The sequence below is a fragment of the Cryptomeria japonica genome, chromosome 10 (genome assembly GCF_030272615.1).
Source record: "Cryptomeria japonica chromosome 10, Sugi_1.0, whole genome shotgun sequence".
NCBI classification, from domain to species: Eukaryota; Viridiplantae; Streptophyta; class Pinopsida; order Cupressales; family Cupressaceae; genus Cryptomeria; species Cryptomeria japonica.
In genome coordinates this window covers 600162626-600234714 of record NC_081414.1, presented here as the reverse complement: position 1 = coordinate 600234714, position 72089 = coordinate 600162626, and the positions used below count along the sequence as shown (strand labels likewise).

The 72089-nt window shown below is 35.6% G+C and overlaps 4 protein-coding genes and 1 long non-coding RNA gene across 5 annotated transcripts; all 5 read left to right on the top strand.

Moving 5' to 3' along the window:
- Nucleotides 1-16981: 16981 nt before the first annotated feature.
- Nucleotides 16982-18227, top strand: LOC131055912 (protein TIFY 9). The gene is made up of 4 exons (XM_059213254.1): nucleotides 16982-17228; nucleotides 17325-17672; nucleotides 17761-17818; nucleotides 17909-18227. The coding sequence occupies exons 1-4, from the start codon at nucleotides 17126-17128 to the stop codon at nucleotides 17955-17957; spliced, it is 558 nt and encodes a 185-aa protein (XP_059069237.1). The 5' UTR covers nucleotides 16982-17125; the 3' UTR covers nucleotides 17958-18227.
- Nucleotides 18228-20895: 2668 nt separating this feature from the next.
- Nucleotides 20896-22263, top strand: LOC131055907 (uncharacterized). Its single transcript, XM_059213186.1, has 4 exons — nucleotides 20896-21143; nucleotides 21240-21527; nucleotides 21617-21674; nucleotides 21769-22263. The coding sequence occupies exons 1-4, from the start codon at nucleotides 21056-21058 to the stop codon at nucleotides 21806-21808; spliced, it is 474 nt and encodes a 157-aa protein (XP_059069169.1). The 5' UTR covers nucleotides 20896-21055; the 3' UTR covers nucleotides 21809-22263.
- A 3038-nt stretch (nucleotides 22264-25301) lies between these two features.
- LOC131055911 (uncharacterized) lies at nucleotides 25302-26657 on the top strand. The gene is made up of 4 exons (XR_009108558.2): nucleotides 25302-25492; nucleotides 25584-25923; nucleotides 26011-26068; nucleotides 26165-26657. It is a non-coding gene; the product is annotated as an uncharacterized LOC131055911 (long non-coding RNA).
- Nucleotides 26658-58858: 32201 nt separating this feature from the next.
- On the top strand, nucleotides 58859-60208 carry LOC131055910 (uncharacterized). Its single transcript, XM_057990221.2, has 4 exons — nucleotides 58859-59098; nucleotides 59195-59482; nucleotides 59570-59627; nucleotides 59722-60208. The coding sequence occupies exons 1-4, from the start codon at nucleotides 59011-59013 to the stop codon at nucleotides 59759-59761; spliced, it is 474 nt and encodes a 157-aa protein (XP_057846204.2). The 5' UTR covers nucleotides 58859-59010; the 3' UTR covers nucleotides 59762-60208.
- A 1625-nt stretch (nucleotides 60209-61833) lies between these two features.
- Nucleotides 61834-63159, top strand: LOC131055909 (uncharacterized). Its single transcript, XM_057990220.2, has 4 exons — nucleotides 61834-62064; nucleotides 62154-62494; nucleotides 62582-62639; nucleotides 62736-63159. The coding sequence occupies exons 1-4, from the start codon at nucleotides 61950-61952 to the stop codon at nucleotides 62795-62797; spliced, it is 576 nt and encodes a 191-aa protein (XP_057846203.2). The 5' UTR covers nucleotides 61834-61949; the 3' UTR covers nucleotides 62798-63159.
- Nucleotides 63160-72089: the final 8930 nt, after the last annotated feature.

The window sequence follows — 72089 nt, the reverse complement described above, 5'->3', positions numbered from 1 at the left end:
AATTTTTATTATATTTATTTTTTTAAATTATAATCACATTTATTTAATTTTATAAATTTTATTTAGGGAAATAATATTTATTTTTTAAAATTTGATAAAAAGAAAATTCATTTTTTAATGTGTTGTTTATGTTTTGATTTTTATAAATATTATTACAATATTAATATGTTTAATTAAAATATATTTATATTTAATATAAAATAAATTACATGAATATAATATAACTTGAATAATAAATTACTAACAAATAATCAATCTTTTTTTACAATAATATAGGTATTGCCAAATTTTCATAATATATAATACATGGATGAGTGGTCAACATAATGTCCATAGTTAATCTATTTTATAGTTTATTTAACAACATGCAACTTTGAAAATACTATTTTATCAATATATGGTGGTATTGTTGTATGTTACTTAAAACAATTTTTTTTTAAAGTTCAATAATCATTTATTGCAACATTAATTTAGACAACTTTATTATTTAATATAATTTTTTTTTATTAATTTACCTCACAACCCTTGTTTATTCTTATTTCAAACATGTAAGCATTGACCTAAATATAAACATTTGAAGCATTCGCCAAAATCTATTTTTCTTTTATAAATTATATTTTTATAGAAATTATTTCTTTAATAGGGAGTATGCATTTTTTGTTTTATTTTATTTGTGGTTTTTCTCTTAGGGGTAGAAGGCTTTTAATGGATATAAAAACAATTTGAAATTAAAGATATATTAAATCAATATTTTAAAATTATTTCTCATCAATAATAAGTCTTTCTTGTGTTCTAATTAATAAGAAAAACAGGTTTTCAGGACCCGAAACCTTTAACATAGGAGATTAAGAAGTATCATCATAGAGTATCCAGACCATAAAAAACTGCTTACAAAACGACTGGCAAAAAGGCCAGTAAATAGAAAAGACAGCAAAAGATAGAAACAACAAAACAACTAAAACCAGGAAAACACTGCACAGTTAAAGAGTCTTCAGGAGGTCCTTCGCCTTAATCACTAATTGGTCATAGTTGGCCGCAACAACTTTGAGTTCATCCAGGTCCTTATTAGGCTTCTTCTCCTTCTTTTTAACTCTGGTTCTTGTTCTGGGTCCTTGAACATCTCCTGTACCTTCAGTGTCAGGGTCAATATCTAGGATGTCCTTCTCCTCATCCAATTTGCTGATGAGAGTTTTGGTATTACCAGCAGAGACCTTCAGAATGTTTAATCTTTTCTCTGCGATACTTTTGAGACATTCCTCAATTTTACTGACTTTATTGACAGTTCCCGACATAGTTTGATCCATAGCATTAGCATTCGCTTTCCTCTCCAGCAAGTCTTTCTCGATTTGCTTGAATCTGGGGTTGAAGGAGTCTCTAATATTTTCAATTTTAGCAACTGTATTTGTCAAATCCTCCATATAATCTGCTATAGTCTTCCCTTCACTAGTGTTGATAGTTTCCAGAATCTAGATTTTATGGTTGAGCTTCTTGTTGTCATCCACAGTTCTCTTGTAACTGGTGATTAACCATTCCATGGTGTCCATAAAACCTTTCAAACCCTCAGGAGGAGGGTTTGAGGGGGAATCTATCTTACCGGAGTTGTCGTGTTCCTTATTTGGGGTGTCACCAACAGTAGCTTTATCTTCAGCCCTAAGAACTTCTCCAGTGGTCACCTCCTCCAAGTTCTGATCAACATCCAAAATCTTTTTCTATTTATGTTCCTCCAGCTCCTTCACATTCTCATCCTTTCTCTTTTGTTTACGTCTGGTCTGAGTATAGGCTTTCGTTTTCTTTTTCAGAGAACCCTAGGGTTTCTCCTTCTCTGAATTTTTAGAGACCTCCGAGGAGGAGGAGGAGGAGCTTATCTGGAGAATTTTGCCTTTAGATTTCTTGCCCTTTGAGGAGGAAGGCCTGGTTTTTCAGATGTTTCCTCTTCTTGCCTACTTGAACTTCCGAGTCATCTGTACTCTCCTCAAAATCACTCGTTGGATCACTGTCAAAACCCTCATCCAAAGAAAAAATAGAGTCTGACCCATCCCCCTCAGGCTCAGAAATAAAGGGCTGCAGGCGGGCTATTTGGTTAGCCTTGAGGTGGTCATAAATAAGAACCATTAAGCCTTGATGCATGGCAGTGTCACCCATAGGGTTCTCTTTATAGGCCTTAATGGTGGCATTCATAGAACATAACAAAAAATATGGAATGTTAACCTTCTTGTCATGCCTAAAATGATTCATCAAAACAAAATGGTAGCCATATACTTTAGTGAATCTACCATCCAAAGTAATATAGCTCATTATAACAAAAAGGACCTCCCTCCATGGTTTAGCAAAAGCCCTAGGGGGATAGTAAGTTTTACTTAGCTTCACTAGGCGTTTTTTCTCCTTTTTAGTTTCAGGATATCTTTCAATGGCCTTCTTGCTAACTTTTATCTCTGTAGTAGTTGCTTCCTTCCCTTCGAAGTCCCGTGGCCTGGGCAATAAGGTCTTCATCTATGACAACAGACTGGTCTCCCATCTTCAAAGTGCCCTTTCTCCAGTTCTTACAAAAGAATTTGGTGACTGTGGCGTCCCGTCCATGGAGCCTCTCCATAAATTTTGAAAACCTTCCTTTCTGCAGAATGTTCCAGACCACCTCCTTTTCCTTCCATTCCTTACAGCTGCTAGGTTCGTAGCGGCACCTGTTTCCGCCCATATTTTTGCTATTCAGAGCTGAATGTCGAAACTTGCAGAGAGATTTAGACAAAGAGTTTCTCAGAGCTACCAAATTTACCTAGAAAGCGTGGGAAGTGATAGATTGAGTGTTATAATAAATGGTGCTGACAATATTATAATTGCTCGAAGTACTCCTTTTAATCCGTTTCATTATTGTTTTGTACATTAATGATCTTTGGGGTGCTATTGTATCGGTCTTTAAAAATGATTAATCTGACATCCTCTAGGAGGCCTTGTTCTCCCTTCTAAGTAATCATTTCGTCTTGATTGACCACTGCATTGGCTGCCCAGTTAGTAGAACCATTTGCTTCACAGTAGATGTGAGATATGTAACTTTTCTCAAAAGTGTTAATGAGGTCTCTAGCGGCCTTTATAATGTTATTAACAGACCATGAGGGCTTAGAGGTCCGGTTAGGCATTTGATGATGTTGTTAGAGTCCCCTTCAATCCATATGTAGGGGCAATTCCATCTTTTAGCGAGGAGAATACCTTGGAGTCACTAATACATTTGGGGTCAAATTCCGACAGAGGTTTCCGATGAACAAGGAGCATTGTGTGAAAATTTGATTTTTTTTTTTTTAAATGCCCGTGTTCGTCGGTTCGTCGGAATTCCGACGAACATGGGCATTATATTAAAAAAAAAAAACACAAAGCATTTTCATTATGTAAAGCAAACCGAAGCCACTGCCCCCCCCCACCGGAGCGATCTCTGCACTGCAAGCAAGGTAAGGTTTTTGGTGGCATTTAGAAGGACCTTTTCAAGATTTGATTTGATCGGCCATTTAAACTTGCTTTGCAATCCTTAACATGATCGGCCATATTAGGTTCCTTTGCAATTTTTCACTTGGGCAAATTTTGAATGTTTCTTTTGTGCAAGCAATTCAGTGTTTCCTCGTTCTTTTGTGTAAACAAATTTGCATTTTGATCTTCTTTGTTTGATGAGTTCACTATTATGAACTTGTTTAAGACAATCAGACCTCCTTGTTTTTTCTTCCTTCACTAATATTGGCATTGATGACAAATGCGTAGCCTCCCTCATCTACTTATCTATTTATATATCTATATATCTAGATATAACCAGACAGCTTCTTCTTACTCCTAGTTAACCGAGGGGCACCTAGGAACAACTACACTCATAGTTGGCTTCCAAACCACAGTCAGATACATGGATTTATAGTCGGCTTTCGAACCACAGGCAGAGCAAAGCTTGTTCCCTCGGTGTTTGCAATTTCAATTGCATCTGGATTTTGACTTTGGGGTATTTCTCAATTCAATCGATCATTTCCCTTTCATTGGTATCACAAGGTCTTGATGCTTTTTCTTATTCATTTGTATAAACAAATATGTCCCTCATCATTCATTCGCATTGCATCAAGTCGGTCTTAGGTTCTCCATTTGTATTACCTCATCCTTATGTGAACAAAACCTTCACTCCCAAATTGATGATTAAAGTTCTATTTGCATAAGGTGATTTGGAAGATCAAGTTTTACTTGTCTTCACTTGTACAAACAAATGAACTTGATCAGATTTTGATCACTCATTTATTTTGCTCTGATCTTTAATCTTGATTTCTGGAGTTATCTCTCAATCTGCACTTGCACTGAATTAGATTGTTTGATGTTTGAAAAGAATGACCTATCCTCCCCTTCCTATCTTTTCATCCTTACTTCAATTCAGAACTTGGTAATTCTCATTAATGCCCAATCTTTCCTAAACTTGGTGTTGTTGTTGTTACATGTCTGATAATGTAATAGAATTCCTTCAAAATCTGCCTCTTTGCTTTTACCTACAAGACAAACAAGAAGATATCAAACATCATAAAGTACATATTATCTTTACCTATCCTTCATCTCTTATGTGCTCTGATCTTATATGATCAAATGATGTTTTTAGTTCTGACAGGTCATTCTCTAGGTCTATTTCACTGTGCCTTGATGCATTGATCAGAACATTAATTGCTTGGATGATGTTTTGAAAATGAGCTGGAATGCCTTCTTTATATGGGAATTGGATGTTAGGGGCCTTTTTCACTCTATCCTCATTTAAGTGGCATGTCTTTATTCAAAGGCCAGCTCCCTATCTTTCTTGGTGTCACACCTTGCATTATGCCTCATCGTGGCTTATGCTGGGGATATTAGGGGTCAAGGGAATGGTGAGGTGGTTGTTTCTTTTTTTTTTAAATAAATAAATAATATGCCTAAAAATTCTTTTACCTTCTTTCAAAGATTAAGTTTTGACCAAACTAATTCTTAAATATACAAACGAAGAGTGTGGTTGGTTGGTGACTAATTACTCTTTTTAACACCATTTACAAGATCATATCTAAATCAAGTGTCTCAAGAATTAAGCTACTACTAAGAAGATAGTTTGCCTAAAGCAAATGGGTTTCTTGGGTGGCTATTTATTGTAGATAACTTAGTTCCTTCATGAGAATCAATCAATTTGGAACATGTATAACTCACATTTGTGACATGTCACTAATGCAATTCCTTAGTACTTGTTTGAGTACTATCTCCTCTATTGTTTTCTATCCACTTTTGTGTCCTTCTTAGAACAAATAATAGATTAATGAGAAGGTGGAAAAGGTGGATTCACCTAAGAGGGAGTCGATCTTCCCAATAATATGTTAGATTCTCCCAAGGATGGATGGACTATACACTTGAAAGGTAGATGATTAAGGATGATGACAAGGTGAATTTTCCTTAGAATGATAGGGTTGATTTTCCTAAGAACAAGTAGATTCATGTAAACTAGAGGATACAAATTTGGACAAAACAATGGAAGGAGACTAAAACTAGATAGATTCACCTAAATGGGAGTGTAGTCATCTAAGGATAGGAAAAATTCACCATTTACATAAGAAAGATGGATAAGATAAATGATTTATGTGAAATAGATTCACCTAAGAGAAAGTAGATTCACATAAGGATAGGTGGATTTTCCTAAAGATGAAGGGATAAGACTTAACAAAAAGAGGACTTAGGATGATGACAAGGAGGATTCATTTAAGGATATGGCATATTCACCTAAGGGATAGTGTATTCTCCCAAGAATATGGAAAAATTATTGATTGGTGGAATGACATACTAGATCAAGGAATGATACAAGGGTAGATTCACCTAAATATAGGGTAAATTCAGCTAAAAGGGTACCCATGAGATTGTGGTACTGAGTACCTATCTATGGATGGTGTATTTGGATACAAGTATGATGAAACCATGCTTGTGTATGATGAAACAAAGTCCAGATCTCTATTATAGGTCCAACATAATCTCTATTATTTGAGACACCATTTTATTAGCATATCCAATTAGGGTAATTTATGGGTTTAGTTATGGATCATGTTGTCTATTTCCATGCACTATTGAACTTATTTGGATGTATTGTGATTATTTTAATTTTGAAGTTATAAATAAATTATGTTTGTACCTTAGAAAGGGTAACTCCAATTGATGTTTGGGCAGTTTATTTGAAAACTTATGGTGATTATTACCCTATGTTATGTAATGGAGTTATTTTTACACTAAGTAATTAACTAGAAAAATGAATTTGTATTGTTGTCCAAGTATGATACAATACAAGTATCATGAAACCATGCTTGTGTGTTTACATGTTTGTGCATCCTATTGAGAACCAACCTCGCTATTAAGGAACTCAATAAATGTGGTGTTAAGTAGAAGAATGGAAAACTCAAGAAGCTATGGTGACATATTGTGGCATTAGTAGGGATTATCTCTATTGACCACACCTTTCAAAGATAGTATCCCCTAGTTCTCCTCATAGAATGGACCATTGGATGGCTCATAGTGGTATCCTATCCTACATTTATCTTGATGGCATTGCCGATAGTTGGTATGTGGTTCTTGGTATGGGTTTCCTCTTACCCTATTATCTTATTTATATCTTTGTTCCAACATGTGGAGATTGATTTTTGTCATGCTATGATGATTTTCATGTTTGCATGTGTTTTGACATTATGCAAATAGATATGATGTCACACCATACTTATGTTTTGATATAGTGTAGGTGATGGTTACATGTTGTTGATGGTAGCGATTTGGGTTCAAAGACACAATTCCACACACACACACAAATATTTGAAGATGCATTTTATATTATTCCTTCTTAGTGGCGATTAGTGTTGGAAGATTTGCACACATGTAGAGAGGAACTCATGTTAGATACAATAGGTTGTGTTTGATAACATTTGAATGTGCCTCATGATGTATACATATAGCTTTGGTGTGTGACATGCATGCACATTTTTCCATAAGACACATTGCTATGTGGCATGTGCCCTATGCATGTCTTCTTTGTGAGGCACGTTGCTATGTGCAATGTGACCCTAGGTGTGTCTTCTCTATGAGGTGTATTGCCATGATATGTTAGGATTTGTAGTGTGCAGGCCACAAATGCATGCATGAGGGACTATTATTATAGTCATGTTTTTTGGGCATGTAGCCTAGGCATGTCTTCTCCATTAGGTACATGGCCATGCCGTGTGGGAGTTTTTGTGTTCATGCCACAAATGCACACATGAGGGACTATTATTGGAGTCATGATGAATCTTCACTCTATTTAGCCACAATTTCTAGTCGTATAGTTATGTAATGTGCACTTTTAAGGATTGTGAAGTTTCCTTCAATTATTGATGATCTCTCATCTTTGTTGCATTGGCCAACAATTTTATTTTATCTTGTTTGAATTAGTTTAATCACTATTGTGAGTTTTCTCTATTGTGTAGTTATTGTGGCTATGTTTGATTTGCTATTGGAATTGAACACATTTATTTGACTTGTTATTGTTACTATTTTTTCTTTCTTTCAATATTTATGATCTTTGGTAGTTTAGTGAAACTCTTGCTATTTTTAAATGTTGCCTTCTTTGTTGTGATGTGATTCCTCACCAAGATCGACATAGATAACCTTGGATGAGTGTATATAAGGAATCAAACATTGGGAAAATTTGAGGATAGTGGTAAGTGTTTGTTGTATGGGTAGCTACAATCCACTTGTACATTCTTAGTGATTATTGATGGCTATGTCTTGGAGCTGGCTAATCCCATTAAACAAACAAGGGGGAAGTCATGCATAATCGTATGGATCCTCCCTAGTTGTGTGTGGATTCAAGACGACCATCATTTCATATGGTTCTTGGTTACTTTGTGAGACCATGGCATCCTCTTAGACCAATATGTGAGCCTTGTATTGTTATCCCTGCAATGTGGATGAATAAGTGTATGTTTAAATAAATGCTTTGCTTAGAATACTCAAAAATGTCTCTCAGAAAGTCTGCAATAGGCAAACTTTTAGTAAGAATTTGCAGACACAATGCTCAGAAATTCACACAATCAGCTACATTAAATACGTTCTCTATTAAGTTCAATGGTTTTGGTTCGATTTGCAATTTTTGTGAAGCTTTTGCACTGAAGTTTCCATAGCCTGATTTTTTTGCCTGTGAAGAAAGACCATGTCAGATAATATCAGCGAAGAACAAAATAAGGAGACAATTGCTAGATTATGGTCTAACTTGAAAAGAAAAGGTGATGGGAAATGTTATTGTCCCTGCAAAATTTGTAAGGGCTTAAAGACTAGAAGACTTCTAATCAAAACAGCTAAGAAACATTGTAGGCAGCATGGTCACATTGAAGGGGGACATGATTATCATCCACTGGTAAGTTGTTCATTATATCGTTTTAACAATTTATATACATAAGAAATCACTTGATAATGAGATCATGATCACGGTTTATTTATGTATATCAATTTTATATAGGTGGAGCACCCTAGAGCACACGGTATGGATCAACAAAACCCTGAGAATATGGTTTTGGAAGTGGAGGAACATGGAGGTGTGAATATCGAAGCTAAAGATAATGATCCCATGGAAGATGACGATCATGCACCAGAAAACACAATTGAAGATGATGGTACAAATACATTGATCCATGACACATTTAGTACTGGCACAGTTGATCATGATGATCAAGATGACCTTGATGTTCATGATTTACCTCTTCTTGAGAAGGAATATGAGCCCCTTTACAAAGGCTCCCAAACAACTCTTCTCTCTATTGTATTGTTGTTGGTGAACTTGAAGGTTATGAATGGTTTATCCAACATAACAATCTCTTGTATGTTAAGGTGTGTCATACATGTCATTACAATTAATAAATGGTGAATCATGTACCATTAATATTCTTTATATTAACACCTCAAACTTTTTTTTTTGTTGTAGATTGATAGGTGAGTTTTTCTTACCACCATCAAATATTCTACCTCGCTTATACCGAGAATTATCTGCCATTATGAAAGATATTGGAATGGAGTATCAAACAATAGATGCTTGTCCCAATGATCATATTATATATCATAAACAACATGAATTTGGAACAGAATGCCCTGAATGTCATATCAATAGATATCGAACAGATCACATAACAAAAAAGGTGCCTCGCAAGGTTCTTCGTTATATTCCCATTATTCCACGTATGCAACGATTATTCAGGTGCACTAGCTTGACACAATTTATGGATTACCATGCATGCAATAGAAGTCGAGATGACATTATTCGAATGCCTGCGGATGGTTTAGCATTTATGGACATAGAGGAAAAGTGGCCACACTTTAAAGAAGAACCTCGTAATCTCAAGCTTTCATTGGTAGCGGACGATGTCAATCCATTTGGAGAGTTGAGATCTGTTTACTCGGTGTGGCCTATTTTTGTTATCAACAATAATATTCCTCCATGGATGTCAATAAAGAGGGAGCACATAATGTTGGCAATGATTGTTCCAGGTATTTTATCATTTAATAGTCATCTACATTTAATTATAAATATTGCAGTAAAATGGTCATAATAATTATGTAATGTTTTTGTTCATTCCACTAGGCAAGTGCCAAGTTAAAGATATGAATGTATATATTGAGCCTCTTATCGACGAGTTGCTAGAGTTATGGAATGGTGTGACCATGTATGACATCTCTAGACCAATAGAACAAAGACAATTTCAATTCCATGCAATGCTTGTATGGACAATACATGATGCCCCAGGGCTAACACATTTTTGTGGTATGTTATAGTGTTCAAGTTGTGCATGATAATTATAATTATAAAAATTAACAGATTTAATATAATTATACACTATCTTGTAGGTCTTCAAACAAAGGGAAAATTTGCATGTCCAGTTTGTGGTCCAAAGATGAAATCCCGTCATTCAAAAAGTTTAGGAAAGCAGGTGTTTGATGAGTATAGGCACTTCCTTCACAAAAATCATAAGTACCGGAATACTGAAAAACATCTTTTCAATGGGAAAGAAGAGACTACATCAAAGCCATGAAGAGTGACTCCTCATTTATGGAAGTTGGAATATAATAGAATTAATCGTCAAGGTAATGGCATTCCATCTAATGGTTTATGTTTGGAATTTGAATTTTTCTATCGTGATTTGTTTATTGATGATGTAATTGATGATACTGAAGGTCGTCAAGGCATGGATGGCCACCTTCCAAAGGGATTAAAAAGTTATCCCAGACAATTCAATAGGTTGCCTTACTACGAGCAGCTACAAATTGTGCATTTGTTTGATACAATGCATATTGGAAAGAATATAACAGAGAAATTATGGAAAATATTGGATGGAAGGCATGACAAAGAAAAAATGCAACAAGTCTAAGCCTCTAACTCTTATGGAGCCGTGAGAAAAGTGGTTTTTTGTGAAGGTACCCCGGATTTGACAGTCGACCTAGGGTTTGACAGCAAATATGAGTTTTCTTGCTGATACCTCATGGGATTTGTATGGCCTTTGGGGTGAAGCAAGTGGTGACAATGTACTTTAATATTTCCAAGACCTTTTGGAGGGAAGTGACAGGTAAAGGCGAGGGTTTGAAGTTTTAGAGGTGGGCATCTCTATGTGACCACCTTGGTTGGGTATGCATCCGACCCCACAAATGATGATAGCGGTGGAACCAAGGGCTATAACTTGGTAATTTATGTTGTATCCATGTCCCCCACATGTCTCGGGTCTTACTTTTCCCAGGCAGTAGGTTTTTGAGTATACTTCCTTTGTTAAGGTGGCCTAATTAGGGCTATTAGGCCTAGGAGTGAAGTTGAGTTTATAACCCTTAGGCATTGGATTTGCCCAAACCGTTTTGGAATCCTTTGGCACTCACTTGAATGAAACAAAATCCACTCTTAGTTGTAGAGGTCTTTTGAGAAATTAACAAGAAACCTTAAGTTTTTCAGACTGGCAGGGCTACTAGGCGTGACAGGCCTAATTGTAGCAGCAGTACTAATTTTTCTCAATACATCATGTTTGATGATTGGAACAGGTCTATTAACCCTATAGGACAGTAAATCAAGGTATTGGAGGTCCCCATTGCCTTAGGAAGTGTGTGTCCACCTTTGGTTGGGTGTAGTGGCCTTTGAGTCCTGAGAGACTTTTGTGAGACACTGTGGGATTGGCATTGTCCAGATGGCTTAGTATGGGGAGAGGTATGAAAACAATCAAATTGAAACCAATCCAACCCTTGATGTCTTTGTAGAAGTTGTGGGGTCCTTGTTTGGGGTTCTTGAGTGAAGGATCTTGTCTCAGCAACAAGGGCTCTGCATCACCAATGGGTGGATTAAATCCATACAACTGCATAACTTGTAGATCTAAAACAATGACGCATGTAAAACTCATCATCACATCAATAACTTGCAAACTGAGATACAAAGAAATACCATATGGATCTCAAGACAAAGACACCAAATCAACTCCAAATCTGATTTGCCAAACAATTCCACTAGTCAAGGAATCCATCAAGAAAATATTGTAGAGATGATGAGGGACTAATGATTGCATACCAACATCTCCTCAACGAGAAAGTTGCAAACAACCTCCTTGAATCATGCACTAAACATGCATGCAAACCCACAACTATCTTTCATCTAGAACCACCTATTGATGTTTTTTTATGCACCGCAAACACAATAAAATACCAAGGTATTCTATCATCTCTTGAACAAAGAAACTTTGAATGCTAAACAAAGTGATCAATCAAAGCAACTCCAAGGTTTACAATACGAACTATGCAACTTAATTGCATGGGATAGACTTAGTGAATATGGTGTGATTTTGCTGGAATCGCAAGGGGGCTTACATTTTTCTTGAACTCTACCGAAACTTGGACTCTACACTAACTTGCTTGGAAAATAAAAGACAAAAGAGATAAAGGGTTTAGAGATCTAATTTAATCCTAAGAACGGTGACAATAAAGGATGATGATTTGATAGACGAATTCCATAATCAAGCTTTGCTTTGCCATGCAGAAACAAGTACACAAAACTAATGCAATCTTCTAAGGAATAACGAAGGGTTTTCATATCATGAACATTCATTCGAATACCCAAAACTAACGCAATTTAAGTGAACATTCACAATTGAACTTATGCTTAGTGAAGTTCAGACTAACCGTACATTGCAACTTACAACCAGCAAATTACAAATAGTATGAACAGGAATTCCATCAAGAAATCATCACAGTTCTCCATTGCAATATATGAAATTTATCTAAACTTGAGAAGAAACAAGAAGCCATGCAACATGTAGAAATTAAACGTAGAAATCCACCATGCTTCAATGAAGATCATGTATTAAAATCAACAAGTCTTGGCAACAATTCCTTCTTTCCTCCTACTCTACTATACTTGCTATCTAACTGCTATCTATGAACTATTAATTGTTGACTAGCAACTATTAACCTTTACAAATGAAAAGGCTAGGCCTTTTATAGACCCCCATTATAATGAATGACCCAGATTGACTATCAAATCAACAGTCGAGATAATATAGTGAAACCCTAATTAGGGCTTGTTATAACAAACTCCATTCTAGCCAATTAAATAATTACATTGAATAGGACACATGTCCACCTTGAATTCTAACCAATGAGGAAATAGGTTAGGTATGCTTGAACAAACTTTGATGCATTGCAATGTGTCACTAGCTCATTCATTAGATGAATCAAGTACGATGAACTTGGACATGTCAATGTGGCTTCACTTGATTAGGTTGACGATGATTGGATGCCAACTCAACTTGCCAAGTCGATCATCACAAAGCTTATGTGATTGAGCAATATCTCTTGATACTCAACGTTATCTAGTCTTCTCAACATGATGAAGGTGGTGGGACATATTCCCAAATTGTATCATCTAGATGATCAAGTCCTTAGCTTTTGATTAATTCTTCTGAAACTATCTACTTGATCATGTTTGTGTCCTTCCATCTTCCTGATAGTTCTTGATCCTTTTATGTGACCGTGTGCTTAATGAAGTATATGTTTGATGATGCTTGGTCCTCCTTTTGTTGCATCTCCATACCGATGATGCTTGCTTCAACTTCATGGTGCATATACTTGACTTGAATGGCTTGCTTTGATGAAATCCTCTTTGAGATTCAAAAATCTACCTCTTTGTGGGGTAATTCACCTTGGTGAATATGTTTGATATAGACTTTGTAATTCCTAGGCTTGATGTAGAACCCACTTATTCTTGATCTATCCAACCTTGATCACCTTTGTAACTCTGACTTGAATACCTTAATCATTGGTGATTGATGTCTTACATATGGCCTATCGTGTTGTAGATCCCTTCATTTTAAAGCAATCCTTATTGATTTCTCCTTATTCTACTGATTGCTATTCTTGGATTTTCGAAGGGAATGCAAGATAGTCTTCTGTTTCTTCCTTGTTGAATCCTCCTAATATCTTGATCATCATTTGACATTGTCCTTGCGCCTTGAGATGCTCCTTCCTTTGTATTGCATTGTTGAAAGCTTTGAATAGGTTTAGCTCCTCATGTTGCCATCCTAAACTTGTGAATCTTGGTGTTGATATTGATGTGAAAACCCTCCATGATGCCAATGTCCTCTTTCATGCCTTGAAGCCTCCTTTCATCAAGTGTCTTCATCCTTGCATTGAAGCATGATGTTGGCATGCTCTACGTGCTGGGTAAGGTGTTCTTTTCCTTGTAATGAAGTCCTCACATCCTGAAAGCAAGAAAGAACATATCGTGAATGAAATGAAAAATAAATAATGCATCACAAATAAATTTAATTTGATTTTATACCCTAATTCACAGACCTGCTCCCTAATTCTTCTCCTCTTAATTGGTTGCAAATTGAATTTGATGAGCATTTGATCTTTGTTTTATATGCTTCCTTTTTACCTTTGCCTTCATTTCACCTCCATAGGTCGGCCAGCCCAATGATTGTTTATTAAATTCATGAATTTACCTTCCTTCTAGCTGACTTAAGGTGCTCTTCTCTTGCTGAGTGGGTTTGGACTCCTCTCATGCACAGATTTAGGCGCAAATAACAAGAAGGTTTGCACAGATTGGAGTCGGCAATGTAGAAAATTACTAATTTTATCCTTTAAACGTTTGCATTTTTCCTCAAAATAAGGCCAACTTAGGGCTATTTTACCCCCGAGTGGGTTTGAAAGGCTCATATGCACAAACTAGAGGTGAGAGAGGGTGAGAGGAAGAGATAATGACCTGGAGAGGGTAGAGAAAGAGAAGTAGAGAGGGAGAGAAGAAGAGAGGGATGGAGAAAGAGACCTAGAGAGGGGAGAGAGAAGAGAGATAGTAGAGAGGGATAGAGAAGAGAGATAGAGAAGAGAGATAGAATAAAGATACCAATGCCAATCTTTTTCTATAAAAAAAAAATTTCTGAAAAATCGGCCTATCGTCGGAATTCCGACATCAAAGCGTAAAAATTCCGACAAAGGAGTGTCGTCGGATGCACAGCATCCTCGTCGAAACTCTCCTGGAGGCCATCATAATTCTGACACCAAAGGCTTAAAATTATGATGGCCTCTAGGAGAGTTCCGACAAGGATGTTGTGCATCCGACGACACTCCTCTGTCGGAATTTTTATACTTTGATGTCGGAATTCTGACGGTAGCCCGAGATCGAGACGGTATTCTTTCTAGGTATGAGTATCAATGGCAGTCGTCGGAAAGGATGGGGCTGATGTCGGAATTGCGACGACCACAAGGATAGTCGGAACTTCTGACAATAAGTTTTCGACGGCTTTTTTTGTCGGTAGTGCGACAAAAATGCGTCAGAATTCCGACGATTTGCCATCGAAATTTTGACCCGAATGTACTAGTGAGTGCTGTCATTGCTTCTGCCTTGTGGTTTGTTTGGCTTCCTATTGGAACAGCAACCATTTCCTTACATATACCTTTGTCATCTCTAAGAATAGCTCCACTCCCGCAGGGCCCAGATTACCTTTTGCAGCACCATCAGAATTGACTTTGAACCAACCATGAGGGGGAGTTTGCCATCTTGCTTCTAATCTTTTGTTTTGCTTGGGGTCAGAACTGCCATGACAACATACTTCAAATTCCAAGAACTTAAAATGTGATATTCCAATGGGTTGGTCGCAAAGCAGGGACCCCCAATGATCCCAATGTTCTCCACAATCGCCCATTGTATTTTCTGGAACACAATATCCTGAGTAAGAGAAGTGTCCCTAAAAATATGATTGTTTCTTTCTTTCCATAATCCCCGCAGAATGTGAGGGAGAGATAGCTGCCAAAAGTCTTTCTTGTGTTAGAAAAGATGTTTTATTTAATTTATTAATTAATTTTGTCATAAATAAGTCTTTGTTATGTTAGAAAAGATGGTTTATTATAATTTTTTATGAAAAAGTGAAATCTTAGGTAAGTTAAAGTATTAAATATAATAAAATCATATAACTTGATTAATCTCTCTCTCTCTCCCCCCCCTCTACCTATCTTTCTCTCTCTCCCTTTATCCCCAAATTTCCTCCTCTCTCTCCTCTCTCTCTCTCTCCCTCTCTCTCTCTCTCTCGATTCCCTCTCCCCCCTCTACCTATATTTCTCCCTCTCTCCCCCTCTTCACTTGCTTTCTCTCTCCCTCCTCTACCTACTCTCTATATTTATCTTTCCCTCCACCTCTCTTCTTCTATATTCACCTTTACCATTATCTTACCCTATCCCCCTCTATCTCTAGACATGTCTCCCTCTCTCTATCCATCCAACTTTCTCCCTTCCTTTCTCCCTTTCCCTCTTCCTATACCTCTACATGTATATTTATTTGTGTCTCTATCTCTAACTCAATATTTATTCCTCTCTCTCTCTCTCTCTCTCTCTCTCTCTCTCTTTATATATATATATATATATATATATATATATATATATATATATATATATATATATATATATATATATATATATATATATATATATATCACTTCTTATATTTCCCCCTTTCTCTCTCTCCCTCTCAATGTATCTCTTCAATCTCTATGTTCCTCAATCCTCTCTCTTTATCTCTCCCTCTCCTTCACTCTATACCCATCTCCATCTCCATATATATCTATATCCTTATCTTCCTTTCTATCTTTGTAAACTTAAGCCCCTATCTCCTAGTCTTCCCGCCTCTCTCTCTCTCTCTCTCTCTCTCTCTCTCTCTCTCTCTCTCTCTCTCTCTCTCTCTCTCTCTCTCTCTCTCTCTCTCACACACACACACACACACTCTTCCTATTGCAAACAAAATATATCGAGACCTTTGTTGCACAAACAACATCATTTCTTAATGGCCTACCAATTAACTTCATGTACTACACAAATGTATACAAAAAAAGACCAATTTTTTCCCTAATCGACCTTCCACACTTCCTAGGCATACCCATTGCACACCAAGATGCAGTAGCTAGTATGTATTTACTGATATGAATGATTCAGTTGTAAACTCTTATTATAATGTTGTGTATGAACTGGTTAATGATGTAATAAGCCTTGATGTTAACTTTTTTTATTATTTTTCTTTTACTTCACTGCTTTTTATTTTCATTGTAAGCATTCAACTTTATTGAATTAAAGTAATCATTCAACTTTGTTGAATTTAGAAAAAAAAGGTCGCAGTTTTATATAAAACGTGCTTTTAGCCATATAGATATATATCTTCAGAAAGACACTTCTTCTTGGACACGTCTATTCTGGCTCCAAAAAAGACAGTACGGATTGACTAACACACGTGTTAGTCGCACGTTTTACACCGTCGATTTTACAGTTAACGGTTGCGATTGACTAACCTGTCACTAACACACTGTACGAAAGATCTGTTTTGGAACTAGAATAGCCACAGCCCTTCTTCTCCATTGGTAAAAACTTGGGTAATCCCCCACATGGACTGATGTTAAGTCGGTGACAACATTGCTTTGAAACAAATATTTCTGCTCATGTGCACTTTATTTTGCCCCATTTTTTTTTTTTTCTGCCATATCACAACCTTTACTTTGCTTTCCGACTCCTTGAAATACCATTCCTTATCAAATCATGTCATTTCATACCATCATCTATTCAATTTCATCAATTTTGCCTTCTGTTTTGGTAAGAGATGTCTCAACCTCAGCTGCTCACAATCGATTTCATGGGAATCGGAAGTGATGAGAATGGCAGCCCTCAATTGGATTGCCTCCAACAACTTCTGCGCAGGCGATGTAAGTTATTTTGTAAAATGTATCAATTTTATTTGACACCATTTATGAAGAATTCTTTCATTAATCCTGATGTTGTTTGGGCTTTAATGTATGCAGCAATGCAGTCATGTCTGGGAAAGATAAAACCCCAGATGCTGCAACAAGTGCTCTCACACGGATGTTTCAGCGATTCAGAAAATTTTCACAGAGAAGGTCAGATTGGGGTTTGTGAAGGAATTAAGACCCTGGATCTGTTTCCACAGCATCCTCTAGGGTTTCAATCCAATGTTAAACAGGACAAGACCCAATCGGCTTTGTTGGATGCACAAATTGAAATTTCTGAAGCTGTTCCATCGTCTCCCCAACTAACGATTTTGAACGATTACCCGAGGCAAAGTGTTTCAAAATTAGAAGAATCTACACATGGGAGAAAGCAAAGCCACGCTGTTGAAACATTAAATGCCAGTAAGTTTTCCACTCAAATTTGTGACAATTTAGAATGTAAAAAACAATTATACTGTACATAAACGACGGATTAATTTTTGTTATGCAGATCTTCCGATAGCTAAGAGGCTATCCCTTCAACGATTTCTGCAAAAACGGAAGGACAGGTATGTTTTATTTCTGGCTTGAATTGTGATGTAGATTTGAAAAACAGAGCATTTCAATGGTGAAATTATATGTGTTGTGTCTGTGTGCAGAATCGGCAGAGTCATTCCCTACGGGACGTCATCGAAGGAAGGAAGGTGAAGTTGTTTAGTTTGCAAATGGGAAAGCGAAAAGAGGAGAGTTTGTTGTTATCCGGGAGGAATTTTGGAGGAAGCGGAGATAATGGATGCCACATGTTCCAACTCACGTGACTCCTGCACTTCCGATATTGAGAATCTGATGGCATTGGAATCAATGCGGCATTTGTGATTGCGCTGTACAAAAATTAAGTTAGTAATTTGGGATTTGGGTGTACAAAGAATGAACGGTTATTAGAACTATAATATAATGACTATTGTTTCTTTTCCACTATCTTTAAATCTTGAAGGGCTAGGTAAACATGAGATATTTAGTGTATATTTATGTATATGTACATTCATAGTATTTATCATATTTACCTATGCATTAAGTTCCTAGTATGTTCTTCTAATTCATTCATTGTTATATAACTACCTCATTTCTCTCTCATGTGTTTCCATATCTCCACACATCCTTTTTATCCATATCCTAATTAAAATGCATTCAATTTTTCACATTTCTTCCTAAGAATTAAGTACAATTTTGTGTGATGTATTGGTGATCTTAATTTTTTTAATTTAAAGACATTCAAAAGATGAAAATATTATATTAAATAAATAATAAAAAAAATTAACATAGTATTGACTAATAATTAAAATTTTATTGGTAAAATATTAATTTAGGAAATCTATAAAAATTAAATAATATAGAAATATTATATATAAGAAAAATTATTTATTTAGATAGACATATTTAAGATATGTATTTTTCCTAAACTATAAATCATAAGATCTTCAAATTTGGTAATTGATCTATGATATTATTACTCTCATAATACACATGGGAGATCATAAATTCCTTAAACTTGTTTCATCTTCTCTAGTATATGATGTGGCTTCTTCAATAGTTTCCAATTTGGTAGCTACCCATGCAAATGACATTTACCAAAACTTGGGAGTCACCTTCTAGGTGGATTTTTTCACATTGTAAAAATCCTCCAAATCAAAGACCAAGTAAGGCTACATGGAACTATGCTTCATTGTTAGATGCAAAGCTGAGTCTGGCTCTGACAATTTGGATCACTTGCCCCTCATGGTTCCTCACCACACATCCAACACCAGAGATCACGACTCACCCCATCAAAGTTTACCTTTAACCGACCTATGTTTCATGGTTTCCACTTGATGTCCTTTTCCACATCAAAAGACATGTTAACTTGTTTGACCCCATAAATGAGGGAATTTGGTCTTGTACTTACTCATGAATATTTAGAGGCTATTTTTGTGTCATAACCTCACAAATTAAATGGAAATGGACACCATAGCCATGTTGAAATTAGTTTAGGTGACCTCAGAAATCTAAGTATATCAAATAAACTAATTTAATGATCAAGATCATCAAGATTGTTTGTTTTGGAATAGGTAGTTTTACGTTCTGTTTCTTTTTTAAATTTGATTAATATATACTTTATCTGTTGATTTTAAAAATTTTAAGAATGTACATAAAATTAATGCAAATTGATCATTAAACAATATTTTTTAGTCTCATTCAATTCTTCTTCTATTATGCTTTTCTTCTGCCTTTAAAGCTAATTGGTTTGCTTCTCCAATACTATTAACCTTATGCATACTCAATTCATCTTGAATAGAGAATTTTAGACCATTCACATACCTGGCAGCCATTTATTCATTAATTTCTTGGTGCTCCACACGAATAGATAATTCGTAAAACTCATTTGTATAATCTTCCACGGTAGATAGATTTTGTTTCAAGTTAGGAAATCTATGAAAAAGGGTCTACACATAATCTATAGGTATAAATTTCTCTCTCATCTTTTTCTAGGTTTTGATTTTTGCTTTTCCTTTTTCTATTTGTTCTTTTTGTAAATGATCCCACTAGATCATTGCATGTCCCTTTAACTTGGTTCATGCGAATTTTACCTTCCTTTCCTTTGTCATGGAATTCCACTCAAATAATTTCTCCATACTATTTAACCAATCTACCAGCTCCTTTGGCTTGAGACTACCTGCATAATCAGAAACTTCACTTTCAGTTCCATCATTTTCATTTTTACGTTCTAATGCTCTAAGTATCCTTTCTTCAAAGGTTAGGTTCTCTAACTTCATCTGTGAGATCACTACCCTCACAATACACAGGGGAGATAATGAAATCCTTAAACTTTTGTTTATCTCCTCTAGTATCTGATGTGGCTTCTTCGATAGTTTCCAATTTGGTAGCTTTAGAGGCTATTTTTGTGTAGTTACCTCACAAATTCAATGGAAATGGACACCATAGCCATGTTGAAATTAGTTTAGGTGACCTCACATATCCAAATATATAATGCAAATTACAACTCATATCAAATAAACTAATGCAATGATCGAGATCATCGAGATTGTTTGTGTTGGAATAGGTAGTTTTACGTTTTGTTTCTTTTTTAGTTTTGATTATTATATACTTTATTTGTTGATTTTTTAAATTTTAAGAATGTACATAAACTTAATGCAAATTGATCATTAAACAATATTTTTTTAAGTCTCATTCATTTTTTCTTACAATACATACATATTTTGCAATTTTCCATTTCATACTCGGAAAATTTAGATTCCTTATAATTTCTTTATAATTCATAATATAATTAAATAGAAACTATATATGTTGCGACTTGAAGTTGATGATGACAAACATCTTGATCTTAAGAGAGCTGGAAAAACTACTTGAAACAAACCCTTTTTTTCATGAAATATGATGAATAAATTATATTTGTTATTGATTGATGTTTTAATGTGTTTTTTGCCATAGAGATATCTATATGCAGAAAGACACTTTCGTCTCCAGTGCCTTGCTGAAAACTTTGTTAATCCCCCACGTGGACTGATAATAAGTCGGTGACAACGTTGCTGTAAAACGGACTACATTAAACAAATATCCTCTCCTCACGTGCACTTTATTTCGCTTGCAAACTGGGGATTGTTTTGCCCCATGTTTTTGTTCTGCCAAACCACAACCTTTGCTTTGCTTTCTTACTCCTTTAAATACCATCCCTCATCAAATCATATCATATCATTTAAATTTCATCATCTATTCAATTTCATCAAATTTGGCCTCTGTTCTGGTAAGAGATGGCTCAATCTCAGCCGTTCACCATCGATTTCATGGGAATCGGAAGCCCTCAATTGGATTGCCCCCAACAACTTCTGCACAGGCGATGTAAGTTATTTTGTTCAATGTGTCAGTTTTGTTTGACACAATTTATAAAGAAGTCTTTCATTAATCCTGATGGTGTTTGGGCTTTAATTTATGCAGCAATGCAGTCATGTCTGGGAAAGATAAAGCCCCAGATGCTGCAACAAGTGCTCTCACACGGATGTTTCAGCGATTCAGAAAATTTTCACAGAGAAGATCAGATTGGGGTTTCTGAAGGAATTAAGACTCTGGATCTGTTTCCCCTGCATCCTCTAGGGTTTCAATCCAACAGTAAACAGAACAAGAGCCAATCGGCTTTTTACAATTATCCAAGGCAAAGTGTTTCAAATTCACAAGAATCCACAGACGGGGAAAAACAAAGCCACGCTGTTGAAATATCAAATGCCAGTAAGTTTTCCACTCAAATTTGTCACAGTTTAGATTGTGAAAATCAATTATACAGTGTACATTAACGACGGATTAATTTTGTTATGCAGATCTTCCGATGGCTAAGAGAATATCCCTTCAACGATTTCTGCAGAAACGGAAGGACAGGTGTGTTGAACTTTTCGCTTGATTTGTGATGTAAAATTTAAAAAACAGAGCATTTCAATGGTGATTTTTGACTAGTTTTGTGCTGTGTGTGCAGACTGAGCAGAGTCATTCCCTACGTGACGTCATCGAAGTAAAAGGAATCTGAAATTGTATGTTCTTATCCGGGAGGAACTTTCGAGAAGTGCCAGATGTCCCCACGTGTTTTGACCAATGCACATGTTAAATCATATTGAAAATCTGATCGCATTGGGATCAACGAGAGAGTGGAGTGCCACATGTTCCCACGCGTTTTCTCCAATTGGCGTCACTCTTCCAAAATCATGAGGCCGGCATTTGCGACTGCGCTGTGTAAAATACAATATGAATCATCTGCGGATATTCAATCAGAATTATATTCCCCAGGAAAATGTGATCGCATTGGAGTGAACGAGGAAAATGTGTTTAAAATCATGAGGCCGGTATTTGTTATTGCGCTGTGTAAAATACAATTCTTCTCCAGATATTCAATCAGAATTATATTCCTCAATAATGTATTTTTTATTCTTTCATTTAAAAATTCAAATACATTTATAATTCATTCATTATTAAATAGCTACCTCTTTTCTCTCTCTCCTGTGTTTCTATATCTTTACACATCTTTTTTATTCATGTCTTAATTACATTACATTCAAATTTGCACAATTTTATTTTAAGAATTAAGTAGGATTTTATGTTGACTTATTGATGATTTTAAATTTAAAGACATTCAATAAATTTATTTTACATATCGAATATTCATGAATCTTCTCTCTTTCTTAAGATCAAAATACTTGGATGAGAACATCTTTCCATGTGACATACCAAAAAGTACTACAAAAGGTATTTATAAAGACCAGCAGTCCATTAACATAAGAAAGCATATAAAAAATCAAGATACATTATACCAAGTGAAGAAAAATTAGTTTTTTTTGGATTTAATCTTCAAGTGTCAAAAAATTTCATCCCTTTTTATTTCTTCTCTTAGATTTTATTCTAGTTCCTATTTACAAAAATAGACCTTTGTATGCAATGTTCTTGTAAAAAAACTACTTAAGTTTATGAAAATTCTAGGTTTGAGACATTTTTTTGAATTATATGAAAGTTGCATACTTTGGGAATTTCACTTGATGTCATGACATTCATCTACTCCTTGATATCCCAACCAAATGCCTTTGCACTTCGTGTCTTCCTAATTTACATGACTACCAATTAAAAGATTTAAAATTTAAATGACATGCGCCAATGGATATTGGAATCAACAAGAAAAATATATTTTAAATAATGAGACTTAACATTACTGAAATTTAAGTTAATAAGCCATCCTTCACAAGAACCATAATAACAATACTATGTCAATTTTCACTTAATAATGGATCATTATGGTGCTTCCTATCTAGAGATTACTAGACATATGAAAATGAGCACCTTAAGGGAAGTAATTGAAAATTTGCTACATTTAAAGGTGATTTAGAATATATGGCAACTCTACTATAATTTTAAAAAAATATGAATAGATCATTAAGAAGACGCATGTGTGAACCAATATAAATCGTTAGTCTTGTGCAACATTTTCACTTGAGGTCAATTGTACAAAGAAAATAAAGGAATGTGGGAATTGATTAGGAAGTGTTCCTAAAAAAAAAGATGTTAGCATTCTACAAATCCAAATGGTTAGAAAATTCAGTAAAATATATTTTCATCAAGAAGAATTCATCTTCTTCTCAATCATTCATGTACATCTCTTTGAATCCAACCAAGGAAAATTCAATTACAAGTCCAAGTACTTATTCTCAATCATTCATTTATATGTCTTCGACTCCTTTGATGTTATAGAACACTACAAGAAAAAGAAAATTTAGATCTCTCAAGGATGAATACTTTAAAGTTAAACCCCATGTAGTGAGATAAATTAGTACAATATGTCAAAAGTAATGTATATATATTATCTCCAAATTTTTTAAATGCTACAAACTATGTTGGGTCAATTGATCTCCCCCTATCAACTACTACTAGCAAATCCCAAATATTTGTAGTTGAGAATGACAAAATAAATGAATGTAAAAAGTGTAATGTGTTATAACTAATATAAATATACTCTCTAAATTTAATAAATGTTACAAACCAAAACCGACCCATGTACGGATGATCTCCCTATATCACCTACTACAAGAAAAACCCATATATGTTCCATTGTGAATGAAAAAACAAATCTATTTTATATTTCTTAATAGCTATTTAGGTTTAGATTTAGCAATTGTATTATAGATTTGAAAACATCAAAAAAATTCATGTCTACAAAAGTTGCTAGTGCACTCAAGTTTTTTCCATAACTAAACCTCAAGGAAAATGTTACTCTATGAAATCCAACCAAGTAATATTGGTTGGGCAGATTAAGGATTCTCAAGTTTATCTTATTTCTTATCCTCAAATGAGGGTAGATTTGACAATTTTAGTTGTTTACATCCTTGTTAGCTATGACATGTTTAAAAGAAAAATCATTTAAAAATATTTCGCTAGTGAAATACACATGGATTGGTTCCATGCTCTAATTCATATCCATGGAGGAAAGGTTCACCTAGACCCAAAGCCAAAAGTTAAGTACATAGTATTCATTTTTAAAGATCCCGGATTTGATATACTATACATGAAGACATGGGATCCAATATACTTATATGTTAATGATAGATGAAGAAAGAAAGCAACATAAAGCTATATACATCCAAACATGTATTCTAAATTACAAATTATAAAGCTTGATGGTGTTTTTCTTCATCAAGTTCAAGGGTAAGAATTATGTTGATGTCTTCTAAAAGTATTAAATTACTAATGGATTATAAAGTGGAATTTGAAAACATGAACATTTATAGTAGAACAAAAGACATTATTGCTAGGTTTACGAGTTGTTCAAGAAAAGGAGATAAAAGAGATAAAACTCTTAGATGATGTTGAGTTAATTATCAAATAAGTTAGAAAATATTTTCAAGGAAAGAATGACAACTTAAGACATTAGAAGAACAAGACTTGAGATGCTTTTAAATATTTTTATGCTTTTTCTATTGAATCTAGATATCCTTAAAAGATAATTTTTTAGGATAGATTACTTGATTATTTTTGTTTCTCTTCTTCTTACATATCTTAATTTTAGAAAAATTGATATAAATTGAATTTATATAGACCAAGAATTCTAGATAATGAAAACTATTATTAAATTTTCATGATTGGCAAATCATAATATTTCTTGACAAAGCAAAGAATTTAATGAACTTTTTATTTTGAATGAAATGATTTTCCTTTAGGGAATCCATACATTACTCTTGTGAAAATTAAAATATGGAAAATTAAAAAGTGATTTCGATTGTTTGTTTTATTTTATATAAAACGTGTTTGTAAGACACAAAAATGTCTCGCTTAAGAAAGACACTTTCTTCCCCGCTGTGAACCCTTCGCTCAATTATTAGTTAGTCGCCCACGTGGATTCATACGGTGACAATGACGGTGACGCTTCCATTTCTCATCACGTACACTTACTTAGCTTTGCAAATTGGGGCTCGTTTTACCCCATGTTTTTGTTCTGCTAAATCACAGCCTTTGCTTTACTTTGCTACTCCTTTAAATACCATTCCTCATCAAATCACACCATCTATTCATTCAATTCCATCGAATTTGCCCTTTGTTTTGCTTAGAGATGTCTCAACCTCAGCTCTTCACCATCGATTTCTTGAGAATCGAAAGTGATAATAATGGCAGCCCCCAATCGGATTCCGCCATGGATTGCCACCAACAACTTGTGCACAGTCGATGTAAGTTTTCTTTGTTCAATGTAACGATTTTATTTGAGACAATTTATAAAGAATTCCTTCTTTAATGTTGTTTGGCCTTTAATGTATGCAGCAATGTAGTCATCCCTGGGAAAGATCAGACCTCATTTGCTGCAACAAGTTCTCTCACAAGGATGTTTGAGCGATTCAGAAAATTTCCACAGAGAAGGTCATATTGGGGTTTCTGAAGGAATTAAGACTCTGGATCTATTTCCCCTGCATCCTCTAGGGTTTCAATCCAACAGTAAATAGGACGAGCCAATCGGCTTTGTTGGATACACAAATTGAAATTTCTGAAGCTGTTACAACCAATCCAGCAATTTTGTACAATCATCCAAGGCAAAGTGTTTCAAATTCAGAAGAATCCACAGAAGGGGGAAAGCAAAGGCACGCTGTTAAAACATCAAATGCCAGTAAGTTATCCACTTGAATTTGTGATAATTTAGAATGTAAAAAACAAATACGCAGTAGATTAACGATGGATTAATTTTGTTATGCAGATCTTCCGATGGCTAAGAGGTTATCACTTCAACGATTTCTGCAGAAACGGAAGGACAGGTATGTTGAGATTCTTGCATGATTTGTGATGTAGATTTAAAAAACAGAGCATTTCAACGGTGAATTTTGATGAATTTGTGCTATGTTTGTGTGCAGACTCTGCAAAATCATTCCCTACACGACGTCATCAATGTAATTGTTTAGTTGGCAAAGGATAAGATTTCTTATCCGGCAGAGATAGTGGAGTTTCACCATACAATTCAATTCCCACGCGTTTTGTTCAATTGACTCCTCCTCTCCACCTGCAATATTGAGAATCTAATCGCCATGTGCGCCAGTGGATGTAATTGGAATCAACGAGAAATATATGTTTAAAATCACGAGGCCGGCATTTGTTATTGCGCTATGTAAAATACAATTCTTCTCCAGATATTCAATCAGAATTATATTCCTCAATAATGTATTTTGAGGAATTTAAAGGTGGAGCTATCATTAAATCCTCAAGGACTAGGTAAACATGGGATATTCAGTCTATATTTATGTGTATGTACATTTATAGTATTTATCACATTCATTTATGTATTAAGTTTCTAGTATGTTATTATAATCCATTTATTAGTAATGCATCAGTTAGATGCAATTATTATTTCGAGCTGTGCAATGAGATTAACGTATTTTTCAATTTTTCATTTTTATTCTAAAGGTTTTGGTTTTAAACAGATTTAATAATTCATATAAAATTACTTATTGTAATTTTCATTGGACACTGTCATTAAGTTTATTTATAAAAAATAAAATTGGAATTCTAAATAGTGACCTCTAGAAACTATGAAACTTTTGGAAACTTCCCATATACAAAGTCTTGATTTTTTTCGAGTGGTAACACCATGAAAGCAGAGCACTAATGCCCAAAATCAAAACAACCATCATTACAGTCCTTAGGGGAAATGCCACATTGGGTTTCTTTGTATCTACACTACTTAGATCCTCCAGGAAGAAATTCCACTGCTAGATATGCAAAACTCCTTTTGTTGCATCCATTCCAATAATATGGTCTAACACATTAGCTGAAAACTCTATGTTTTCCCCTGTTTTCTCTGAGTTAGGCCGATTCCTATTATTGCAACAGATTGCAAAGGGGACTCAAAGAGGCTACTAAGAGGATTGACTAGTTATGTAGAGCCTGGTCATACAAAATTGATTTGTATTGGAGAAGGACATGGTGAGCTGGAGGTTCGAATTACTTTGAGAAAGGAACTGGATTGGAGGCCTACAACTAGGACTACCATTAACAAACCTATGGCAAGGTATGTTGTACGCAATGATATTCAAGATTGGTGGGAAAAAAATTGTTAGTTTCATTATCACATTCATTTAAAATGTAGAAAGGTTCGGTTATGGGTATTGACTTTGAAATAGAGAGATTTTTTTAATACCCACATATACAAACCTTGAAATTGGCTCTTTGACTTGGGAACATGGTAGTATGTTTACTTGCTCACTGAATTCTCAAATAGAGAAAAAATTTCAAATAGTTACAGGCAGATAAAATACTCAGTAAGGTCATTGGCTTGGGAAATGTAGCAATGTTTTCAAATACCCACATTCAGAGAACATGTCAAAAATTGTCTATAAATAATCCCCTGAAGTAGTGTCACTACAGAAGCCTATTAGGTGCTCAGAACTTTTTTTTCATTGGCATTGCTTGTCTATCTCATGTTCGTCTCAATCAACCAAGGTTCTCCTTCATATCGAAAATTCCCCAATAATTCAATAACTAAGTTTTGTGAGTGGGTAGAGGCAAAAAATAAAACACAAAATAATTACAAATTTCTGCACAAAATTTTTAATTGTATTACTTGCATAAAAAAATTTTACATGTGCCTCTTTTATAGAGGTGTATAGAAAATTCCAAGAATAATACCAACTTACAAAAATTATAGAAAATACTATATGACAAATAGATTTACATGACTGAAAGAAGGAACACACTAAAAACTAACTATAAACTATGGTAGAAATTTTCTAAACATTACACACTAAATAAATTATAGAAATTTCCTAAACCATTAGAAATATAGACATTTTCTAACCCAGTAGAAAAATTAAAGTTTCCCAGTCTGGTAGAAATTACCAAAAAAAATAGAATATTCTAACACTCCCCCTTAATTTCTACCACTAATTACATCAATTTTTACAATGCCCAAAATTCCTGTCAAATACTCAAATTGTTCTTGTGTTAATGCCTTGTTGAATATATCTGCAAGTTGCTCCTTTGATTTGCAATGATGTAGGATGATCTCTATGTTGTTCATCAACTCATGAATAAAACAATACCTAGTGTCAACGTGCTTGTCCTTTTGTGATAAACATGATTCTTTGAAAGTTCAATGTGGACTTGTTGTCACAATATATTGTAGTAGACTCCTTTTGTTCATGCATTAGATCCTTCAAGATTCTTCGCATCCATATAGCTTGACATGTTGTTGATGTTCCTGCCACATATTTTGCTTATGTTGATGAAATTGTTACTATAGGTTGCTTCTTTGATGCCCATGCTACAACACCTGTTCCAAGATGAAATGCATATCCAGATTTGCTCTTTTTGTCATCAATACTATGTGCAAAATCACTATCTGTATATCCAACCAATTGAAAATTATCTGAAGTGGAATACAATATGCCATGATTCATAGTTCCTACAATGTACCTCAATAACCCTGTTCTTTCTTTCCAATGTGAGTTCTTTGGTGAATCCATGAATCTAGAAATCAAACTAAATCCATGCATTATATCTGGCCTAGTTGCAGTGAGATACATCAAACTACCAACCCATTTTCTGAATATAGTTGAATCAAAATTTGTCTCATTATCTTCTCTACTTAGTTTCGTACCTATTGCCACAGGTGTAGAAGTTGGACTGCAATTTATCATTCTAAACCATTTCAAAATATCTTTTGCATATTTACTTTGACAAATAAAAATGCCCTTATCATTTTGAGTGAATTCAATACCAAGAAAATATTTCATCAAACCCAAATCTTGTTAGCAACACCCAAGAAGGAAGACTAAGAGGGGGGGCAGGGGTGAATAAGTCTTCACCGGAATATAACACTTTAAGCACAATAATAGATCTACCGAATTACAACAATAGACAGATAATCAAATTAACAACACAACACACAACACCAGGATTTTGACGTGGAAAACCTGGTTAAGGGAAAACCACGGTGGGATCCTACCCACAGTAAGATGATATTCTGCAGTTGTATGTGAAAATATTACAATGGGGAGGGTATGTGCAAGATCATGGGGGGCCAAAAAGTGGCAATGGAAAAAAAATGCATTTTAAACCTTTCCAAACATGCCAAAATCCGCTTTGACTTTTTGTTTGGGTCGACCAAAATTTGAATTTGGTTTGGTAATACCAAACCAAATCGGATATCCGATTTGTGATGTCACCATTGTGATGTCATACTTTTTTCAAATCAGATATCCGTTTTTCTCAACATAAAAAATATAGCTTAGTAAAATGGGCATAACGTTTGTGTTTCTTATCGAAATTTTGATTTTTTATAGGCGTTGGAAAGGTAATTCAGAGACCTATCAAATGGATGAGGTAGTTTGATTATATTATAGAAAAAAAAATTAATTATAATCATTTGAATTTAGTCCTTCAATTTTAAAACTTTAAATACTCACAAATTTTGCATACAAAGTCTCATTTTTTTCCTATCACCTCCTTTATCTATCACTTGTCTATCTATACTTATATAATATAATTTATCTATCTCTTTCTTCTCTACTTATGTCACTTATTTTCTCATCCCATCTAGATAAATAAATTCCCAAGTTACATGCATCTCTGTATATATCTCCATCTTTCTATTCCTATCTCTCCCTCTCCCACTCCATCATTGTCACTCCTTATTTCTATATTTCTCTCTAATAATCTCTCTTCTCTCTATTTATATCCCTCCTCTACCTTATCCTACTTATACTTGTATATTACTTGTCTCTATCACCTCCTTTCTCTCCCTATCTTGTCCCCTCTATCTTTATATCCCTATAGATTTGTCTTCATGTATATTTATATCTCATTATCTCTAAATCTCACTTATTCACTCCATCTCTCCCTCCATTTGTCTTACTCTCTCTATCACTTTCTATCCATATCTATCTCTATCTCCATATTCACATCTCCATCTCTTTCCCTATCAATCTCTCTTTTTATATGTTCCTCTATCTTTATGTATCTTCCTCTGTACATGATTAATCTACTTCTCTGTCTCTTCCTCTATCGCCCTCTTGAAGTATCTTTCCCTTTCTCTACCTTTATCTCTTTATTTGCTCCATCTTTATATATCTCTGGCTCTCTACCCACATTGTTCTCTATAGTGCCTTTATATATCTCTATATCTTCCTCTTTCTCTCTCTCCCTCTCTATCTATCCCTATCTATAATCTCTATCTCTCTTTCTCACTCTCTTGCACTATCTATATCTCTCTATCTATCGATATTTCTCTTCCTTCATATCTCTTTATATCTTCCTTTTTTTATCTCTCTCTTTACCCCTCTCTATCCTTTTTTCTCCATCTCTTCATATATTTATCTTTGTCTTTACCTCTCTCTTTCTTTATATCTATTCATCTCCCTCTCCCTTTATCTTCATTTTTTATCTCTATCGTCCTCTCTCCTTTTTAATATCTAGATATGTCTACCTCTTTCTATCCATCCTTGTAATTTATTTTTTCTCCCTCTCACTTCATACTCATTAATATCTATATCTCTATTTATGTCCTTGTCCTTTAGTTATTTTCCCTTTCTTTAGTTCTTCATCTATCTTCACCCTTATATATCTCCTTATTTGAATCTTAGTATATATGGTCTCCTAATGGGTTATACCGCGTCCTAAGGGGTCATAGAGCATCATATGACCCCTTAGGACACAATATGACCCCTAACAACACCATATGGTCTCCTAAGGGGTCATATGGTGTCCTAAGGGGTCATAAAACACGATATGACCCCTTAAGACACAATAAGACCCCTAATGACACCAAATGGTGTCGTAAGGGGTCCTAAGACACCAAGTGACTCCTTAGGACACCATACGACCCCTAATGACACAATATGGTGTCCTAAAGGGTAATATGGTGTCCTAAGGGGTCATACGACACCATATGACCCATTAGGACACCATACGACCCATAACACCAAATAGTGTCCCAAGGGGTCATATGGTGTCCTAAGGGGTCATAAAATGTCATATGACCCATTAGGACACAATACTACCCATGACGACACCTAACGGGTCATATAGTTTCCTAAGGGGTCATAGGACACCATATGACCCCTTAGAACACCATACGACACCGTATGGTGTCCTAATGGGTCATATAGCACCATATGACCCCTTATAACACAATAAGACCCATAACGACATGATATGGTGCCAGGAGACACCATATGACCCCTTAGGACACAATATGACCCCTAATAATACCTAAGGGGTCATATGGTGTCCTAAGGGGTTATGATGTCCTAGGAACCTTTAGGACACAATATGACCCCTTAGCACAACATACAACCCCTAACGACACCATATTGTGTCCTAAGGGGTCGTAGGACACCATATGACCCGTTAGGACACAATATGACCCCTAACAACACCTAAGGGGTCATATTGTGTCTTAAGGGGTCATAGGACACCATATGACCCCTAACGACACTATATGTTGTCTTAAGGGGTCATAGGACACCATATGATCCCTAATGACACAAAATGACACCTCGCGATACCTAAGAGGTCATATGGTGTTCTAAGGCATCATAGGACACCATTTGACCCCTTAGCACACCATATGACCCCTAATGACACCATATGGTGTCCTAAGGGGTCATATAACACCATATGACCCCTTAGGACACCATACGATGCATAATGACACTATATGGTGTCCTAAGGGGTCATAGGACACCATATGACCCCTTAGAGGACCATACAACCTATAACAACATAATATGGTGTCTTAGAGGGTCATAGAACACCATATGACCCCTTAGAACACCATACGACCCATAACGACACCATGTGGTGTCTTAAGGGGTCATAAGATAGAATATTACCCCTTAGGACATAATATGACCCCTAACAACGTCATATAGTGTCCTAAGGGGTCATAGGACACCAAATGACCCCTTAGGAAACCATACGACCCCTTACGACACCATACCACCCTTTATGACACCATATGGTTTTCTAAGGGGTCATATGGTATCCTAAGGGATCATATAACACCATATGACCCCTTAGAACACAAGAAGACCCATAAAAACACGATATGGTGTCCTAAGGGGTCATATGGTGTCATGAAACACCATATGTATCCTTAGGACATAATATGACCCCTAACGATACCTAAGGGGTCATATGGTGTCCTAAGGGATTATATGATGTCCTAGGAACCTTTAGAACACAATATGACCCCTTAGCACACCATACAACCCCTAATGATGCCATATGGTGTGCTAAGGGGTCGTAGGACACCATATAACCCGTTAGGACTCAATATGACCCCTAACAACACCTAAGGGGTCATATTATGTCCTAAGGGGTCATAGGACATCGTATGACCCCTAAGGACACTATATGGTGTACTAAGGGGTCATACGACACCATATGATCCTTAATGATACCATATGGTGTCCTAAGGGATCATATGGTGTCATAAGGGGTCATATAACACCATATGACCCCTTAGGACACCATACGACACATAATTACACCATATAGTTTCCTAAGGGGTCATAAGACACCATATGACCCCTTAGGAGACCATACAACCCATAACAACATAATACGGTGTCCTAGAGGGTCATAGAATACCATATGACCCCTTAGAACACCATACGACCCATAACGACACCATGTGATGTCCTAAGGCGTCATAAGACACAATATGACCCATTGGGACATAATATGACCCCTTAGGACATAATATCACCCCTAACAACATCATATAGTGTCCTAAGGGGTCATACAAAACCATATCACCCCATAGAACACCATATGACCCCTTAGAACACCATACGACCCTTTACGACACCATATGGTTTCCTAAGGGGTCATATGGTATCCTAAGGGATCATATAAAACCATATGACCCTTTAGAACACCATATGACCCCTTAGAACATAAGAAGACCCATAACAACATGATATGGTGTCATAAGGGGTCATATGGTGTCACCATATGACCCCTTAGGACACAATATGACCCCTAACGATATCTAAGAGGTCATATGGTTTCCTGAGAGGTTATATGATGTCCTAGGAATCTTTAGGACACAATATGACCCCTTAGCACACCATACAATCCCAAACGACACCATATGGTGTCTTAAGGGGTCGTAGGACACTATATGACCCCTAACAACACCTAAGGGGTCATAGGACACCATATGACCCCTAACGACACAAAATGAAGCCTAACAATACCTAAGGGGTCATATGGTGTTCTAAAGGGTCATAGGACACCATATGACCCCTTAGCACACTATACGATCCTTAATGACACCATATGGTGTCCTAAGGGGTCATATGGTGTCCTAAGGGGTCATAGAACACCATATGACCCCTTAGGACACCATACGACGCATAATGAAACCATATGGTGTCCTAAGAGGTCAAAGGACACCATATGACCCCTTAAGAGACCATGCGACCCATAACAACATAAAAATGGTGTCCTAAGGGGTCATAGAACACCATATGACCCCTTAGAACACCATATGACCCATAACGACACCATGTGGTGTCCTAAGGGGTCATAAGATACAATATGACCCCTTGGGACATAATATGACCCCTAACGACATCATATAGTGTCCTAAGGGGTCATAGGACACCATATGACCCCTTAAGACATAAAATAAACCCTAATGACACCTAAGGGGTCATTAGATACCATATGACACATAACAACACCAAATGGTATCCTAAGGGGTCATATGCTGTCCTAAGGTGTCATAGGACACCATATGACCCCTTAGGACACCATACGACCCATAGCACCATATAGTCTCCCAAGCATATGGTGTCCTAAGGGGTCATATGACACCATATGACCCATTAGGACACAATAAGACCCCTGATGACACCTAATGGATCATATAGTGTCCTAAGGGTTCATAGGACACCATATGACCCCTTAGGACACCATACGACTCCTTGCAACATGATATGGTGTCCCAAGGGGTCGTATGGTATCCTAAGGGGTCACTAAGGGGTCATATGGTGTCTTAAGGGGTTATAAAACACCATATGATCCCTTAGGACACCATAAGACCCATAATGACACCATATGATGTCCTAAGGGGTCATATGGTGTCCTAAAGGGTCATGGGACACCATATGACCTCTTAAGACATAGTACGGCCCCTAACAAAACCTAATGAATCATATGGTGTCTAAGGGGTCATACGATGTGTTGTGACCTCTTAGGACACAATATGACCCCTTAGCACACCATACAACCCCCAACGACACCATATGGTATTTTAAGGGGTCATAGGACACCATATGATCCATTCGGACACAATATGACCCCTAACAATACCTAAGGGGTCATATGGTGTCCTAAGGGGTCATAGGATACCATTTGACCCCTTAACACACCATACGACCCCTAACAAAACCATATGGTGTCCTAAAGGCTCATAGAACACCATATGACCCCTTAGGACACCATAAGACTTATAACAACATCATATGGTGTCCTAAAGGTTCACAAGACACCATATGACCCTTTAGAACACCATACGATGCATAATGATACCATATGGTGTCCTAAGGGATCATATGGTGTCCTAAGGGGTCATTGGACACCATATGACCCCTTAGGAGACCATACGACTCATAACAACATAATATGGTATCTTAAGGGGTCATAGAACATCATATGACCCCTTAGAACACCACACAACCCATAACGACACTATGTGGTGTCCTAAGGGGTCATAAGACACAATATGACCCCTTAGGACATAATATGACCCCTAACAACATCATATAGTGTCCTAAGGGGTCATAGGACACCATATAACCCCATAGGACACAATACAACCCCTTAGGACATAAAATAAACCCCAACAACACCTAAGTGGTCATAGGACACCATATGACTCATTAGCACAACATATGGCCCCTAACGACACCATAGGGTGTCCTAAGGGGTCATATGGTATCTTAAGGGCTCATAGAACACCATATGACCCCTTAGGACACCATACAACACATAACAACACCAAATGGTGTCCTAAGGGGTCATAGGACACCATATGACCCATTAGAACACAATACGACCCCTGACAACACCTAAGGGGTTATAGGACACCATATGACCCCTTGGGACACCATACGATCCCTTGCCACACCATATGGTGTCCTAAGGGGTCATATAACACCATATAAGCCCTAATAACATAAGAAGACCCATAACGACACGATATGGTGTCCTAAGGGGTCACATGGTGTCACGAGCCACTATATGACCCCTTAAGACACAATATGGCCTCTAACGATACCTAAGGGGTCATATGGTGTCTGAAGGGGTTATATGATGTTATATGAAGGGGTCGTATGGTGTCCTAAGGGGTCATAGGACACCATATTACCCCTTAGGACACCATAAAATCCATGATGACACCATATGGTGTCCTAAGAGGTCATATGACACCATACATGACCCCTTAGGATACAATATGACCCCTAACGACACCTTAGGGGTCATATGGTATCCTCAGTGGTCATATGATATCTTATGACCCCTTACCACACCATACAAACCCTAATGACACCATATGGTGTCCTAAGGGGTCATAGGATACCATATGACCCCTTTAGACACCATAAGACCCATAACAACACCATATAGTGTTTTAAGGAGTCATATGGTGTCCTAAGAGGTCATAGGATGCCATATGACCCTTTAAGACACAATATGAACCCTTAGCACACCATATGATCCCTAACAACATCATATGGTGTCCTAAGGGTTCATAGGACACCATATGACTGATTAGGACACAATATGACCCCTAACGACACCTAAGGGGTCATATGGTAAAGCTAGAGGTAAGGATAAGTATGACAAAGATATGACATTTGAGGAAGAGAGAATTAAAGAGAGTTGAGCGTAATTAGGTGTTGGGAGGAGAGGGGGGATGGGAAAGTATCAAAAAAGGGAGAGAGGGAGAGATGAGGAGAGATGTTCAAAGAGAGAGGTCTAGAGAGAAGGTAATTAGGGGAAGGGGAGGGGGTAGAGAGAGGGAGGGAGTATCAACAAAGGAAGAGGGGGGAGAGATGGGGAGAGAGTCTCCTGATTACCCTCTCTCTAGTCCATCTCTTTGTTAATACTTCCCTCTTCCCCTCTACTCCCACTAATTATCCTCTCTCTATCACTCTCTTCACCTCTCTCCACATCTCTCCCTCTCTCATTTGGTTGATAATTACTCATCTCCCTCTCTTCTTATCCAATAATTACACCCAATTCTCTCTCACATTATTTCTTTCCCTCAATTACCCTCGATCACCCCTCTCCTCTCGTGGGTTTATAGATACTTCCCTCTCCCCCTCTCCCCACCCCATAATTACTCTCTATGTCTCTCTTCACCTCTGTCCCCATCTCTCTTCTCTCTTTGTTGATACTTTCCCCTCTCCACCTCTCCTCCTACCCCCTAATAATCTCAAACTCTCCCTCTCATTCTCTCTTCACCCCAATCACCCCCTCCCTCTCTCTCTTCGCCTTCCACCTAATTACCTGTAGCTCTCTCTCTCTCTCTCAATATCTCTTCCCCCCAATTAATCTCTCCTTCTCACCTCTCTCCCCCTCTCCTTTTTTTGATACTTCCCTACGCCTCTCCTTGTCCCCTCTGAATTTTGTTGCTAGAGATGAGAAGGAAATGCAGAGAGACTAGTCTAGATCTTAGGGAAGAGAGGGTGACATAGAGGAGGAAATTATGAAGAGGTAGAAATATAATCACCTTGTAGATCTTCAGAGATTGAATGAGGTATTCATTGATAGTTAGAGATATAGGTCTAGAGAGAGATGTATAGATATGGACAAAAGAGAGGGAGGAAGAAACAAATAGGTGGAGTGATAGGTTTAGGAGAGAGAGGCGGAGAAAGGAACAAACATAGATAACATGGTTTATCAAAATTTATCGAACTCAATAAAATTCATAAATTTTCTATTATTAATTAATTACTTATTTAGTTTATTTTGAGATGATTGTTACAAAAAATCATGCAATAGGGAAATCATATGAAAAAGTCATTAATTTTTTATGTTTTAAAAATGAAGGCTGAATTTAAATAAATTATAATTATTTTTTAAAACAAATAATTGAAAATATACCTATTCCATATCATAGAGCTCTTGATTATCTTTCCAACGCCTATAAAAAATCAAAATTTTGATATAAAACGCAAAAGTTATGCCCAATTTACTAAAATATATTTTTTTCTTTTTTCAAAAATGGATATCCAATTTTAAAACATAGATTTTTCCCTCCATCTTTTGGTTCGGGTTTGCTTTGGGATTTGGCTTGGAAGCGACAAGCCTGGAAAGTCAACTGAAAAAACATGTTTTTCAGTATTCCTTGATTTTCCAGACTTTACACTGGTGGCTGACGACTTTTTTAATAGCAAAAATTGATAAAACGAAAAGGGTTTTTTAAGGACGTTCTCAGCTTCTCAAAAATATAAGGCTTGTCTTATTTCGACTTTAATAAATAATAATTATTTATTTTCTAATTGAATTTTGACAAAAGTCCTAATTGATAGACTGATTGAAAAATAATCATAACTTTCAAACCACATAACATTTTTTGAATTTGAAACATGCGTCACATCCTATGCTTCATCTACTATAGGGAAAAAAATTTAAAAATGAATTTCATAAGGTTTTGACCAAGTTAAGGTGGTCAGACGTAGGAGTTTCTGAATTTCTGAAAAGTTGTAGTAAAAAAATCATAAATTATTTACTTTATAAAAGATTATAAAAAAATGTGTCACATCCGGACATGAGTCTAATACTTATATTTTAAATCTCATAAAAAAATATTATGATTTGATTGTGATTAGGTGGTCAGACATACACCTACTTCTTATCTTTTTCCTGAAATTTTTGTACCACTGCATTGAAATTTGAAATTTTCATCAAATAGGATTTTTTTTTTCAAAAAATAACTAGTAGCTTAGAAACTACATTCAATTTTCTATAGATTCTCTTCTTACATATTTTAAAAATAATATTCATAACTTATTCAATTTTTCATGTCAAGTTGCATAACTCTAATTTTTTTAAAATTTCATTGCCACTTAAGGGCCTGTTTTGGCACACCATGATCCTGCACATACCCGAGAATGCACATGCATTCAAGCACACTGCCTAGAGCTCACTGTTCAAAAGATATTTTACTAGAAGGCTACAACCCTCAGGGAAGTTTCATTGACTTACAATAAGATTCAGACTACAATCCAGAAGAAGTGAACTAAAAGAATAACATCTCCAAATGCTTGATTACAGTTCTAGTTAAGCACAGTTGTCTGCTCTGCAACACGAATCTCGCCTCAAACTCAACACCGAATGATAAATCACTTGTTCACACACAAATCTCTCTCTGATAACGCAAACATAATATCGACACCCAAACTAAATGAATAACTCACCTATATATATATACAATTCATCAACCTTGATAACAAGGTCGGCTAAAACCTAACCCTCAACTCATAATTATAAAATTACATCACATGATACAAAGATCGATCACCGGACCAATATAATGATTTACATATCATAGCATGGTCCTAAATCAAATTCCCAAACGATCACATCCACCAGAAATTATGCCAAGATCAACTGCAACATGCTACACCACCAGAAATACCGCATAACACGAAAATCAATATTGATTGATTAAAACCACCCAAAACTCGCACAATGATCAATGGAGATCACCAAAACAAATAGGACATGACTAGGAAACACTAGCAAGCACGTTAGAATCATTTGGAATGGTTGCACCAACACCATTTTCAAATCTTCATCGATCAACATCTAGAAACTCAAGAATACAACCAATATAATGATTCACATACCATAGCATGGTCCTAAATCAAATTCCCAAATGATCACATCCACCAGAAATTATGCCAAGATCAACTGCAACACGCTACACCACCAGAAATACCGCATAACACGAAAATCAATACCGGTTGATTAAAACCACCAAAAACTTGCACAAAAATCAATGCAAATCACCCAAACAAATAGGACATGACTAGGAAACACCAGCACGCATGTTAGAATCATCTGGAATGGTTGCACCAACACCATTTTCAAAACTTAATCGATCAATGTCTAGAAACTCAATAATACAACCAATCAGCAACTGTCATGGAGAAAGATAACTTGTGGATAACCAAATCATGAACCAACTTAAATGAAGATACACAAGACCAACCAAAACAATATCCCAAAGTATCAACACAAGATCAAATCACACCGGAATATACTGGAGGAAATAAGAACCTCTGTAAAATAGTGATTAGCAAAACCAAACTACAAAACTAGATCAGAAAATCTTCCCAGTCACATCGGAATAAATCACAGGAATATGTTGACATCTTGATGAAAACAACATATCCTAGAAGCAACAATGACCAACCATATCCAATAATCTCCCCCTTTGGCATTGATGGCAACATATGAATGTGAAAAACAGTCAATGCAAAGAAAGAAGATATCACCAACAGACTCCCCCTAAGATCAAGATAGATAAAGCATTTTCTCACATGATCTCTCTCCCCCTTTGACAATGATACCAAATATCTCAAATTAGATAACCAAACTTATCCTCCCCCAAAACAAAAACTTGAATCTCTCTCCCCCTGAAACATAGACTACTCTAGCAGAGGAGCAACACCAAATCGTCAATCTGGATAAAAGAATAAGGCTCTGAAATCCACCGGATTGATGCAACTCAATGAATCTAGTTCTCATCAAGAGGGGTGTATACCCCTAACTTGTCTCTTAAATAGACAAATGTATCTGTAGGCAAAGGCTTTGTGAAAATATCAACTATTTGTTCCTTTGTAGATACATACTCTAGCTTCACCTTTACATCACTGACTTGCTCTCTCAAGTAATGATATTTGATCGACACATGCTTACTCTTTGAATGTTGCACCGAATTCTTTGACATGTTAATAGCACTGGAATTATCACAGTATACAAAAGTGGGTTCATCATGAATAACGCTGATATCTTCCATCATTTGCTTCATCCAAACCACCTGAGTGCAATTACTAGTAGCAGCAATGTACTCAACTTCAGCAGTAGATAAGGAAACTGAATCATGTTTCTTGCTAGCCCATGACACTAACTTCTTACCTAGAAAGAATGTTCCACTGATAGTGATCTTTCGATCATCTGCATCACCAGCCCAATTTGCATCAGTGTAGGCACACAACATGAAATCATCATTCCTCGGGTACCATAAACCATAATCCACATTTCCCTTTAGATATCTAAATATCCTCTTAATAGCAATGACATGAATCTCTTTAGTATCATCTTGATATCTAGAAACCATGCATACAACATGCATAATGTCAGGCCTAGTCTGAGTAAGATATAGCAGTCCACCAACCCTAGATATGTACAAACTTTGATTAGTTTTCGGAGATTCATCATTCTTGGATAATTTACAACCAGTCACCATAGGAGTTCCAACTGGTTTGGAATCATCTAATCCAAACTTCTTTAGCAATTCCTTTACATACTTAGTTTGAGATATGAATATACATTTTCATGTCTGTGCAATCTGCAAACCTAAGAAGAATTTCATCTCACTAATCATAGACATTTCAAATTATTTCTACATATCACCAACAAACTTCATGCTCAAGTCATAATCACCACCAAAGATAATATTATCAACAAAGACTTAAACAATCAAGATGTTATCATTTTCAATATTGAAATATAGATTACTATCAGCAACACCTTTAGTAAATCCCAATTATGCAAATGTTTAGAAGCATTTGGCTTCTCTAAATAATGGGTTAAAACCTAATATTTTACTGCATATCAACTCCTAGATTTTTAGTCTTAGTCAATGGTTCTCCAGAAGGCTTCTTCAACTCCTCTAGAGCGCTACACTAGGGGGATACAATTTCCCCTTTTATCTTCATAATAATGGCGGAAGCTTTGGGAACTTCTTTGAATAGACCCCAACAAGATGGGCTCCTCAAAGGTATTAAGATAGCTAATGTAGTAGAGGTTGTTACTCTTCAACAATTTGTTGATGATACAATGTTATTTGGGAAAGCAGAAAGGAGGGAAGCTATCAAATTCAAGAAGATTCTCATATTGCATGCCATAGCCTCTGGATAGCAGGTAAACCATAAAAAAATTGAAGTCTTCATTTTTAATGTTAATCCATTGGTTAAGAAAAGAAATTTTAATGCTTCTGAGCTTTAAGGGAGGGAAACTCCCTTTCTTATATTTAGGACTGCCTTTAGAAAAGGGACCAAGAACCACTAAAGTTTGGGATCCAATGGGAGTAAGAATGGATAAAAAAATGGAGACTTGAAAAATGAAATGACTTTCTTGGGCTAGAAGAGTAACAATGTTAAAAGCAATTCTTTCGACCCTTCCTATTTACATTATGTCTTGTTTATCTCTCTTGATTGGAGCAAACACAAAGATGGTGAAGAAAATGAGAACATTCTATTGGCAAGGAATGACTGAGAAAAATAAAATGGCTTTGGTAGCCTAGGATAAGATATGCAGACCTAAGAATCTGCAGGGAGTCGGCTTGAGAAATTAAATATGGCAAAATAGAGTTTTATAAGCTAAATTAGTTTGGAAAATTTACAAGGAATCAAACTTGAAGTGGGTAATAATTCTTAAAGGTAAATACTTGGATGACACGAGCTTGAAAGGTATCTTTAGGTCCTAAAACCCTCCAAAAGGTTATAAGGTTTGGAATTTTTTATTGAAATGTAGGGACATAATCACATATCAGATTTTGTGTAATGTTAAAGATGGCCACAAGGCTCTTTTTGTCAAACTCCTAGGGAGTTTATCCTTCTTTGGACAAAATGATGGATGCTAATAACATAAAGATAATCAATGAAAGAAGTTAGGGTATTTATGTCAAGGACTATATTGAATTGGTGGGAGGAAATCCTTCTCTGGGATGGAAGTAGAAAAAATTTAAGATCTTCTAGTAAGTAGAGGAGAAATTAAGATTTTGAAGGAGATTTTGCAAAAAAGATCCATTTCATTCAGTGATGGAACAAATTCAGTGATTTAGTTTGGGGCTGATTCTGACATTTACAACTCCAAAAATGGCTATAGATCAATAATTGTGAAACAAAATTTTCAGAAAACTGAGATTCCAATTAAGCTATGTTGGGACAAAAGGTGTCTCCCTAAAGCAAGCTTCTTTGCTTGGGCTGCCCTTCAAGGCAGAATACTAACAAATAAATGGCTTAAGAAGTTAGGTTTTGCAGGCCCTTCAATATGTGTATTATGTGAGCATAGTGAAGAGTCTATTAATCACATTTTATTGTCTTGTTCCTTTGCTAATAGATGTTGGCAATGGTCCTGTGCTAAATTAGGTTGGATTTCTACTCTCCCCAATGACATATTGAGTTTGTTCAAAATCTATCCCAGCCTATTTTCTACAAGTTTATTTAACTCATTATGGATTTTCTTTGCTTCAATTTTAATTTGGGAGTTGAGGAAGGAAATAAATATAAGGATATTTCAAGGGGGGAAAATGTCCTAGGAGACCCTTATGAACAATATTGAAGCCACAATTGTGGAAGCAGCAAATAGTAGACGTTCTTTACTTGGGCTTAATAAATCTCAATTTTATAGCTGGGATAGTAAAATGAAGGACAACTGGTTTGGATTGAAAATTCCTCCTTTTGTTGGAAAAGGGGGTGAGACATCTAAAAAATACAAAAGAGTGTTTGGTCTCCCCCAAGATTAGGATGGGATAAGATGAATTTTGATGGGGCCTCTCGAGGAAACCCTAGATTTTCATGTGCAGAGTGTATTATACATTCTTGGGATGGAGTGGTAATAGAAAAGTAGGCTAAATCCTTGGAGGAAGATACCAATAATGTTGCAGAACTTAAAGCAACTATCGAACGGTTATTAATTTGTAGGGAACTTGGTTTAAAAAGAGTGGAAATTGAAGGTGACTTAGCTATTATTATAAATTCTCTTTTGACTAGAACTACCCCAAGCTAGAGATTGAAATCATTCTTATGCAGGGCCTTAGAGCTAATTTTTTTTTTAAAGATTTCTCAATTAATCATATTTATAGAGAAGCTAATAGCTTGGCATACCAATTAGCAAATAGGGGAGCAGACGGTTCAAATGAAATATTCACAAGAGTGTGGAATTTCTTAGCAAGGTCTAGTGAGTAGAATGGGTATGATTCAATCCTTTTAGATGCTCAGTTGTGAAGTAAAAATAGAAGTTAGTAGAAATTGGATAAATTCTCATAATTCTACATGGATCTCTAATTTCAGAAATTGGGAGAATTCTTTTCAAATCATGAAAAGAGGTTTCATTGATTTTTAAGGAAATTTGGAATAATAGATAGATTTACCTTCTTTTAGATCATTTATCCTAGTCAGACTTAGATGGTTTGTCTCTTCTTCAAGTGGTTGTGAGTTACTTTCTAGGAGGGTAATATAAACTGCAAGATTGGAGTTATAAAAAAAGATAAAGCAAAATAGCTTGCTTGTATGGAGCTAATTTTTGGATTCCCAAATTATGCTCTAGAAAGACAAGTGATTGGTCACCTTGCATTTAAATATTTCAGCAGCTTGGCTAAAAATGGAGGCAAGGTTGCTGGCCCTTAGTCTTTTCATATTCAAAGCAACATTTTCCCTTCAAGACAATGGTTTTTACAAAAAAATTGATGCTGCCAAATTGGAGGTGTATTAAATGAGTATGGAGTGTTAGAGATTGTGTCTCCCCTAAGATCTATCTTTGATCTTGTCAAAGCTATCTTAGCTATCTTGGCGATAATGGAGTAATGTAAGGCTTTCCTTTTAATAATTATCATTAGTGGTTGTTAAGCCTAACGATAATTGATCTAATAGTTTTAAAAAATTGGTAACCATTTAGCAGATTTGGGACAATTTGATAGATTAACTTGACACAAGGAAGGCAATACAAAATCTTTATCGAATTAATGCATGATGGCTTCCATTCCAAGTTTTATTCATTATTTTTCATTCTCATTTCTTTGTCGAATGCATAATTTGCAGTTTGAAAAAAAGGTTTCAAAGGTTTCTTTGTAGGGTTTGGGTTGAACCAAGGAAAGAATGGATTCTCCTATTCACTTAATCACCTCCAAAAGGTAGATGGCATTCATGGGGGAGGTTAAGGGAAAATTTTTGTAGGAAGTGGGTAAGTGCACCAAGATGGTGAACAAAAAAGTGGCCACATGCCAAAAAAAACCAAATTTTTCATAACCCGTGTAGGTTCTAAAAATTCAAAAATGTGCTAGGCTTGGTAACACCAAGCCTAGAGAAAAACAATTAAAAAAACCAAAAGTTCCTCAAAACCCGTACGGGTTTTGAGAAATATTATTTTTGGGTGTAGGCCATGGGATTTGGTCATTTTCAACGCCAAAACCCGTGGAACAACATCAAGGAAAAGCCAAAAAAATATAGAACCCGCACAGGTTTGCAACTATTTTGGATTTTCCAACATTGAGAGCAATTTTCAACAATGGCACCCTATCGAACAGGTAAGATTTGATTGGTTTGATTATTTTTGTTTGTATTTTAATTGAAGTAGGGTTTTTTAATTGATTTAAGTTTTGTTTTTATTAATTTGATGTCATATTCTTCAAGCAATCCCCAAAAATGAAATAGACAACAAAGACCTCCTCCTGCACAAGCAACACAAGAAAACCCTGCAAACATTGCACAAGAGCAACAAGGAAACCCTTAAAATCCTCAAAATACTGCTCCTCAACAACCACCGCCACCTTGAAACCCTCCATGTCCTCCATTAGATCGTGTAGATGCCACACAAGAGGATCTCATCAATCGCCTTACACAAAATAGTGCCCAAATTTCTATATTGGTGAATAGGTTGAGGTCCTATAGCCTTGAGTACCACTCAACCCTCGCCAGAACACTAGAAACAATGGCTAATAGTGAAAATGAGGTATCTAGGGAGGTTACAAAATGGGGTTCATGGAGGAATAGATGTCGAACATTTTATGCTGATGGGTTGTCATATGATCAAGTGAAGAAAAAGGGCATAGGTAAAGTTGACATATGTGCTCTTTTCATTGATCATGTTACCAGTAACAACCTAAAACTAAATATGACTCGGTTTCCTATACATTGGTGTGTTCATGCCAGGCCAAAAGAAGCTTTCTGGGATAGGTGGTATATGGTCTTTGACCAGCCAACTTGTAATAATTGGGAGGTGCCTCTATATTTTTTGAGAAAGTTGTATTGTGTGTTTATCCTCGACGAGAAGCCAAATTACTTTGACATCCGACAATTTCAGGGTAGAGGGAGAGGCTCTACGTAGGATAGACCTGGGGCCCATAGGGTGGTAGAGCCACAACATAGGAGGCGTACAACTCCTAAACCCATGGTTCATGTCACTGTCCCTATATCCTTGAAGGAGTTTATGGAATTATAGACTCTTCAAGCAACTGCATCATTGACTGATGTCATTGCTCAACATGACACACAGTTGGTCGGAGAAGAGGATATACCAGCACCTATGAAACCTCCTTCATCAGCGACATCTCCTTCATCAGCGACACCTCCTTCATCAGTGACACCTCCTTCATCAGCAACACCTCAAGCATCATTTGGCACGAACCGACCCATTCAACATATGTGCCCCACTTGCCAGGGTGTATGTTCTGGTGTAGAAACTGACACGGACGAGGATGGTTTGACATCTCATTCGTGTACATGTTGTGGGAGTAGATGCCATGCTTCCACTTCAGAGGATGCGGCCCTCACCGACGAACTGATCAATATGGTGTACCCTCTCTATCAGACACAGGTGCGTTTAATTATGTTTATGACATGTTATCAATTAAGTGACTAAATCTTATAAAAAGAAATGATTTTTTATTTTTAGACAATTTAAAGTGACATATAAATAAAATGCATTGCAGAGTGCAGCAGGTGGTGGGAGTACACCACATACTTTTCAATCAACGGTCACGAGTAGTTTTGTCACCAAAGGTAAAGATTTGTAAATTTGTTAAAAATATAATAATACATTGGTTTCAAAATATCTTTTGTTAATTATATGTATCATTACTTGGTATTTTATAGGGCTTATCAATGGCTGAGATGTCCCAACTTGATGATATCACGCTTTCGGCCATTGGATTTGGCCAAGATAGCTATGTGGTACCATTTACATTTATATATTTTTGACTTAAGTGATATATTAAATACATGCTCTTTTCCCTTATGTTAATTTTTTTCCATTAGTTTACCCCACCTACCTCGAGGACATCTCGTGTGAGAAAGCCATCCTCTAGCACTATGAGGCAGAAAAAGATATCCTCTCGAACACCCAAACACTAGAAGGTAATTCAGTACAATTTAAATTCATTTGTTGAAATGTATAATGATTAAACATGTATATGTAGATATTGATAAATGCACTTAATTTATTTGTTCTATATACAAAAACATATGGGGTTTACGGAATTAATGAATGCACTCGATGTCAATGAGGTTCAACAGAGGGAAGAGGTGATATCTTCATATTCACTTTGGATTGCATTCTTGCTTGTTTGAAATAATTAAATCCTTTTATGTCTATATCATATGTTATCATTTTTCATACAGGAAATGGTAATAGCTGCATCAAATTCGACTAGGCCTCCTAAGGCTACAAGAGAACTATACAAGGCTTCGGTGTGCATTTGTTCTACATATGTTAAAATATTTTTTTTATCTAGTTTGTCAACAACTTTGGGTTATTAACTTGTATGATTGTCGTTAACCTATTACAGGCCCCTTCCAAACTTCCTACTGTTATTCTACCATTCAATTTTAGTAGAAGTCCTACACGTATGTTATGGGATCCAACACGACCAAGGGAAAAGGTATGTCTGTCTTAGATCAACTCCTTTTCACTAAGTGCACAACGGAGTTGAAACCATCTAATTAACTCTTTTTGGATCACTTACCATGGATATAGGAAATGGTCGTAACTGATTCATGTATGACTTTACCTCCTACGACCACAACACATCCATCTGAGGCTCTAGTATGCTTTAGTTTTTTAGTCTATTCATTTTTAGTTATTATGTGTTATTTGATATATATGAACATGTAATAATGTTGTTTTACTAGTCACAACCTCCTTCAGAACATCCCACGGATCCTCTGCCTCACCCAATTGCAAAAGACACAGATAAGGTAATCAACATTTCAACTTCAAACAATTTAGAGTTCAGTATTTAGTTATTTTGATGTTATATTGAGACAATATATTTGATTCAACATTTGAATTGTCCTTGTGCAGCCACCCACATAGCCACGTACTTCTTCAAAGAGGCTCGATTTTGATGATCCGCCACAATCTTAGATATCGATATAGACATATAGTTATAGTTGTGGTCATCGAAGGACCAATTTTTTTTATATATTTGACATTTGTATATGTATATATTGACTTTGACAGACATGACACATGCCACATTTTTGTAACTATTATTGATTTGGCATCTATGCCATTTTTTGATATGTACATGATTATTGTTCATTTTGATATATATGAAACTTGATATTCGATCCAATTCGTTCATTGATATATATGAAACTTGACATTCTTGAAACTTAGTTATTTGCTATTGAAATGTGATCAAACTTGTTCATTGTGTATATGTCTTGAAATGTGATCCAATTTGTTCATTACTTGTAACTCATATGGTGTATACTTTTAAACTATCTATTTCTCATATTGTGTACACCCAAGTACCAACACCGGTAATGCTGATATTGTGTATTTTGATTGAGTGAATTTGCTTTGAGTCCTTCGTGCATGAAGAGATTGGAGTGAAGTTATTATTTCATAAAATCATGCTTATGGAGAGAAGTTCATCATTTCAAGAACCAATTAAGACAATATTTGAGTGCACAAAGAAGATTTTAAATTTATCTAAGGATGAGTGGGCTTAGTTAGGGTTTTCATTTAAATTTTATTCCATAACAAGTCAGCCTTAGGGTAAGAGACACACCTATTCATCCAAATCGCCTATAAAAGAAGAGTTGAATCACTTATGGACGATTTGTGTGAACCTATGGGGTCATTTTGTTGCTGCCTAAAAAGGTCTCTCTCAGTTTCAGACAACTCGATTCCGTTTTCTTGTGGTGATATTTTTTCTGTCGCGACAAAAACCGACAAAAATCGTCAGTGAGAGGTGGCAAAATAGTGCATCTTTTGTTCTGCTTGTCATGGGAATTAATCGTCAGCCTAAGAATGCTTGGGTGGCTAGTTTTACACTAGGTGTGCCCTTGTCTCACTCCCCAAGACGTCTGATCATTTTGAGCCACCTTGTAGCGACGTTTTCCCTTGAGCACTCAAAGTGGAAAAAACAGTCAAGCTTTGACATCGCGTAACTCAGAGACTATGGCACTTATGGATGATCTGTTTGAACCTATGGGGTCATTTTGTTGTTTCGTAAAAAGAATCTCTTGGTTTCGGACAACTCAATTCCATTTTCTTGTGGTGAGATTTTTTCTGTCGCATCAAAAACTGTTAGTGAGAGGTGGCAAAATAGTGCATCTTTCGTTCTGCTTGTCGTGGGAATGAACCGTTAGTGCGAGCACATCTAGGTGGTCGATTTTACACTAGGTGTGCCCTTGTCTTTCTCCCAAGATGTTCGATCATTCTGAGCCACCTCGTAGCGACATTTTCCCTTGAGAACTCAAAGTGGAAAAAATGGTCAAACTTTGACGTCATGTAACTCGAAGACCGTGGCACTTATGGATGAGCCATTTAAACCTATGGGGTCATGCTTTTTCTTCCTAAAAAGGCCTCTCTTGGTTTCGGACAACTCGATTCCATTTTCTTGTGGTGAGATTTTTTCTGTCACATAAAAAACTGTCAAAAACCGTTAGTGAGAGGTGGCAAAATAGTGCATCTTTCGTTCTTCTTGTCGTGGGAATGAACCGTCAGCATGAGCACATCCAAGTGGTCAGTTTTATGCTAGGTGTGCCCTTGTATCACTCCCCAAGATGTTCGATCATTCTGAGCTACCTCGTAGCAACGTTTTCCCTTGAGCGCTCAAAGTGGAAAAAATGGTCAAACTTTGACGTCGCGTAAATCGGAGACCGTGGCACTTATGGACGATCCATTTGAACCTATGGGGTCATGTTGTCTCTACCTAAAAAATCCTCTCTCAGTTTTGGGCAACTAGATTCCATTTTCTTGTGGTGAGATTCTTTTTGTCGCATCAAAAACCGTCAGTGAGAGGTGGCAAAATAGTGCATCTTTCGTTCTGCTTATCATGGGAACGAACCGTCAGCATGAGCTCATCCAGGTGTTTGGGTTTACACTATGTGTTCCCTTGTCTTTCTCTCCAAGATGTTCGATCGTTCCAAGCCACCTCATAGCGACGTTTTCCCTTGAGCGCTCAAAGTGGAAAAAATGGTCAAACATTGACGTCGCGTAACTCGAAGACCGTGGCACTTATGGATGATCCGTTTGAACCTATGGGGTCATGTTGTCTCTACCTAAAAAGGCCTCTCTTGGTTTTGAGCAACTCGATTTTGTTTTCTTGTGGTGAGATTTTTCTGTCGCATCAAAAACCATCAGTGAGAGGTGGCAAAATAGTGCATCTTTCGTTCTGCTTGTCGTGGGAATGAACTGTCAGCATGAGCACATCCAGGTGTCCAATTTTACGCTAGGTGTGCCCTTGTCTCTCTCCCCAAGATGTCTGATCATTCTGAGCCACCTCGTAGCGACGTTTTCCCTCTAGCGCTCAAAGTGGAAAAAATGATCAAACTTTGACGTCGCGTAACTCGGAGACCGTGGAACTTATGGAAAATATGTTTGAACCTATGCGGTCATGTTGTCACTACCTAAAAATACCTCTCTCAGTTTCGAGCAGATCGATTACATTTTCTTGTGGTGAGATTTTTTCTGTCACATCAAAAACCGTCAGTGAGATGTGGCAAAATAGTGCATCTTTCATTCTGCTTGTCGTAGGAACGAACCATCAGTGCGAGAGAATTTGGGTGGCCAGTTTTATGCTAGGTGTGCCCTTGTCTCACTCCCCAAGACATCTGATCGTTTTGAGCCACCTTGTAGCGATGTTTCCCTTGAGCGCTCAAACTGGAAAAATAGTCAAACTTTGACATTGCGTAACTCGGAGACCGTGGCACTCATGGATGATCTGTTTGAACCTATGGGGTCATGTTGTCGCTGCCTAAAAAATCCTCTCTCGATTTTGGGCAAATCGATTCCATTTTCTTGTGGTGATATTTTTTTTCTGTCGCATCAAAAACTGTCAGTGAGAGGTGGCAAAATAGTGCATCTTTTGTTCTGCTTGTCGTTGGAATGAACCGTCAGTGCGAGCGCGTCTGGGTGGCCGGTTTCACACTAGGCGTGCCCTTGTCTCACTCCCCAAGACGTCTGATCATTCTGAGCCACCTCGTAGTGACGTTTTCCCTTGAGTGCTCAAATAGGAAAAAAGGGTCAAACTTTGACGTCGCGTAACTCGGAGACCTTGGCACTTATGGACAATCTGTTTGAACCTATGGGGTCGTGTTTTCCTTGCCTAAAAAGGCCTCTCTCGGTTTCAGACTATTCCTACTAGCCCTTCAAATTGGGTAATTCAACAATAACTCAAAACTTTCCCAAAACACTTAGAATTTTTTTTGCATATTCAGATACCCATTTGCAAGTTATTTAACATATGTTAGAATCAGACTCAGTTATTTATAATCAAATAGTACAAATTTATAATCAAATGGTACAAGTTTATTACAAATGTATTTATAATCAAATGGTATAAATTTGGGCTCTCAAAATTTGCAAATCAGCCCCATGGACACTTTCATATATAAAATTTGGCATCTAATATAAATGATCAAGCTCATTACTGTTTATATTTACAAAATTTTGCATCAAATATACAAATTACAACTCGTTGTTGTTTTTTATACAAAAATTGGCATCTAGATATGCACATTACAACTCATTGTTGTTTTCTTATTGCAAATTTAGCATCTAGATATGCACATTACAAGTCATTGATGTTTTTATATACAAAATTTGGCATCTACATATGCACATTACAGTTCATATGCATATTACAACTCATATGCATGTAGAGCACATCCAAAAAAGTGAAGTTACAATGTTTCGCAAAAGATATATACAAAATTGTCAAAATTATTCTACCATATTGTAGAATTATTCTTCTAGATGGACCAAAATCAATCAAGTGAACCTTCTGGATCAACTCTAACCCTTAATGTCTCAAGTATTGCCTCGTGGTCTAATTCACGAACTTTCCACAAATCCTTGTTAAGAGGTCTACCATGATATTTAATCAAATGATTATTTGTTGCAACAAGAAGGTTTGAGTAATGAAGAATATGTCTATGTGTCTCAAAGTCCTCAAACAACCAGGCATTAGAATTTTTGATAGGGTACCTGCATTTTATAGAAGGAAAATTTAATGCCAAAATCAATACAACGACTGCTAAATAAATGAGTTTAAGAGGTCTCAATACAACTCGACACAACAACGGTACCTTCTAGGTCATGTCCCTGTCACAACAATGGATCCTATTGGGTACTCAATACCCTCTCCATCAACCACTGTAGAAGTCGATTTCTTTTTGGCCTCAATACAACGACACAAAAGTAATATGTTCCTTCTTCGTTGTTCTCATCCGCAATAACTGCATATACATGACCTGCATTTGATAGAAGGATATAAGTTAATACCAAAATCAACATAAGTTAATACTAATAAATTAAGCTTAAAATTGTAGCAAATTGCAACCATTTACCTGGTTCAAATATGTTTGGTACATGGTCAAAATCCACTAATGCTTCAATCTGGTTCATTTGTAGTGCTCTAGGAAGTTGATATGTATCTAGGGTTTGTAAAGGTCTACAAGACCATTGGTCAACCCACTCTTTTGATTCATATTCATCCCACACAAAATGCATACACGAAGAGCAAAAGCATACAATTTGTCTAGTATAAATAACTAGTGATGTTTCATTTGAACTTCTAAATGAATGCATGTCACTTGATCCAGTAAGTGTACAACAATCTAGATAGTTTTCAATGTTAGATTCACTTATTAACCAAAAATATCTAGAAACCATAGACTTACCTGCATTACCTGGTCCCATCGTAGAGCTACACCATTGCACAATTGTTTCTACATCTATTAACATTGCACCACCTTTGTACTTCAATTCCTCTTTGGTAAGAGCTCTTTTCACACATGCTCCCGCACCATCATGCTCTCCCTTTCCATGCCCTGCCTCAATGAAATTCCAAAAATGTTTCACACCACTTATCACATGCATCCTAGTCAACCAGTAGAACATCCTTGCATTCTTGAATTGTGTGGTGCAATTGTCTGACCATATTAAGTGTTGGTTGTATTTTATATCTCTTTCCCTTAAAATATCATAGAAGACTATAAAGCATCCTTGCACAAACTTTGAGGAATGAGTACGATCATCACTGATATAGAAGTGATATTCTCTTATAACCTTTATGTCCTCCTCGGTGCTATCATGTGCATGCATGAATGCTATGTGTACAAAAATTGTAACTTGTGTAGAGTGATAATACATAGATTGTACTTCATTTTGCCTCTTTAGTGTATAATTCTCAGCAAAATCAACAACAGAGACAATAGTGCCAAGGGGGAAAGTGTCCTTACACAACTTGAATTACTCATATAACCACCTAGCTCTATGTGTGTGACCTATGTACTCATACACTAGTTTCTCTTGAAACATCTTCATAAAATCAGCTACGCATATATCCCTTTTCACTAATTCACACCTCTTTAATTATTTTCCATCTTTAACACCATATGTGATTCACCACTAGTTTCTATCGAGATTGTTCAACAAGGAGTCCCTGTAATTGTTCAACTCTTCTCGAGTGTCGACTCCTCTCTTCTTCACTCTGGATTAGGACATGGTTTAGTGGCCCCTTCCTCTTAGTCTCCATAGCTCTGAGATACGTTTTTTATTTGAAGTTCATTAGTTCTCCCTGGTCGTTTGATTGGAACTTTTTAATTTCTTTTTCTTTGTAGAAACTATTTCATATTGCTAGTTGGGTTTTGGTTTCTCTTGCCCTGGTTGGGTAATTTTGTCTGATTATCTTATGGTATACTTATCTTACTTTTAATGTTTTTCATACTTTTAATGTGATATCTTACTAAATTATAATAAAATCTGGCTCTAGCCTTTTATTGATAAAAAAAAAATTATAATTAAATTATTTTCTAGAAGTATTACTTATATATTTAATATTTGTTAATGAATTTTACATATAATTATTTAAAATATACATTTAATAACATTTTTGCTGATAATTATTACTTAAATTTAGTCTAAATAGTGTTATAAATATAGTTATTAAAAAAATATAAATTTGAACAAAGTCAAATGTTCATTAGTTAAATAATGTATTTTAAAAATGACAATTGACTTTTAATTTGATGTAAAATTATTTTTTATTAATGAATAGTTATATATTATTTTGTTTAAATAAAAATTATTTATTATAATTTATTTATACAAGAATTATATATATAGTTTTATTTTTCACAATATTTATTATATTATTTTTACCTAATTTATAAATAATTAAATTTCAATTATAACATATATATAGGCAAATATCAAATTGGTTAGATACTTTATAATTCTAATAAATATAAAGTATTCTAACATTAACACAATAAATTTGACAATTTTATGATTATTAGTTTACAAAATAATATAAATATTCTAAAACTAACATAATAAATTTGAGAACCTTATGATTTATAGTTAGAAAAAATACATATCTTAAATATGTCTATCTAAATAAAAAGATTTCTTATATACAAAAAATTTATTTTATTCATTTTTTTATAGATGCCATAAATTTATATTTTACGAGTTAACATTTAATTATAAGTTAATTTTATGTAAAAAAAAATTATTTATTTATTTTTTATTATTTATTTAATCGAATATTTTCATTTATTTTGTAATTGCAAAATTCAAATTTGAATTGACTTGAGTTAATCATTTTTAATTTTTTTCAAGTCAATGTATATATAGGCTGGGTTAAATTTCTATATAATTTATAAGGTTGAAATTTTTGTTGAAAGATATTTGTTGGATTTATTGTCATTTGAATTTTTTTTCTTTATTTTTAATTATTCCAACAAATTTTTTTTCTATGTAATTATAAGGTAAAAAATGTCATAAGATGACTTTTTTATTTAATTTTGTGTTTATTTTTGGACAATATACATGTGTGTGATGAAAAATGTCACACTTTATTGTAAATTTAGGCACATTAACATAGATTTTATCTCACTTTTATTTGCATGAGATAATATATTTACTAACATCTCACTTCTATACACACATGTTATTATATACTTGATCTATCTGTTTGATTCTCAATAATATATGCATTGATTCCTAAACACTATGTTTATCATGATCTATTCCATCTATTTTATCCTAGAACAAGTCCATAATCATGGAGTCATCTCTCATAACTATGAAATCAAGTTAGCTAAATTTAAATGGGCCTATTTCCCCCCTTTACCTTTCCCATCTAAAGCCTATTGTGTGTGTATGTAATTTCTTGTGTGTGTTTGATTGTTTGTTTATGTAATTTATTGTGTTGGTATAAAAAGATTTGTTTCCATTCATTTTAGATAGCACACATATTCAATGAATAGTAATGCATTTGGATTTGGTATTTAAAACAAGCAACAAGTCTAATTTCTAGACAAAAAATAGTGAGATTTGATTGATTTGAAAATTATTTAAAAGAGGTAAATGGTAAAAAAGGAAAAGTAGAACAATATAACAATGTATGTGAAATAGAAAGTGATGTAGCCACAGCTCACAACAAAAAAAATAACTAATAATATGTATTTCTAGAATAAAACACAGAAAATTTAACTCCAAGAAACAAATTTCATTAATTTTGCTTCCTTCTCAATACATCCTTCTTCAAAATTGAAAGCAAACTTCCTTTTAAGTACAAATCTAAAAAATTGCCTTTTTTGGTAATTTTTAGCAAAATCCAAAAATTAGCTTTTTTGGCAAATCCGAAAATTGCCTTTTTTAGCAATATTTAGCAACTTTTTCAAGTTGCCCCTTTTTGGGTAATTTTGCATGCTTATCTACATGGTTTATATAAGTTTCCAATTATTTAAAACTAACTAAAGCAACACTAATTTTTAACTTTCTAATCTAATTGCATGTAAGTGTTTAAAATTAATTTAAAAATTCAATTTGGAAAAATCCCAAGCTTGCTCCAATTGCTGGAAAAAAGCATGGCTTCTGAAAGTCCCTACATCATTCTCCTTTGGTTGAAAAAACTCAACTCCTACGAGTTACTCTTTTAAAACTTGTACAAATTATCACGATCCAAATTCTTAAATTCTTGTTTTGTAATCCATGTGTTAAGTCCTTAACACTGTACCAAATACTTACTGTAATGACCTTGTTGTGTGTACATTTTCTTCTTGTCCAAAACATGTGTAATCTTTTCATTTGTTCTACTTGCCACTACAACATCCTTATCTTCATTTCTAGTTGCACTTTTATAATTCAAAACTTTAACATCCTCCAAAGGAATTGTTGCTAGTATTTCTTCACTTTCTTCTTTGAACATCATCAGTGCATAAAAGAAATTTGTTACCTTCATTTCTTTCATTATTTCTATTGTAGAATCAAACTTTCAACTTTCTTGTCATCCTCAACGAGCAATAAGATCACTTTGGAATCATCCTTCCAAAAAGTATATGTACTCTTTCTGTCATCATACATTACCTTCCGATCATATTGACATGGCCTTCCCAATAACACATGGCACACATCCATTGGAATTACATCACACCATACTTCATCTTTATATATTTTTCCTACTGAGAACTTGATCAAGCACCTCTTATCAACAAAAACTTCATTTCCTGTTCTAAATCATACAATATTATTAGAATGGGGATGATTTTCACAATGTAATTTTAATTATATAACATCTCTTTGGAAACCATATTCTCACAGCTGCCACTATCAACAATAACTTGACATACCTTATCACCTAAAGTGCATCTAGTTCAAAAAATATTTGTTCGAAACCAAGAATCTTCACAACCTCTTGTCTGTTTTTGCTCCTTTGTTGGAATAACCATTGCTCGTCTCATCATAAGATTTTCCCCCACATTTGGTGAAACCTAAGATCCAATCCCTTCTTTTGAATTCTTGGCTTGAACTAAGTCTAGTCCATGTTGTTCTCCTTTTTGTTATTCTTGGATGTTATAATTTAAGCATTCAAATGCCCTATAGTTCTCTTCACCACAATTAAAGTAAACAAAAGGCTTTAGTGGGTTTTCCCACCCTCTACCATCATTATAACCACTACCCCTCTAAAACCCTTTTCCTCTTGATTTTGCACATCCTATTGGGTATCTCCCGATTTTCTGCTCCCTAAGATGATTCTCCTTGACTGTAATTTAAATCACCCTATAATGGATATTCTATACATTTTTTCCCTAGTCCTCTATTCCTTTGTAAATACTGTCTATTATGCTTTTCTTCTGCCTTTAAAGCTAATTGGTTTGCTTCTTCAATACTATTAACCTTATGCATACTCAATTCATCTTGAATAGAGAATTTTAGACCATTCACATACTTGGCAGCCATTTATTCATTAGTTTCTTGGTGCTCCACACGAATAGATAATTCGTAAAACTCATTTGTATAATCTTCCACGGTAGATAGATTTTGTTTCAAGTTAGGAAATCTATGAAAAAGGGTCTACACATAATCTATAGGTATAAATTTCTCTCTCATCTTTTCCTAGGTTTTGATTTTTGCTTTTCCTTTTTCTATTTGTTCTTTTTGTAAATGATCCCACCAGATCATTGCATGTCCCTTTAACTTGGTTCATGCGAATTTTACCTTCCTTTCCTTTGTCATGGAATTCCACTCAAATAATTTCTCCATACTATTTAACCAATCTACCAGCTCCTTTGGCTTGAGACTACCTTCATAATCAGAGACTTCACTTTCAGTTCCATCATTTTCATTTTTACGTTCTAATGCTCTAAGTATCCTTTCTTCGAAGGTTAGGTTCTCTAACTTCATTTGTGAGATCACTACCCTCACAATACACAGGGGAGATCATGAAATCCTTAAACTTTTGTTTATCTCCTCTAGTATCTGATGTGGCTTCTTCGATAGTTTCCAATTTGGTAGCTACCCATGCAAATGACATTTACCAAAACTTGGGAGTCATTTTTAGGATGGATTTTATCACATTGTAAAAATCCTCCAAATTGAAGACCAAGTAAGGCTACATGGAACTTTTCTTCATTGCTAGATGCAAAGACCACTCTGGCTCTAACAATTTGGATCACTTGCCCCTCATGGTTCCTCACCACACATCCAACACTAGTAGGCTTGAGATCTCCATGAGTTGCCCCATCAAAGTTTACCTTTAGCGGACCTATGTCAGGTGGCTTCCACTTGATGTCCTTCTCCACATCAAAAGACATTAACTTTTTTGACCCCATAAATTAGGGAATCTGGTCCTATGCTTACTCATGAATGTTTAGAGGCTATTTTTGTGTAGTTACCTCACAAATTCAATGGAAATGGACACCATAGCCATGTTGAAATTAGTCTAGGTGACCTCACATATCCAAATATATAATGCAAATTACAACTCATATCAAATAAACTAATGCAATGATCGAGATCATCGAGATTGTTTGTGTTGGAATAGGTAGTTTTACGTTTTGTTTCTTTTTTAGTTTTGATTATTATATACTTTATTTGTTGATTTTTAAAATTTTAAGAATGTACATAAACTTAATGCAAATTGATCATTAAACAAATATTTTTTAAGTCTCATTCAATTTTTCTTACAATACATACATATTTTGCAATTTTCCATTTCATACTCGGAAAATTTAGATTCCTTATAATTTCTTTATAATTCATAATATAATTAAATAGAAACTATATATGTTGCAATATGAAGTTGATGATGACAAACATCTCGATCTTAAGAGAGCTGGAAAAACTACTTGAAACAAACCCTTTTTTTCATGAAATATGATGAATAAATTATATTTGTTATTGATTGATGTTTTAATGTCTCTCAGAGTCTCACACCATACCATCCTCAATCCAAACCCAAATAAAATATCTTCTACACACTTTCTTTTATAAAAATATATAATATAAATTCATTCTATTAAAAATATAGAATCTTCTATGAAATCTTCTAATTTTAATCTTTCAAAAATTACTTCCTAGTTCTATATAAAACGTGTTTTTTGCCATAGAGATATCTATATGCAGAAAGACACTTTCGTCTCCATTGCTTTGCTGAAAATTTTGTTAATCGCCCACGTGGACTGATAATAAGTCGGTGACAACGTTGCTGTAAAACGGACTACATTAAACAAATATCCTCTCCTCACGTGCACTTTATTTCGCTTGCAAACTGGGGATTGTTTTGCCCCATGTTTTTGTTCTGCCAAACCACAACCTTTGCTTTGCTTTCTTACTCCTTTAAATACCATCCCTCATCAAATCATATCATATCATTTAAATTTCATCATCCATTCAATTTCATCAAATTTGGCCTCTGTTCTGGTAAGAGATGGCTCAATCTCAGCTGTTCACCATCGATTTCATGGGAGTCGGAAGCCCTCAATTGGATTGCCCCCAACAACTTCTGCACAGGCGATGTAAGTTATTTTGTTCAATGTGTCAGTTTTGTTTGACACAATTTATAAAGAAGTCTTTCATTAATCCTGATGGTGTTTGGGCTTTAATTTATGCAGCAATGCAGTCATGTCTGGGAAAGATAAAGCCCCAGATGCTGCAACAAGTGCTCTCACACGGATGTTTCAGCGATTCAGAAAATTTTCACAGAGAAGATCAGATTGGGGTTTCTGAAGGAATTAAGACTCTGGATCTGTTTCCCCTGCATCCTCTAGGGTTTCAATCCAACAGTAAACAGGACAAGGGCCAATCGGCTTTTTACAATTATCCAAGGCAAAGTGTTTCAAATTCACAAGAATCCACAGACGGGGAAAAACAAAGCCACGCTGTTGAAATATCAAATGCCAGTAAGTTTTCCACTCAAATTTGTCACAGTTTAGATTGTGAAAATCAATTATACAGTACATTAACGACGGATTAATTTTGTTATGCAGATCTTCCAATGGCTAAGAGAATATCCCTTCAACGATTTCTGCAGAAACGGAAGGACAGGTGTGTTGAACTTTTCGCTTGATTTGTGATGTAAAATTTAAAAAACAGAGCATTTCAATGGTGATTTTTGACTAGTTTGGTGCTGTGTGTGCAGACTGAGCAGAGTCATTCCCTACGTGACGTCATCGAAGTAAAAGGAATCTGAAATTGTATGTTCTTATCCGGGAGGAACTTTCGGGAAGTGCCAGATGTCCCCACGTGTTTTGACCAATGCACATGTTAAATCATATTGAAAATCTGATCGCATTGGGATCAACGAGAGAGTGGAGTGCCACATGTTCCCACGCGTTTTCTCCAATTGGCGTCACTCTTCCAAAATCATGAGGCCGGCATTTGTGACTGCGCTGTGTAAAATACAATATGAATCATCTGCGGATATTCAATCAGAATTATATTCCCCAGGAAAATGTGATCGCATTGGAGTGAACGAGGAAAATGTGTTTAAAATCATGAGGCCGGTATTTGTTATTGCGCTGTGTAAAATACAATTCTTCTCCAGATATTCAATCAGAATTATATTCCTCAATAATGTATTTTTTATTCTTTCATTTAAAAATTCAAATACATTTATAATTCTTTCATTATTAAATAGCTACCTCTTTTCTCTCTCTCCCGTGTTTGTATATCTTTACACATCTTTTTTATTCATGCCTTAATTACATTACATTCAAATTTGCACAATTTTATTTTAAGAATTAAGTAGGATTTTGTGTTGACTTATTGATGATTTTAAATTTAAAGACATTCAATAAATTTATTTTACATATCGAATATTCATGAATCTTCTCTCTTTCTTAAGATCAAAATACTTGGATGAGAACATCTTTCCATGTGACATACCAAAAAGTACTACAAAAGGTATTTATAAAGACCACCAATCCATTAACATAAGAAAGCATATAAAAAATCAAGATACATTACACCAAGTGAAGAAAAATTAGTTTTTTTATTTATTTAATCTTCCGAGTGTCAAAAATTTCATTTAGTCCCTTTTTATTTCTTCTCTTAGTTTTTTTTAGTTCCTATTTATAAAAATAGACCTTTGTATGCATTGTTCTTGTGAAAAAACTACTTAAGTTAATGAAAATTCTAGGTTTGAGACATTTTTTTGAATTATATGAAAGTTGCATACTTTTGGAATTTCACTTGATGCCATGACATTCATCTACTCCTTGATATCCCAACCAAATGCCTTTGCACTTTGTGTCTTCCTAATTTACATAACTCTACCAATTAAAATATTGAAAATTTAAATGCCATATGCGCCAATGGATATTGGAATCAACAAGAAAAATATTTTTTAAATAATGAGACTGACATTACTGAAATTTAAGTTAATAAGACACCCCCTCACAAGAACTATAATAATTTAATACTATGCCAATTTTCACTTAATAATGGATCATTATGGTGCTTCCTATCTAGAGATTACTATACATATGAAAATGAGCGCCTTAAGGGAAGTAATTGAAAATTTGCTACGTTTAAAGGTGATTTAGAATATATGGCAACTCTACTTATATGTTAATGATAGATGAAGAAAGAAAGCAACATAAAGTTAATACACATCCAAACATGTATTCTAAATTATGGATAATAAAGCTTGATGGGTGTTTTTCTTCACCAACTTCAAGGGTAAGAATTATGTTGATTTCTTTCAAAAGTATTAAATTACTAATGGATTATAAAGTGGAATTTGAAAACATGAATATTTATAGTAGAACAAAAGACATTATTGCTAGGTTTAGCAGTTGTTCAAGAAAAGGAGATAAAAAAAATAAAACTCTTAGATGTATTGCTAGGTTTAAGAGTTGTTCAAGAAAAGGAGATAAAAAAATAAAACTCTTAGATGATGTTGAGTTAATAATCAAATAGATTAGAAAATCTTTTCAAGGAAAGAATGACAACTTAAGACATTAGTAGAACAAGACTTGGGATGCTTTTAAATATTTGATTGTTTGTTTTATTTTATATAAAACGTTTTTTTTAAGACACAGAAAATGTCTCGCTTTAGAAAGACACTTTCTTCCCCGCTGTGGACTCTTCGCTCAATTATTAGTTAGTCGTCCACCTGGATTCATAATTTGACGGTGACGGTGACGGTGACGGTGACGGCATTGATGTAAAACGGACAATGTCTTCCATTTCTCCTCACGTGCACTTATTTAGCTTTGCAAATTGGGGCTTGTTTTACCCCATGTTTTTGTTCTGCTAAATCACAGCCTTTGCTTTGCTTTGTTACTCCTTTAAAAACCTTTCCTCATCAAATCACACCATCTATTAATTCAATTCCATCGAATTTGCCCTTTGTTTTGCTTAGAGATGTCTCAACGTCAGCTCTTCACCATCGATTTATTGGGAATCGGAAGAGATAATAATGGCAGCCCCCAATTGGATTCCGCCATGGATTGCCACCAACAACTTGTGCACAGTCGATGTAAGTTTTCCTTGTTCAATGTAACGATTTTATTTGAGAATTTATAAAGAATTCCTTCTTTAATGTTGTTCGGCCTTTAATGTATGCAGCAACGCAGTCATGCCTGGGAAAGATCAGACCTCATTTGCTGCAACAAGTTCTCTCACAAGGATGTTTGAGCGATTCAGAAAATTTCCACAGAGAAGATCATATTGGGGTTTCTGAAGGAATTAAGACTTGGGATCTGTTTCCCCTGCATCCTCTAGGGTTTCAATCCAACATAAACAGGACAAAAGCCAATCGGCTTTGTTGGATACAGAAATTGAAATTTCTAAAGCTGTTACAACTAATCCAGCAATTTTGTACAATTATCCAAGGCAAAGTGTTTCAAATTCAGAAGAATCCACACAAGGGGGAAAGCAAAGGCACGCTGTTAAAACATCAAATGCCAGTAAGTTATCCACTCGAATTTGTGATAATTTAGAATGTAGAAAACAATTACACAGTAAATTAACGACGGATTAATTTTGTTATGCAGATCTTCCAATGGCGAAGAGGTTATCACTTCAACGATTTCTGCAGAAACGGAAGGACAGGTATGTTGAGATTCTTGCTTGATTTGTGATGTAGATTTAAAAAACAGAACATTTCAACGGTGAATTTTGATGAATTTGTGCTATGTTTGTGTGCAGACTCAGCAAACTCGTTCCGTACACGACGTCATCAATGTAATTGTTTAGTTGGCAAAGGATAAGATTTCTTATTCGGCGGAGATGGTGGAGTTCCACCATACAATTCAATTCCTACGCGTTTTGTTCAATTGACATGACTCCTCCTCTCCACTTGCAATATCGAGAATCTGATCTTCATGTGCGCCAGTGGATGTAATTGGAATCAACGAGAAATATATGTTTAAAATCATGTGGCCGGCATTCTTGGGATGCGGCTAATCTGATTCTAAAGTGACTGATTAAATTTTGTGTAATTTTGTGTTATACACAGTCAAAAAATGAAAGAGACAGCTAGTTCTGTCAAGTATACTGAGATCTGTAATTTTCGTGTTATGTGGAAATCATGACGGTTTTGGAGCCAGATTATCTACCTCCCAATTTTTTATTGTCTTATGTTAATATTTTTTGTGTTCTTTCATAGAGGAATTTAAATGCAGAGCTATCATTAAATCCTCAAAGACGAGGTAAACATGAGATATTCACTGTATATTCATGTGTATGTACATTTATAGTATTTATCACATTCACCTATGTATTAAGTTTCTAGTATGTCATTATAATTCATTTATTATTATATAGCTACTCTTTTTCTCTCTATGAGTTTGCATATTTCCACATCTTTTTATTTATGTTCTAATTGCATTGCATTCAAATTTGTACAATTCCTTCTAAAAATGAGGTACAATTTTGTGAGACTTATTGGAACGTTTAATACACTCATATTACATATTGAATATTCATGACCCTCTCTAATTCTAAGGAGCAAAACACTTGGATCTAGTGTACTAAAAGAAATCTAGCTTTGTACATAAAATTCGAGGAGCATTTGCATGGTTGAAGCTTATTGGTATTGATAATTCAAATGTATATCTAGAGGTTGTCTTAGCAAAATATCTTCTCATGTGACATACAAAAAGTACTGCAAAGGTATTTATAAATACCATCAATCCACTAACATAAGAAATCTTAGAAAAAATCAAGATACATTAGATGAAGTAAAGAAAAATAGTTCGTTTTGGGATTCACTCTTGTAGTTTTAAAATTTTTCATTGAGTCCCTTTTTGTTTCTTCACTAAGGTTCTATTTATGATCAATTTGAAAAATAATTGTATCAAATTTCATTCGTTTGACAAGTTTTTGGTTAAAGAAATTTTCTAAGTCTTTTTTTTGTGTTTTGCTAGAGTTACAGAGTTTTGGAATTTCACTTGATGTCATTCCATTCATTTTCTTCTTGCTAAACCAGCTAAATTCCTTTGGACTTGTGTCTTCCCTAATGTTATTCCCTTGGCATCCTCAATACCCAACCCCTAATAAAATTCCTTTATGTTTATATTCCTCTATTTGTCATCAAGTCGTCAAGTTTCTCCTTCCTAAAGTATCCTTTCAATCTTCACATCACTATTCCAATATTTGTTGTAAAAAAAGTTATATATTTTAGACTAAGAAGTTTGACCATCCCTAGCTAGAAGTTACACCATCCCCAGTTGGCATGTCTCATTTGTTTCCTCTCCAAGTACTAACTCCAAACTCTTTATATTTGTTAAAATTATGGTCTCAAACTTCTCTTCTCCCATATAATCCTTTCATACCTTCCTTAATCCCTTGAAACTCCATTGATCTCTTTGTTTTTTTTTTCCTTTGGAGTCAAACTTATGTCCTTCCCTTCACCTTTGTACTTGTGATGAGATCTCTTGACTCTTGATCCTTGACATTTTGAAAACTATAACCTCTTTTTTAGGATTGCCAATTCAAACTTTTGTCATTCCATGTATCATAATGCCATGAGTTTGTTACACCTTTGTCTATTTCCATACCATGAAACTCCACCAAGAAAACAATCATCTTACATAAATATGAAGAGTGATGTAGACTTTAAAGAAATAAAGCCCACATTACATAAAAATTAAAGTTATAATAGGTACATGTTGAGTACAAAATAGTTATACACATGGGTAATATGATGTTTGATAGTGCACATTTTAATGGTTGTATTGATGTTATAAAAACCCTCTTGAATTTTAATTAGATTGTGGCCATAGTCTTCCACATCATTGCATGTTAACACAAGTTGAACATTGACACATATTGCATAAATCATACTACTTTTTTAAGAAAAACATGTAGAATAAATGTTCTCTTGTCTATTATTATTGATGTTCTAAAAAAACTCTTGAATTTAAATTAGATTGTGCTTGTGTGGCCATAGCCTTCCACATCATTGCATGTTAACACAAGTTGAATATTGACACACATATTGCATAAATCATACTACTTTTTTAGAAAAAATTGTAGAATAAATGTTCTCTTGTCTATTATTATTGCTATTATGTATGGATTTCATTACTAACAAAACCTTGCAGAAGGTTTTATCGCAAGCCTCAAATGCATAGATAGGTATCTCCACATTTTTATAATGTTATGGTGTGAAGTGGGCATGTCAACAGATTTAAGGTCCTAATTACCAAAAGCATCTTCAAAGATAGGGAAATTCACTATCTAAAAAGGCTTAGGAAAACCATTAAATTCAAAAAAAAAATCTATCATGAAATGATACTTAAATTTGAATGGCCAGTGGATAATGGAATTATGAGAAAAATATATTTTAAATCATGAGGCTAGACCTACAGAAATTTGACACTTTGTAAAATGCAATGCTTCTCTAGATATTCAATTAGCAATATATTTGTGAATTATTTTGTAGAGGGGGGAAAAGAAAACCACTTTGAAAGGTGCTAGATAATCTCTCAGGGACGTACTTAATCAACCTCTTCACTTAGGATAAGCATAAAGCACAAAGGTTGTCAAGTGCCAGCAGATAACAATGGATGTGTCATAGAGATCTTCTAGTGAACTCTATCGATTCTTTGTCCAAGGATGCACATTTGAGTCATGGATGATAGCGTGGTGCATTAGCGTCCTATGTGAATAGAGTACAAAAATTTATATAAAAAAATGCAGAGTGACTAGGTAGGTATTTTAATGCATCTTAAAGATAATATATAAATAACAGAGACTGCAATAACATAAAATATGAAGTGGAAAGACAAAGAAAGGAAAGGAAATTCTCACCACGGGTCCATGAATGAAGCTTCTAGTAGAGTTATCTCTTCCTCGATATTATCCTTCGCAAAAACAAGAAAAACAAAAAGTTGGGGTTGTGTTTTAGAGGTCTGCCATAGCCAAACCCCTGTTTTAGTGTTTCCACCTCCACGAGTAGCCAATGTTGATAGATAGATAAATGATCAAATGAGATACAAAGTAAAGAGAAAATAAATATGTTATGAAGATAAAATGAAATGATAAATACAAGAGGAAAGAGACTCCCATTCCACACCAAAAATCAAACACCAAGTCCTCTTGAAGCATGAAGTGTAGCTATAAAAACAAGGAGAGTCAAGAGAGAAATAAAGCCCAAGAATGCAAGAGCGAGTGATTAGAAAGTTGTATGCAAGTCATCCTCAAGTCTAGAGAGCTAGAGAGAGGAATTAGAGAGCCAAATGAAGGCAAGAAAGGTAAGATATGTAGTCTGGGATCAAAATTGATGTTATTCTACACTGCAAGAGGCATTAAAATATCTACCAATCATTGGTGTAATGCTTCAATGACCACCTTCAAATTGCATATTCGTAGGACGCTAGCATGGTGCACAGACATCTCCATGGTGTGCAAGCACCCACAAGTCAAATAGTCAGTAGAGTTGAGAAAAAGATAGAGGCAAGGTTGATATGGAAAGCCAAGTGGGCACATGGATAAAAAATTGAAGAGGTTCTCCAATCGACATAAATAAAAGGCGCTTATGTAGCATGGAATTTCATGAGGTGCAATTTACAATATTACATTTTGTCCCCACTGTAGCGAGCATATCATTATCACAATATGCGAGCTAAAATAGAAAAAGGTTAGAAAGTTTACCAAGATACAAAGGGAAATCAAAATCCTCTAACCGTGCAGAGTTTCCCCCAGGAAAGAACCATGGACCTTTGTGAGATACTTCCAATTTGTTCCATCAAACATGTTAGATGAAAAAGAAAAAAAAATGATAAAAAATGATACAATCAGACACAAAGATAGAAATCACTGAGATAAAAATATTTTGTCAGTATGCGAGATAGCCATATGATAGGGAAACAGTAGATCAATTAGATAGTAGTTTAACCCCCACAAAGGTGATAAGATAACATTATATAGTGGTTTGGCCCCAATGAAGGTGATAAAATAAATTGCGATAGTGGTTTGACCCCCATAAAGGTATCATATACAAGATACAACTCTATATCATTAAATAAATAGATACTGAAATAAAAAAAATGCTATATATGTAGATATCCAAAAATGTAGAGACATGATAGTCCCCCCTTAGAATTGTATGCATTAGACACATGTCATTCTAAGGAGAACATATGTTGTGTATTGTCAACATAAGAAGACGTTTTTTGTGGAATTCCACCTTGCAACAGATTACACATGATACTGACAACATCAACTAAAATACAAAGAGACATGGGGATCTACTAATTCAAAATAACTTGTAGCAATAAAATTAAATTATGCATGTATTTTTGTATGAGTTACTCATCATGGTCTTGAAGTTGCGGAATTGAAGAAGGCACATGAAAAAAAAATTGGGTCAACATGGAAGAGATCCTAACTGCCCCAACACTTTGAATCGTCCTTGAAATTGAAAATCAATATACGTAAAAAAAAAGAAAAAAAGATGATTAACAAATAGAGAAAGGTCGTAACAAATAATCCCCTATTTCTAGGCACCTACAGAGTGACTTGGGTCCTCTAGGAGAGCACAAAACACATAAATACAATCATCACCCCTTATTTCCAAGCACCTATAGAGTAACTTGGGTCCTTTAGAGGGGCACATGACATATAAAGCAAGCATAAGGGAACAAAAATAGGTACACACTAATCTCCAAGATAAGGAGGGTAGTGTCCTAGTACTCACCCAACATCAAGTCATTATCCTCCTAATCTTGATCATATGGGGAGGGAGGATAAGATCAAATAGGGACATCGCAAGGGCAACACCAAACGCTTCACTAGCAACAATCTAGCTAGGGATGATGCAACTTCCATATCCGCATCCCAGAGCTCCTAAGAAGTGAGATTCAATGATCATGTAAAGATCATAGATAGTATTGGGATATCCTCCAAAGAGTCAAACAAATTCCCCTTAATAGAATAGGTAGGTGACTCAACCCGAGGTGGTGAAATAGGAGTTAAACCACCAACCTTCATAAGAGGGACAAAGACAAACTCTAGAGAAGGCGAGACCCTCTCAACAACACAAACAAATGAAAATAGAGAGACCAATACTGAAACAAATGAAGAAACATAAACAATGGTCACCAGAGCAAGCCTCCGACAACAAAACTCAAAATGGGGTCATGCTCAAACTTCTTAGATTATTGTGGAGGTGAAGGCCTCTGACCAACTGTAGTAGGTTTAAGTACCCCAAGAAAAATTGGATGAAGATGAAGCTACGAAGTAGGCGAGCAAGACAACATTGCACTAGACACCACATGTGTATGCAACATGTCAATGGGTTGGGAAAACAGAGGGATAATAGGTAGGGAAGTGATGAGGAGTGACTTCAAGGAGGGAGAAATGAAAACCTATACCCTTTTAGGGTGAGGCTCATCGACGGTTCTAGGAATGACAGGCAGTAGGATGAAAGAAAAAGTGGGCATAGATGCACCAGGAGAAACAAGAGCTAGAGTAGGCATGTAAATAGAAAGAGTAGGGGTAGAAATTGATGACACATCAATAACCTTCACGGTGACCTCATGTTCCTAAGCCATTGCTCGTCGACAACACTCATATTGACATGCAAGCTAGTTTCAATGTAAATGGGGACCAGGAATGAAAGTTTGAGAAGGCTAAACACCATCATGCTCCATGGGAGATGCCTCTTAAGCCATTGTCAATAGAGGAAGAGGCCCAATCAATGAAGTAGGAGGTGCTACTATAACAAGCTCTGTAGGTGCAACTACAGGCACCCTTCCTTGCTTTTCTCTTGGAGAAATCAAAGGAATAGGGGGTATCCTTAGATTATATGATGTAGGAGCTTGGGTGATGGACGAGCTTGAGGTGAATGCCTATGCTTACCATATCAAGCAGGATGAGGGATACCTGTGATGATTAGAAGCTCAAAGGGAGGGTGAGTTGTGGACATTGACAATGTGGGTGTCTTTCTTTTTCTTGTACTAAGTGCAGATGCAGTAATATAAGACACTTCCAAGGGTTGCATAGTCCTAGGTGGGAAAGGAGGTCTAAAATGAGGCACAAGTCTATCCTTAGCCCCTAATGAAGAAGGGTAGAAGACACAACCCACTACAGTACAAGAGTAGATAGGGAAGTAGGAACATAAAATGATGCAGGAAGAGATTAAGAAATTACAGGCTGTGATGACTTAGGACACAACTCCCCCATTTTATACTTCTAATAAGCTTTGTACAAGTATCTACTAGGAAGAATAGGCCCAATCAAAGAAGGCCATAAGTGATCTAATGAAAAACCCTTGTAAGAAACTAATGGTTGAGATCTAGTATCTTGGACTACATGCACTGTGCCCTCATGAGGGAACTTCAAGCACTTATGAATGACCGAGGGAACTCCTTTCATGGCAACTAGCTAGGGAATACCCAACTTATCCCAGAATAGGTCTAACTTAAGAATGACAACAAAAGTGCTTGACATGGCCTTGGGTCTCACAAGGACCATCAAAGTGGTGTTACCCAAAGGAGGAATGGACAATCCATCATGTGTACGAGCAAAGGTACAACACTCATCATATCTCACTCTATGTAAACCATTATTTATAAAAAGAGCATCCTCCATGATGACATCTACTCAGCATGTGGGATCAACCATCACACCTATAACAGTGTGACCTTTTATCTTAGCTGAGACGTATAATGGATAAGTTGTAAGGACTGTCTAGAGGTGTAAACGATATGTCATTAGTTTTTTTCCCCTCTCGCTAGGGGGCAAGATCAAAGTGATGGTGAACATGCTAACATACGAGCGACCACTCGGCTTGGGGTCATATGATGCACAGTCTAGAATTTCTCCTCACAATGAACCTAGAGGTAGTCAGAGATTACTTTAGTGGCGAATATTCACCAATGGTGAGTTTTTCACGTCGGCCATGTCGGTAATGGCGAATATTTTGTACCGACTAGGGGGGGTGCATGTCACCAGAACATTATCAATTTCCATCAAAGTCATGGCCCGATCGCCATATGTTTCATGCAATTAAATATTTCTATGCGACGATTTCGCCAATACAATATATGGTGGACGCACGGTAAATTTAATTGTTTCGCCTACACTCTCCGAGGTTGCCTTAATAGATGACCTTAATTCGCCTATAGGCATGTGTGAGGATTTGTTAGCCAGGGGGATCCAATTCGCCCGACATCTTGTCGATGCGTGTCTCCATTCACCCCAACTTTCGCCAACTATATTGTATTCGCCTATTATTTGGACGACTTATAATTGCCTCAAAAATTACATAAGTCGTATTTGGACGACCTATAATCACCTCAAAAATTACATAAGTCATGTTATAGTTACACGAGATTTGCCAAATATTTTTATACCATATAAAATTCCCACGGAATTCGCCATATAAGGATTGGTATAAAATTTAAATACATGCAAAGATCAGATCTATCTAAACACAATCTGGTGGGTTCTAGGCTCTGAATTCTAATCAATAGCGAAGTTTCAGACCAAGGAAAATCATTGTTGTTGACTGCATTAGCGACTACTAGTGACCTAAAGCCTCAAGGTGAGCGATCATATTTTTGAAGTGGTATATTATACATTATAGTCTATTATTGCTTCTTCAACAAATTGATTTTTTTTGGCAGCCTTTATTTTGTTGGAGATATCGAACGGGAAGAGGGGTAGGAAACTTGAATGTGGGGAAGGCCAGGAGAGGCCAACAAAAAACAAAACATCATCTTCGTACTTTGGCATTGGAAAAGATTGTGGTGAAAATCAAGAAGGTACATCATCACAAGTACAAGTACAAAATTTCCCACCTGCACCGCATGTTGAAGATGGTGACGAACCTGATATCTCAGATCAGGATGATCTTGAAGAAAATTATCTGGTAGGTACCCAAGTTAGCTAGAATGATATAATCGGCTTGGGTGATAATGCCATTGATGATAATGCACGGAAGGGGAAAAGAAAAGCCATATCAAAAAAGGGTGAACCACAATAAAAAAAGGATCAGGAGTGGGATATGTCAGTGAGGAATTTTTAAATTAATTGGGCATCAAAGTATCCATTCATTGAACCAGTGAAGAATCCAATTGAAGGCGAGCCTCCAATAGAATGCAGGTGTAAGATTTGCACTTGGAAACATAACGAGGAAATTAGGTTGTAGCTAAAATTTGACACCATAGAAAAGCATATGGGTAAAGTTTATGAAAAACAAATGATAGACAGGGTTGAAAAATCAGTGATAAGATGGAAAACAAGGGAGGAATGTAAGCATGTGAGGAATGCCAAAGAGTATTATTTTCATGAGAAATTATAGACGAAGCCTGCAAAAGTTAAAGGTTCTATTGAAGTTGTTTTTGGAAAAGCAATGCAAATAGAACATCGAGGAAAAGTTGTTCAGTTAAGCGTTGTTTTTCATATTTTGAGCAGAGGGCGTGCTATGACAGATTTCCCATCAATTAGTGGTTTATTACACTTTTTGAAAGTTCCTAACTATCCTAATAGACACTGGTCAGTAAACAGTGGATGGGAATGGGCAAGTTGTCTTGCTGAGGTTGAAAAAGAAGATGTATAGGAAAAAACAAGAGAGTCAAACTTCATTGCATTTTCTTTAGACGAAGTTACGGCAGTAGACAATACTTCATGGGTATGCATGCATGTTTATACTGTAGAGAATCATACCCACCAACCTCATCTACTATCTGTTGCTAAAATGAAGGAGAGTGCGACAACGAAAAATTTATTTCAACTAGTAAAGAGAAGTGTAATTGAATATGGAGGTATGGATGACATGACGGTAGCCAAAAAATTGGTTTGTGTTGGAGCAGATGGAGCTTCAGTAATGCAAGGTCACAGGAATGGTCTTTGTACAAAGATTGAAACTTCATTTGCACCGTACATTACTGCAATTCACTGCATGGCTCACAGAATGAATCTAGCTTTTGGAATTGTGAGCAAGTTTGCTTCGGTTAAAAAAATTGAAATTTTAATCAGAGAGCTCTACTCACACTTCTATCGAAGTCCCAAGTGATTTATGGAATTTCAACACTTCGCTGATGTATTAAC

Coding starts and splice junctions, on each gene's coding strand:
- LOC131055912 (XM_059213254.1), top strand. CDS start 17,126: ATGTCTCAACCTCAGCTGCTCACAATCGATTTCATGGGAATCGGAAGT. Junction 17,229..17,324: donor ACAACTTCTGCGCAGGCGAT/GTAAGTTATTTT, acceptor TAATGTATGCAG/CAATGCAGTCATGTCTGGGA. Junction 17,673..17,760: donor TGTTGAAACATTAAATGCCA/GTAAGTTTTCCA, acceptor TTTGTTATGCAG/ATCTTCCGATAGCTAAGAGG.
- LOC131055907 (XM_059213186.1), top strand. CDS start 21,056: ATGGCTCAATCTCAGCCGTTCACCATCGATTTCATGGGAATCGGAAGC. Junction 21,144..21,239: donor ACAACTTCTGCACAGGCGAT/GTAAGTTATTTT, acceptor TAATTTATGCAG/CAATGCAGTCATGTCTGGGA. Junction 21,528..21,616: donor TGTTGAAATATCAAATGCCA/GTAAGTTTTCCA, acceptor TTTGTTATGCAG/ATCTTCCGATGGCTAAGAGA.
- LOC131055910 (XM_057990221.2), top strand. CDS start 59,011: ATGGCTCAATCTCAGCTGTTCACCATCGATTTCATGGGAGTCGGAAGC. Junction 59,099..59,194: donor ACAACTTCTGCACAGGCGAT/GTAAGTTATTTT, acceptor TAATTTATGCAG/CAATGCAGTCATGTCTGGGA. Junction 59,628..59,721: donor CTGCAGAAACGGAAGGACAG/GTGTGTTGAACT, acceptor CTGTGTGTGCAG/ACTGAGCAGAGTCATTCCCT.
- LOC131055909 (XM_057990220.2), top strand. CDS start 61,950: ATGTCTCAACGTCAGCTCTTCACCATCGATTTATTGGGAATCGGAAGA. Junction 62,065..62,153: donor ACAACTTGTGCACAGTCGAT/GTAAGTTTTCCT, acceptor TAATGTATGCAG/CAACGCAGTCATGCCTGGGA. Junction 62,640..62,735: donor CTGCAGAAACGGAAGGACAG/GTATGTTGAGAT, acceptor GTTTGTGTGCAG/ACTCAGCAAACTCGTTCCGT.